Here is a 69,094-nt window from a genome sequence, read left to right on the forward strand (position 1 = left end):
AAAGTGATTAAAAAATCTAGGACCAAATTTTGTTAATTTAAATTTATAAGAAATGTAAATTTAATATTTTAAAATTAAAGGGCAAAAAAATTTATTTAAAAAAATGTAAGAAACATGTTGAACGAATTTTTCAAAATAAAATTTATTCTTCATAAGTTTTATAAATTTTCAAGTAATGTTGACAAGATGCTGTCAATTTTTCCAGGTTCTACTTGATTGATATGCGGCGGCTCAGGACGACCCACCTTTGGGCGGCCAATAATGGAGAACCATGTACAAGCCAATAGACAAGTCTTTGTGTGATCGTTTTCTCTTATGCCACCATTCATTTAAGCGTTTTTTTTTTTCTGTCTATGCTATTCAATTTATACTATTGACTTGCACAGAATCTGTACAATAATTTAAGAATTAATTTTAGAGGAAACTTTTCGACTGGCCCCTAAACTATTCATTTTACACTGTTTTGACCCTCAACTATAAATTATCGCAAATAATTCCTTTAAAGAAAAGAATTATTAGTTTAAGAACTTCCGTTAATTTTGGACGCTAAATGTATTGGAATTAGAAGCAAAACCAACCAAATAGAAAAATCAACGCACAATTTTGGATTTTAAATCCAAATGCAAATGAATTATCGTACATCCAATGATAATAGTATATACACTCTCAATGTATAAAAAATTAATGCATAATTTAAACATCATACTTTGATGGAATCTTGTGTGTAGTAGATGGCTTAGCCAAGTTTTGAATTCTATATCTACAGCTTGGATTTTCCTTTTCTTTCAAACATTGGCATTTAAGCAAAACTAAATGTTCAGGAATAATCATCTTCTAACGAAGCGTACACAACAACGAAAATATTAATAGAAGAACAACTTTCACTTCCAAGTCCATTTTAAAACGAATAAGAGCAAGTGACAGTTATTTAACTCCATTTTTAGTCCACTAATCAGGAATGGTATTAAGATATTTAAATTGAGAGAGTTGACGGAGGATTTGAAATCTATTCAAATCCATTTAGTTGTTTGAATTACTTAAGAGGTATTTGAATTTGTAATTCACCAATTATTGCCGTGTTTAAAATATACGTAAATAATCGATTAATTACAAAATCAAATACCTTTTAAGTTTTTCAAACAATTAGCTTGATTTGAGAGGATTTAAAATCCCTTATCAAATCTCTCAATCTAAACGTAACCTAAGAAATAAACGTACTATTATTCTTCTTTAGCAATCGAGTTTCTAACATCACCCTAGCTCCATCAGCTGGAGAATTAGAGACCAATTTTATATATAGTTTACCTTTTTTTGTTTTGCCATTTCGGTGCGATTAGTGGTACAAATGGAGCCGTGCCTACAGAGTCTAAACTAAGTCTAGACAGATGATACATCAACCACGAGCGATACAACAGTTCGCTAATGGATCTCATATGCTCTGCAGCTGCAGAGACTCTACTTTTGCACTTAGAATAGGAAGAAGCAGGTGATGGATGAACAACAACGATGCAGAATGAAAGTAGATTGAGATTGAAGGAGCTAGCAGGAGTAATGTAGCAGATGAGAGGCAGCATGGCATTGGACATTTGATTTGGCCCTGGTTTCTTTGGATGAAAAGGAAACAAAATGTGTGAGTGATGTTTGTCTGTCTGTTTGTTTGTTTGTTTGTTTGCATGTTGTGACTCCCAAAATTTGCGTCCACTCTGCCTTTCTTTCCTTCCTTAGTACCTCCCTTGGCTAAGATTTGTCTGTCTGTCATTTGTCATTTTTCTCGAGCCCTGTGTTCGTTTCCGGGTTGACTAAAGTGAGTACAATCTTTCCTTTCTTTCCATCTTCTCTCTTATAGCCAGGAGTAATAGTAGTGAGTCGTTCTCGACTTGCACTCAACTTTGTATCTTGTACTACTACTGCTACGTATTCCTTATCGTATATTACTAGTACGTTTATGCAGCAAGCTGGTAACCCCTTAGTAGTACTTCGTATACATTGAAGGAGAGCTTCAAAGCAAATACGTTATGATCGAATCCGGTTAATCTTGCTTATGTAAACGAACTTCAACTTTAGGGTTACCACCCCCCCCCCCCCCCCACAAAAAAAAACCTTCAATTTTATAGAGTTCGCTCTCTAATTTTCTTCTAGTTTTTTAGGGCGGTTGATTGTCATTTCAGAGTACAGTGAAGTCACATGAAGTGAATTTATGCGAATTCCAAAATGCAGATCGACAGCAGCACTCGAAATCTTTGCCGCGATACTTCTCCTCACGCACCCTTTTTCTTTTGCCTGAAATTTTGAAGTAATGGTAGCAATAATAATTTTGCGCTAATCAGTTGTTTGTTTGGACAACGAATGATTTGTTACTGTAAAATTCATTTATTTGCACCGTTAAAACACTTTTTAATCACCTTTTTATTTCGCATACATTACATTATATTAAAAAAAAATACTATAATATCTCGTTCAAAAAATTATTTCAAATAATATACTACTATCCAAGTTTATTCTCTTTCTCTTCGAAATCTCAAGGGACGCGCATTAATTATGAATCTGGACAGTATATTATTTTATAGGAGCTAGTTGTTGAAATTATTTCCCGAACCTCTTGCTAATCCCCACTCTAAGGGCCTAATTAATAATCCTTGAATGCATCCGGCTTTAGAACTGTAAAATTTTTCTTGCCAGCACCATATGGCATCAAAGTGAATTTGGAGCGTTGTGGACCTGCAGGATTTTAATTTGATTCCGCTGCCATCATTTGTCAAACGCACGCATGGCTGCAGGACCATCTAATCGTCGTGTTGCTTAGGGATTGATCAATTAGTCATTATTGACCATTTTGTTAATTAATACCAATTCTCAGGCGAAGTATTATGCATCAGCTTTTACCCGACTGGCATAATAGTATATATAATACATACATATTGCACAATAAGAAAAAAAAAAAATCATATTCTCTTGAAATTAAGTAAAGAGTGAGCATTATTTGATTTCTAACTTTTCTTTTTGATTCGATCCAAAAAAACAAATTTCATTAACTAATTCCTGTCATGTTTAGTTTGCGAATATCCATCCATCCATCCATCTTGCATAAACCACCAAACATCATCATATTTTCCAGACGCACAACTCCTTCGTCTGTATCAACATGCTTCCACTGTAATCCATTGTTCCTTTTCCCCACCGTAAATTGCTTTTATGGTAATCGCTGTTTATGATTAGACATTTAGTAGTGATTGGATCTTGATTTCAAACAGAATTTTTTCCGCTGCGTGTCCCCTATTCATTGCAGGACAATGTGCAACGCAGAAAAAAAAAATCCAAGAAAGAATTTGGAGGGATGGATGTACATGATGATAATAATGGAATAAAATGAAAAAACTACACTGTAACGTCTCATTATTATTGATAAGTAATAGGATCTCATCGAGAGAGAGATGGGGAGGGTAGCGTAGGGGAAAAAAAGGAAGCTTAGTTGAGGGAATGAATAGTAGTGGAATGTGAGTAATGCGTTAGTGGCTCCACAAAGACAAAATTGACAAGTGGAGAGTTGCTAAGTAAACAATGGAGCACCGGCCAGAAGAAAAAGAAGCTGTTACCAAATGATTAGCAATAAAATAATGAGAAAGTTTAGTTGTAAAGGTTGATGTGGGCATGGGAATTGGCAGCCGCAGTACAGAATTGGGCGGTGCATCACTTTCACCGGCAGCAATCTCATGAAATTTTGGATGGTAATTAACGTCAGACTCTCTCTGATTTAGTCTAATCACGTCCAGGTACCTCTTCCTCCTTTGCTTTTCTTTTCTTTTCTTTTTTCCTCCAACTTTTTTGAACGTTTTTCTGGTAAAATGCATTTTGTCCCCCGTTCGCACGGCAATCTATGAGGTTCAGTGAAGTTGGGTATCAAAGTTATGAAACAGTAGTAAATACATGAGGGAATATATCTCTCTCTTGCAGTAGTATAGTGTTAGGTTAAACTACAAAGTACGACCACCAATTAAGTGCAGTATTAGGATTAAAAAGGTAGTTAAGATATAGTAGTAGTAAATGACAAATCATCCGTCTTGTCTGCATTGCCTTGCGTGTACAGTTGTTGCTTCAAAGCATAATAATCTGCAGGATTCGATCGGAGAATCATACTGCTGTAAACAATATAAATCCTGTGCACAAACATGTCGATTTTATTTGTTACTACTAAATTCAATGAATTTTTTTTGATGTTCAGTGTTAAGACTTTTTCCAGCAATTTAACCAACCTCCATAACTGTCTGCTGCTTCCTGATGCAGTCATTCTTATCTGCGCTAGCTGCTCTCCAAAACAGCAGCACACCAACTCCTCTTATTAAATCAATTTTCTTATATTCTGATTGACCATTAATGTTTTTTTCCCTTCTTTTTTCTTTCACTTTTTCTGTGCTAAGGCCTTTGGTTACTCAATAAAATAATGGAGTGCTTGATTTGTATTGCTAAGAGCAAAAAGATCCAGACAGCAAGCAAGATCACGAGCCATCTCCAATAGGAAGGAATGGAAAAGGGTTAGAACAAATAATAATATTATTATTGTAGTGCTCTAATTTGTTAAGCATGTAACTTGTCTTGTGTCAATTTATGCTTAATTTAGCATCCGGGACAGATTCACTGTAGAGTTCTTCTTGATAAACTGAGAAATCCATAGGAAGCAATTTTGTTGCAATTTGGAAAGAAGAAAAAAAAAACAAAAGAACCTCAAAGTAGGGTTCAATTTAGTGTACAGCATAGTTTTAAAAAACTAAAGAAAACTAAACTACAGGAGTAAGAGGACAAAGTAAAAAACTCAAAACTTCGAAGAAATTCTTTTTTTTTTTTTTTCCCACCAAGAATAGCAAAGTCAGAAGATACTAAAGCTTACTGATATTTTTGCAGCCAAAAGTGCAAGTACACATCTAAATCCAATTCCAGGATCGTCAAAAATATTCATATGGTAACTAGAAAAAGGCGATCTGTGGACCAAAAAAGTTATTATTATTATTTATGCTTAATTTGTTTTAGAGAGGGTTAGGAAGGCCAACAAGCCAGCAATTCAAAGGCATCTATCTATAGGGTAGAGGAAAAAGAGACAGAGAGAGATAGAAGTTAGACCGCTACTTCAAATCGCACGACCTGTCGAGACACGGACGCACACATACGTATAAGTTGCTATTTCAATTCAGCATTCTCTCTCTCTCTCTCTCTCTCCTAAGTGACATGCATAATTTAAGGGAATTAAATACTTCGAATTTTATGTGTTTTTGCATCCAATTCTCTTCCAAACAATGGATTTGTTTGGATAGAGTATTATTTGGAATAATTACTGTAGCACTTTTTGTGATGTGATGTATTATTAGTAATAAATCATTCGTGTAAAATTGAACATTGTGCTTTTGCTTTTATCTTCGAACTGAAAATGAATACGAGTAGGTGTGTAATCATATTTATGATAAAATTTAATTACTACCCGTCATTTCTTTTTCTTTTTTTTTATGAACTATACTAATTAATGAATATTATCACATCATAATAAGTTTACATCTTTAAAGACTAGTATTGTAGTTAAATATTTGGAGTACACTAATTTTTTGATATAAGTATGAATAGTTTATGCAAAAACATTTGTCAATGAATTGTTTAAGGCCTCGCATTCATTTATATACAATTAATCACAATAAGAAAAAATTTGCATGGGCAAAATACCAGCAGGTGATGATTAGATGATTTAACTAACTAAACTGGATAAATATCATGGACGTAAAATAATAATGATTTAGTAAGTCCGTGCGATAATAAACACTCTAGTATTATTGTTAATGTATGATGATTGTTCATACTATATATTTGCAGAAAAAGAAAATTATTAGTATGTTTAGAAAAATACACAGTCAAATGCAAACATGAAGAATTACTACTAATAGCAGCACATAAAAGCTAAAAAAAAGGAGTAGTAATTATCCTTGTGTTTTGCTTGGAAGCTACTCATCTCATCTTGATTTGATGCGATTGATGATATTAGTGATAATACGTCCCAACCTAATATGCAACGTCACCAGTCATAATTCCCTGTTTTTTTTATCATGATCATCATGCAAATTGCTACTTAAAACACAAAGCACATGAAAATCAGCCCCAACACTGCAAATCAATATCAATATCAATATCAATTCGTTTAAAATGGCGTTTGCGTTGGGACCCTTTTGCACAGTATTATTGTCACCCGAAGTTGGTTCCAAAAGAGAAAAACATTTTCCGGAGTATTATCCCAAACCCAACCCCCCCCCCCCCCCCGGTCCTGCATAATTCCACCATTCCGAACATCAATCACATCATCGGTATTTGCCTGTTATAAAATATGGGTATCTACCCAAGAAATCATTAAACCAGGAAAGAAAGAAGAGAAAGAAAAGAATTCCAGTCTATTTCCCAATTTTATTCCTTATAACTTCGTCTAAAGTCTGGCTTGATTTTGATTGCAGGAGATATGAATCCGACAGGTTCCCCTTGGATATGGCTTTATTGATGTGATTTTGTTCTTTTCTTCTCTTTCCTTCTCTTTCTTTCTTCTTTATTATTATTATTATTTTTTTTTAATTTGTGGATGGTGGTGCTTTCAACAGAAGTTTGTTTCTGCTGAATGAATATATACCCATCCACAAGCTCGGTAGGAAATAGAAAACTCAAGTCTACAAAATTGAGGCAACAGTTAAATCTTGGCTTTGTCCTTTTCGCGTAGTGCGGCCTTAGTTGGAAATTTATAGAGAATGCTGCATGAATGATTTTTCTCAAGATAGCGCAACCATGGAAATGGATATTATTGAGACATCCTAGTTAAAATTAGTCTCCACAACTTAGCAATTAAATCCGGCACAAAAGATATTTGTTTTGAGGGAAAGAAAATGGAGGGATATGGAATTTGATATTTGGATTGCTTTCTGAGGAGGAAAAGAAAATAATTGAGAAAGATAAGATTTAGTTATTTTTTTTTTTATGAACTTACCTTCTATTCAAAAGTGGGTAAAAACAAAGTTAAAAAAAAAAAAAAACCAAGATAAATGAAAATTTTAAAATCCCTAAAAAAATCTATATTTTTAAATTAAGATTTTAAATTATTATGAATAAAAACGAAACTAACGTGTGATAGTTTCCTTTTCTAATGTTTTCTCCTTTTGTATTTAATCCAAACAAAATAGACGGAATCTGCTTTCCTTTACTCTCATTTTCTTTTTTTCACTAGAGTCCTCTCGTTTCTTTTTCTTCCTCTTCCTTCAACCCTAATGGTGCTTTAGAGGTCTTGAATTCTATTATCCTTAGCTCCTTCCGGTTCTTGCATCCAATCTAAAACCTAATCTCTTTATCCCTTCCTTCCTGCTTCTTAAATCCGACGTTAGTTAGTTACTCTGTTAGAAAAATATTTAAAAAAAAAAAAAAAAGATTGGAAAATCTCTACAATGACCTCTTGCGAACCCATAGTTTTGGGCTCAAAATAGGATCCAGTTTGTTATCAAATCTCCTGGTAGTTAGGATCCCATAAGAAGCCTTCAACAAATTTCTCGAGGTGGTATTCATCGTCCTTAACCTAAGGCGCAAGCAGCCTAAACCTAAGGCCCAAGCAGAGGCTAAACGCGCCTTCTGTTTTTCCAACGGATGCACTAAACAAACTAAGCATTCGAGGGAGGGTTCTGTCTTCCTAATGGAGCTTTATGATCATTAAGTATCAATTTTTGTCTGTTGTTCATAAGCACAAACCATAATATCCAACTTCTTCTTCCAAGATTGAAGGCACCTCCATTGTTTAGGGAGCTTTTTTGTCACTTACGATAGTGGTTTAGGATGGTATGCCGAAATAATAATAATAAAAGAAACAGCGTGGATGAGGTGGTCAGAATTTCTTCTGTGGCTAGAAGTCTGAAACATCTCAGTACCAGACCTTGTTGCACGCACCATGATTAGTTCACAAGATGAGTAGTTACTGTTGTAATTGCCCCGAAAAGGAAATGTCTGATAATGTCAGTCTTTTTTTTTTTTTTTTAACAAAAAATAAAAAAAAGTTAAATTAGGCAGTAAGCATATATAGAAGGCCAATTAGTCTTCAATGTCTGCATTTAAATGGTAAATATGAGCAAAAATCTGGGTGTATTATTATTAAACACCAATTAGGAAAATCCGAAAAGGGAAGTCATGGAATCCTTTTGTGCATTATTAAAAAAAAAAAAACGCTGCTCGTGTACTTCTTTTCAGGGTCTCGAATTTAGACTTGTTCCTGATGATATTTACACAATTTGAATTGGACAACTTGTTTAATAAAATAATTTACAGACAGAGAAAAAGTTTCCTAACAAATTCCTGCTCCTACTCTTTTGGATCTACGATATATTCTAACACCCCCTCCAGTTCTTCGGGAAATCATCTTCCTCCTCAAATCCAACACAACAAACCTCTCCTTCCATACTCCAATCTCTCAGCAACCATGGCCATAGGGAAGGCCCGCAGCAACAAGAGATCATCCAGCAGTTCACGCTCCTCTACTTTGACAACCACAATCTTGGTAGCTTTGTGCATATTCGGATTATGGCTGCTGGCACCCAATACTCTTGTTTATCCACGTACAACTACTCGAACTTCCGCTACAACTTCCTCTCAATCATCCTCCATGCCCGACTCTCATGAGATTCATCCCACAGAACCTATCCCTAAGAAAAGCCAGCCCGTTTTCCAAGACAGTCAAGGGGACCTCCCAGAAGATGCCATTCAAACTGATCACGGGGCAACGCATAATGACCACACAGATGAATCGCCAGAACTCCCAAACCAGAGTTCGACCGGGAGCAAAGCTCAAGCAGAAGCTGACAACGTCAGTGAACAAGATTCTGGACCGGAAAATAATGGCGATTCGGACAGCAGTAGTGACAACAACAATGAAGCAGAAGGAGATGGTGGTGGTGGTGATACGGACAACAGGGATGTGAAGGAAACGGATCCAGATGTTGGAGAGAATCCACAAAAATTGCACGGCGCAGAATCTGTTGATGAGCAAGGGGAGCAGCAGCAACTACAAAATCAAAACTCTGAGGAAACTTCTATTACTCAAAACCAAGAAGCTGAGGAAACAAGGGAAGAGCATACAAGTGCTTCAGCCGAAAACAACCAAGAAGAGGGTACAAGTGACGACAAGCTTGATGACCATCAAAGTTCAGACAACAATGAGCATGAGATATCAGATGAAGATCAACAAAAACGATTGGAACAGCATCAACAGCAGGAAGATGATCAAGTCCAACAAGGAAAATCACAAGAAGATACTCAAGGAACATCAAACCATGACCAAGTGGAACATGATGAGGCACCCTTAGCCCAGACTGGAAATCACATTAATCAATCACAGCTCGGGGGCCGGAAAAATCCTGAAACTCATGAAAGTCAGCATAATATTCTCCACAATAACAATTCCATAAAGAACATCTCAAGTGAACAAACAGGCAGGAAAGCAACTAACCCGGACACTAGTGATTTCTTTCCAACTGGAGAGAGATCTCAGATACCCAAGGAGTCAAAAAAGAACTCCTGGTCAACTCAAGCTAACGAATCTGAAAACCAGAAAGATAGACGACAAAATGGACAAGATGATCAAGATGGCAGTATTATCAACTACAAATGGCAACTATGTAATGTTACAGCTGGTCAGGACTACATACCATGTCTGGATAATGAGAAAGCAATCGCAAAGTTACGGAGCAGGACACATTACGAGCATCGTGAAAGGCATTGCCCAGAGGATGCCCCTACTTGTCTTGTTCCACTGCCAAAGGGATATAAAAAACCATTACAATGGCCTCAGAGCAGAGATAAGGTAGAATAATATACGATATACTGCAGTGCTTTACAGAAATGTGCATTAACTAATGCTTTTCCATTTGAACAAAGCAGATATGGTATCATAACGTACCTCACACAAAGTTGGCAGAAGTCAAGGGGCATCAGAACTGGGTGAAGGTATCTGGAGAATTCCTTACTTTCCCAGGAGGTGGTACTCAATTCATTCATGGAGCACTGCATTATATTGATTTCCTAGAAGAGGTAACTGCATGTACAACTATCATATAACTTGTCAATTTCCCTGAAACTATACTACATTTCAGTTCAAAATAACAAAGTCATATCAATTGAAAAAGGAAAATGTGCAATAGACAATGTGATGAGTTAGTGTTATTTTTCCCTCCTCTCTTCTCACCTCCACCCTTTTCCTACAACTGGTGCAGGAAAAAGGAAAAGAATTGGAATTAAAAATAGGGATAATTTCAGAAACCTCCCCTGAGGTTTTCGACAATTTCAATCGGCTCCTTTGAGATTTACATAATTACATAGACCTCCATTATTGTGATAAAAAAACAATAATGCCCTTTATTAATTGTCAACTCATTGAAAAACTCTATCAAATATTAAAACTCTCTCATCGATTATTAACCAATAATTCAAACCACAGTTTTTTCTATTTAACTATCTTTTCTTTTTCTCATATATCTATTTTTCTTTCAAACTAATTTATCTATTATTGTCAACCAAATGTGTACTGTCGCTACTAATAAAATCATCATACACGCTAAACCACCAATACTTACATATCTTAGTATCTATTCCCAATTCTCGATTTTCCATTATAAGTAAATAGTTTCCTTGCGCCCATTGTTGTTTCCAATTTTTGATAGGTATTAGCAAATTGAAATTGTCAAATGACAAATTGAGTGCTAATTTCATTATCATTTTGATGGAGATGAAGATAGTGACAGTGATAAAAAATAAAAATTAAGGATAAGAAGTGGAATAGAAACTAAATATAAGTTATACTATTATGGTTATCATGAAAAAAAAGCGTTCTTGGTATATATTTATAACTGTATTGTGTTTCTATTTTTACTTTACAATTATTGATATTATTCTCATAGAGAGAATTTGATTGATTTTGAGCTCTGTGCCAATGGAATATATTGGACATTGATATTAGTAGTGATTGTTTAAATTATTTTGTATTAAAAAGGTAGTAGTCATGGAATTGAAATTTTAGAATATTGATGAATATTGTAGTATATTAAGTAAAATCTAATATTGTTATGAAATTGTATGTAAATTTTTGGATATATGATGTAGCATTTATAGTTGATACAATGGTCTGCATCTGAAATTTTTAAGTAAAAGAGGAATATTAGAACAAAGATAAGTGTTTATTTAATGATAATTTGGATGTTGATAGGTAGGTAATAGTGGTAGGAAATAAAGATAAATGAAATAGAGACTGGAAACCATTTTTCCTTTACATTTTTGTTGTTAATTATAACTCAAGGGTATTATAGAAATTTTGGGAAAAAGTATAGCCTTTTGGGTCTAGATATTACTTAAATAGTGAAAATAGGGGAGGTAAGTATAATTTTTAGAACTTGAGAGGAGCTTTTTACAATTCTTAAAAACCTCTGGGGAGGTATGTGAAATTAACCCTTAAAAATAACTAGGAAAGGCATAAAGATGCTACTTGAGCTTTCCTTGGTATTAGGTTTTGTCCTGAACATCCCACTCTGTGCGCGCACACAACTGATTTTCCCCAGTCAGCTTTGAGACAGCCCCTCCACTGCTTCTTGTGATTTTTCCAAATATATTTGGCTGCAGGCTGTTCCAGATATAGCATGGGGTAAGCATAGTCGAGTGCTGTTGGATGTTGGATGTGGTGTTGCTAGTTTTGGTGGCTACCTCTTTGAAAGAAACGTACTCGCAATGTCTTTTGCACCTAAAGATGAGCATGAGGCTCAGGTTCAGTTTGCCCTTGAAAGAGGAATACCTGCAATAAATGCAGTGATGGGTACCCAGAGGCTGCCATTTCCTAGCGGAGTCTTTGATGTTGTGCACTGTGCTCGCTGCAGAGTTCCATGGCATGCTGGAGGTTTTCCCCCCAAATTTTCTGACTTTTGTTTCTAATTAAATTTGAACTTACATTATGTCTATATTAACATTGCTTAGTATGCTAACTGAGAAAATTTAATCAAGGTGGTGCTCTTCTTCTGGAATTGAATCGACTCCTCCGACCAGGAGGTTACTTTGTCTGGTCAGCTACTCCAGTGTATCAAACACTTGAAGAGGATGTTATGATATGGAACGGTATGAGGCTGATCAATGATTCTCTTGATCCTGTCTATTGTCCAACTGTCTAATTATTTGCATTTATCCTTCCAGAAATGTCCAATCTAACAGTTTCAATGTGTTGGGAGCTAGTCACTATCAAGAAGGATAAATTAAACTCTATAGGTGCTGCAGTCTATCATAAACCAGACTCAAATGAATGCTACGATAAAAGGAAGCACAACCATCCTCCAATGTGCAAAAGCGATGATGATCCTAATGCAGCCTGGTAACAGAAACTAAATTCCATCAGCACTGTAAATTCTTGTTAAACTTGATGAATGACAAAAATGCAATTGTACTTTGAAATTACAAATTTATGTGTCATCCTCACCTATGTAGAGCTGAACTAGTGCATAGAAAATCTGGCTCACAAAGAAAAAACAGCAATTTACAAAAATGGCATATATGCTTTCTATTGTCAAATATTCAGGAGTCATTATAATCTTGCATAAACCAAAGATTATCAAATTTTGTGAAAGAGTATTAACTCTAGAAGCAGAACAATCTTCTGGAACTCTAGATGCGATAAGAATGACTGTAAAATCATAGAGGGACAACCACTTTTTTAATTGGTTCAAAATATGTGGACTTTTACATGCAAGGGAAACATCTTCATATAATTAGACACTTAGCCTCAAGCATATTTACCTAAAAATTAGTCCATTTGAATCACAATTCTCTATAGATGAGCATATGATAAGCATAATGCGTACTCTTACAATGAGATGTACTTTGAGGCAGCAATCAAGGAACCCTATTCATAACCTCCATTGTCTTTTAGGTACATACCTTTGCAAGCATGCTTGCACAAAGTTCCCATTGAAGCAAATCAAAGAGGGTCAGATTGGCCAGAGGAGTGGCCTCGTCGACTTCAGACACCTCCATACTGGTTGAACAGATCTCAGATGGGAATTTATGGAAAGCCAGCTCCAGAAGACTTCACAGCAGACTATGAACATTGGAAACAGGTGGTGAGCAAGTTATATCTTAGTGGACTGGGCATCAGCTGGTCAGACGTGAGAAATATCATGGACATGAGAGCAGTATATGGGGGGTATTCCCAATCACTAAAACGTAGCATGATACCAAGAGTTGTTTTGTGGATAAAACTAATTGAAGGATGGTGCTTTGCAGGTTTGCTGCAGCACTGAAGGACCTAAAAGTGTGGGTAATGAATGTGGTGAACATAGATGCTCCAGATACACTTCCCATTATCTACGAACGAGGGCTCTTTGGTATTTATCATGACTGGTGTGAATCCTTCAGCGCGTATCCCAGGACATATGACCTCCTACATGCTGATCGTCTTTTCTCAAGGCTAAAAAAGAGGTATAACAGGTTGCAATACCATTTTCACCTGTTTGTCATCCTTGATCTGGTGACTCATGTCTTCGGCTTTCACAGGTGCAAACTCATTCCGGTGATGGCAGAGGTTGACAGAATAGTTCGGCCTGGAGGTAAATTCATTATGCGCGATGACTCCAGCACAATCAGGGAAGTTGAGAATGTGTTGAAATCTCTGCATTGGGAAGTCCACTTGACTTTCTCTAAGAACCAAGAAGGTATACTTAGTGCCCAGAAAACTGAATGGCGGCCAGACTCTTATGCTGCTTCTTCATGATTTGCAGATGACAGCTCTAGTTTCTAATCCTAAAGGGTTCCAAGGTACTCAGCAAAAGTAGTAGTCAAAGTTTATTTCCAGCGTCCATTCTTTCAGATTATACATCCATGGAATTAAAAGAATGAAAGAAAGAAAGAAAGAAAGAAAAAGAGTCTTAAGCTTACCAAGAGAGCAGAACTTCTACAGTTAATATTCATGATTGATTCTAGAAATAGTCAAGAACACATAATGGAAACAAAATCAGTGTCTAACTGATTACAGCGTGTTGACCTTGAAGGGAGCAATTCAACAAGAAAGAAGCGGCTATATGAAATCTGACAACTAAGTATAGCAGATTCAATAGATTAGCTAAAAACTCAAAATAATTGGCAGCAGTCATCGGGTGAATCTAAGCCTAATTCTGCTTGATGATGTAGAAACAGGTTAGTCTACTGGTCACTCAAAAACCAGTTGTCTATCTATTTAGATTTCTCATGGTGATGTCAGATAGAAACTTAATGATTAATGAAAAAACTACGTGAAGCTCCAACAGCAGTTGAAGTCTGACCCAAAAACAAACACCTCCTGCACACATAGACATGACAGTGAGTGCAGTGAAGAAGAAACAAGCCAAGGGCAAAAAAATTGTGTTTGGTAGGTCAAGCAATCGACTCTATGAGCGCCAAGTGACCAAAGAAAGTGATTATGAAAAGCACTATGTGCACAGAATGAGAATCTTTTATTGATATCAGTTACATTTCCAATGTCTCAAAGTAGCTTCAATTCTCATGAGAGATTTTGATCAACAGAAATTAAACTTAATACTAATTATAAAGCAGCAGAGATCGAACCACCTCGCATTAATTTTATTTGGGTCTAACCACCCAAAATCACCTTCAGGTCCTAACAGTTAAAAACGCAAGCCTCCAATTTCAAGTCCTTTTGTCAACCATTGCCAAGAAGACTATGCAATTGACCATCTCGAACAGCTGCCTGGAGATCTAAATTACAAGAAAGAAAGCTTGGAAACAGTGCTTGCATTCTGATCAAAGATTTAATAAAAGCATGAAGTAAGAGTGCTAACCATCACAACCACCAACATGCTTTCCATTCACAAATATTTGAGGAACTGTACGGTGGCCCACCAGATCCAGAAGAATATTTTGAATTTGATATCCATCATCTGAACAATGTTCAGAAGAATGAAATCATAGGAAGCTCTACTTTGCAAGGAAAAAAATTGTTACTTTGAAACTGAATAATACAGCTCTTGAAAGATATCTCTATATATTGAGCTTGTATACCTCTAAGATCAAGCTCCACAACAAAAGGCTGCTTGTGTAGTTCACTGAATATATGCTTGGCACGTAAGGAGTATCTAAAATTAGACAAAACACCAACCATAAGGATGAGTAGGAGATGGAACAAGTTCCACTTTAACTGAGTCTTTGCGTGCAGGATGTGTGAAATACATAACACTGCTTCAATGTACTGAGGTACCATTTAGATGCTATCCATATAGCACACACACAAAAAGAAAACCAAAAAAGAAAAAAAAAAAAAAGGAATTATTAAAGAGATATAGGTGCAATAGGAATATATCAGTATCCAACAACTGTTCTCAACTAATAAAAGGAACAGAAGGCCCAAACTTATCTTTGGCACATTATTTGACACAACATATATGCAACTGACATAGCTCCCCGTCACCTCAGCACAGCCATGAATAACTCAACTGACCCAGTGTAGCGAAGAACAAAAGGTATAAAAAAAAAACACACTAAATGGCAGGAAGTAGCAAGCTAGTAGCACTGCCATTGGCAGCCTGTCTACCAGCACTCCACCACAGAGCTCCAAACTGCAATGACAAAAGGTAGCTTAACTATTACATCCATCCATTTGCAACCGATGTCCAAACTTCTTGTGCTAAACAATAACCTTAGCCAATCCAACCTCAACCAACACTTTCAGTTCAGCCACAAATTAGCCAAAAAAGGATCACATGAAATTGATCCACATTAAGATCACAACACAAAGTATGCAAGTTCACTAAGTAACAACTATCAAAGCCTTCTTGGACCCTCTAAAGAGCAGTTGTTTTGCTTAAAATTCTCGAAACTCTAACTCTAAAAAGACTTGGATATCCCCGTCTTTCGTACCCAAATTGGTCCTTCTATTTTATTAACTCATTTCGACCTTTGCCTCCACAGAATCTGAGCTTATGATCCCAACTAAAAGACTTGCTTCATGTTGGCACGCAGCTTGTGAAAGGGTCCATCGAACGACGGAGCAACCAGTACACAATTAATTGATCCATTAACAAAGTAATTGTTCATATCGGAAGCATGAATGCTAATTATCCAGAACAAGCCCTACATTAGGCAAATGAAATTTACAATCTTGGCCACCATTCATTAGCTAACAATAGAATCAAGCATATATCTGAGCTAGCCAAACTTCTTCACAAGCTCAGCTTTGGGGAGGAAAGACTACTGTTCCCATTGTGAAAAAAAAAATCCTTTGACAAGAAAAATGACCCAATTTCTAGTACTAAAACGAGTTAAAAGAATGAAAAAGAGCTTACGGGCAATAAGATTTGGAGAAAATTATGATTTTGTTGGAGTAGATGGCGTTTTGAACGAAGGCTGATGGAGAATTAGCAGCTATAGTCTTTCTCGGTGCAGCAATTAAGGTAGACCATAACACTCCGATTGTTGTCACCGTTACCAAGAGACGGCGATTATTCCAGGTTGTCATCAACATCGCCGACGCCGTTATCCAATATCGTCAGTCTACCGGAAAAATCAGCGGGCTTCTTTGGCTCTATGAACAATCATGCATAAAATTCATAAGTAACAACTTTTAACTTTATAGCTATTCCTATCGGGAAAAAATTCACTTTTCATCCTCAAACTTTATGATAAAGACACATTTGGTCTCCAAACTTTTCGTCAGAACACATTGAGTACATAAATTAATGATTTTGTGCCACATTAAGTCAAAAAAGGGAAATTTTTTTCAATTTGGACGATGAAGTCCACGTGGCCGTTAACAAATGTTCAAATATCAGAAAAACTAACACAAGTCAAACACAAAAGGTTGACAAAAGTCCATTTTTTGTCTCTATTCCACTGTTTTTCTTCTCCAAGTTTCCATTTTTTCCACTTTTTCATTGGTTGAAATATTTCCATCCTCACAGTGGAGCTTTTTGAAACTCATAGTGGAGCATTCCAGTTCGGTGATTGAAGATCACCAAACGTGAAAAAAATATTTGTTCGGAAGAAAGAGCTCAACGATTGTGCACCCCCAAATTACAGTAATGAGTTAAACAACTAAATGTAAAAATTTTTAACTTTTGTGTGTATAATATTTAGATGTGGTCCCTAATGTTCGCATTGTGGGTATATTCTAGTTACTTTGAGTTGTATTGGGTTGAAAAGATTAATTATTTTTAATTGATTGTCGGATCTAACAAATGCATGTGGTCCTTATTTGTGATTATACTATTAAGATGGACCCATAAGATGTGGTCTTTATCTGTGATTATTGAGTGCATTGTTGTTAATGTTAATGTATACCCTGTTGATTATTGAATGATTGATATGTGCATTTTTGTTATCAGAGTAAGGCAGTACACTGATAACTCTAAGATGTCACCATGAAGGGTTAATTTCCTACACTCCTCATCCACGTTATAATGGTGGAAATGCATGTGTCATTGACTATGTTGAAAGTATAGGTTTAAGTATTTTTGAAGTAAACAGATTGACTGAAGGTGCTAGTTCGTATGGAGACAAAGTGTATAATGGTTGGGAAAACAGCAACTTTATAAGGAGAGAAACAAGTAGAGAATTGCATGGATATATTAAGAGGAATGGTTGTTTAAATAGGAAAATTATTTTGTATGTTGAGGTATCATTCCATGAAATCTATGTTCAACAGTTAGGCTTTGATCCGTATCAGATTGGTGAGAATGAAGGGGCTGATTGTAATGACAATTTGAATACACCTAACGCTGACTGCAGAAAGGGAGAGAATGACAATGAATCTAATAGGAACAATAATAATGATTCTGATTCAGGGAGTGAATACTTCTTCTCAGCAGTGGATTCTGATTATAATATGACTGATAGGGATGATAATAAGTTGCATGACAATGTAGACAAAAATCATAAATGGCTAGGTGTAGAGCATCATAAGAATTTTCAAAAAAATAAGCCAACTGAAATTGAAAGGGATGACAATTTGGTGATGCCAGAGGACAATGATGTTGCCCCATCTTCTGAATCTGATTTTGAAACTCTGAATGAACATGATGATGAAAAAACCAGCAGTGAATATAAAGTCTTCAACCCTAAAGATATTGACAATCTAACATTAGAGTTAAAAATGCTGTTCAGTAGTATAAAAGAGTGTAAGTTGGCTATCACAAATTATAGTGTAAGACATGACAGACCATGTAAATTTGTGAAGCGGGACAAAATAAAATTGAGGGCTAAGTGTAGAAGTGAAGGGTGTGACTGGCTTATTTATGCTGCAAAATTGAGTGGGAAAGGTAGTGTGCAAATCAGGACATTTGAGAACACCCACAAATGTGGTTTCACCTATGACAATCCACTTGTAAATTTTGGATGGGTTGGCAGAAAGTATACTGAGGAGTTTAGAACTAATCCTAAGGTAGACATGCAGCACTTTAGAAAGACTATAATGAAGAATAATAAGTACTCTTTCTCCAAAAAATAAATATACAGGGCTAGGAGAAAGGCTATGAAGATTATTCATGGGAGTGAAACTGACCAATATAGTAAGTTAAGAGCATACATGTATGAAATTCATAAATCCAACCCTGGAAGCTCCATTATATTGAAAACTGTGGATAGATCTACAAGTACAGCAACACAACAACAAAGATTCCAAAGGTTATACTAGGGGTGGAGCTGATTCAAGCTACTCGACTCGGGTTCGATATGTACTCGATCAGAAGCTCGAGCTCGAGCTCGCTTCATCAAGCTCGAGCTTGATCTCGAGCTGCTCGTTAGAGCTATCGAGTCGAGCTCGAGCTCAGAAATTTGATACTCGAGAGCTCGACGAGTTCTATCGAGTATCACATAAAAAATTAAAAAAATATTATATATAAAATTACTAATATAGGTAAATAAATTCTGAGAAATTACCGGTGAGTACCTTTATCGAGTCGAGCTCGAGCTTTTTAAGGACTCGATCGAGCTCGAGCTCGAGCTGTGATTCTCCGACTCGATCGAGCTCGAGCTCGAATATAATTATATTATAGCCGAGTCGAGCTTGAGTATAGCGGTACTCGAGCTCGACTCAGCTCGAATACACCCCTAGGTTATACATGTGTTTTAATGGAGTGAAGCAAGGTTTCTTAGTTGGATGTAGGCCTTTGATTGGAGTAGATGGTACATTCTTGAAAGGATCAATTGAGGGAGTTCTATTGATAACTGTTGGATTAGATGCTAATATTAGCATTTATCCAATTGTATATGCTGTAACAGAGGAAGAAAATAAGGAACTTTGGGCATGATTCTTCAAATTACTCAAAGAAAACTTAAAAATTGAAAGGGATTATGAATGGACTATCATGAGTGACAAGCAAAAGGGGCTGATTCAAGCATGTGACAATGTTTTTCCAAATGCAGCTCATAGATTTTGTATGAAACATATGCATGGCAACTTTTCATCTGCTGCATTCAAAGGAGAAGCTCTGAGAGGAGCCTTATAGGCTGCTGCAAAGGCAATTATTCCAGCAAAATTTGCCAGCAAAATAAAAGAAATGGCATCAATTGACATATATGCAGCGAAGTGGTTTGATGATAAACCTCCATCTCAATGGAGCAGAGCCTATTTTAGTACTTATCCAAAGTGTGATATCTTGTTGAATGATGTGTGTGAGTGTTTCAATAGCAAAATATTAGATGCAAGAGAGAAACCAATCATTGAAATGTTGGAATTGTTAAGATTGTATATGATGTAAAGAATGCAGCAAAATAGGGACTTGGCTCAACAGAGGTGGAAAGACTATATGTACTGTTCTAGGATTGTTGAGAGAATAGAAAAAATGATGGAAAAGACCACTCAGTGTTTTCCTTGCAAATCCAATGATGACTTGTATGAGGTTTCCTGTCCATATGGTGATCAGTATGCAGTAAATATCAAAGACCATATATGTTCATGTAGGAGATGGGAGCTGACAAGAATTCCTTGTTTCCATGTCATTTCTGTACTATGGATAGCAAAAAAAGATTTAATGTTGTATGTATCCAGTTGATATACAGTGGAGAAATACTTGAAATACTATAAAGGCTGTGTGTGTCCAATGAGTGGGAAAAGAAATTGGAAGAATACTGATCTCAAAGGTCCAAATCCACCTCTATACAATAAACCAGCTGGAAGACCAAAGAAACAAAGGAGGCGGAGTACGGATGAGGTAGAATAAGCAAAGGAAAAACAGAAAAAGAAAATGAGCAAAGTTGATGTGGTGATAAGATGCAAATATTGTCTGCAAAGAGGTCACAATGTGAGATCTTGCAAACTTAGCAAGGATGAACAGCGTGTAACTGAAGCTATCCATGAAGCCTTCCAAGATCCTCAAAATACCACTGCAAATATTGAAGACATCTCTGTAGACTGCAATGATACTGAAGTTGAAGCTGAAAAGCTAGTTACATGTACTCCTCAAATTTTTGACAAGAATTCAGTTGATAAGGCAGCTCCAGTGCCTGTAATTATTGTATGGTCTCACTTTTTCTTAATGAACATGATTTCTTTAACTTACTATATGTTTATGTTGTTGCTTTTGTAGAAAAGAAAGAAACAGAAAAAGGGGGATGCAGCTAGACCAACAGAAATAGTTATTGATGTTAGTGTCAAAAAGCCTGTCCCATCTTCATCTAATTTGTATGAAGTTTTTGGTTTAAAAAGATCTCAAGTGAAGTATAATCAACCATTACACCCAAAAAATGACAAGGATAAGATGCTTCTCACGATTAGAACTGGATATATGGACGTGGCTGCTACAAAAAAAAGTGTTGTTGCTTCATCTAGGCTAAAGGGAAAAAAGAAATTGCCATAAACCAAAAACTTGATGGCAATCTTTTGCTTTTGCTGATGCTTTTTATGTAATAGTTTTAGTCTTAGTCTTAGTCTTTTGCTGATACTTTTGAACAAGACTTGTCTTTTTGAATAAGACTTGTCTTTTTGAACAAGATGCTTTTATTATGATGTTGATCACTTTTTTGAGAACGTTTATGTTCCTTGAACAAGTTGTCCATTTTGACATTATCTTAAGTTCTTACTAAATGAAAATGATGCCAATTTGTGTATATTGGCTTGTTAATACGTCACATAAATTTCAGATTAGCTTGTCATTGTTACATACAAACAGTTTATCTCGTATAGTGCTAGTCATCTTTTTGATGTGTTATTCTTATTTCGTCCAAGACAATATTTTTCTGCTAAAATAAAACAATTTCATTACCAAATTTTGTACAACACACAATGTAACAACCATTCAAAACTAGAAGTAGGGGTAGTAGTATATATAAACATTCTAAATCAGACTACAACTGCAAATAGCATTGCCATCATTTACAAGATCCAAAAGCATGCTATTTCTATGTTTATAAATTCAGTCAAAATTTTGCCCCATGAAAGGAACAAATCACAGTCATCAGCCTTCCATTCGGTAACTCATTCCAAGCTTAGTACCAATTTTCCTTCTCTTGCATGTCCCCTATTTTTCCCAGCAACAGATATCATAAGCAGCATAGCCAACATCAAAATAATACAAATCATAATTTTTTCCCTTCTTTGGCCCTTTTCAATTGTTTCCTCCATCCTATTTATCCTTCTCAACAAACCTGGTATTATGCTCCTTTCTCTTGCACAGATTGGTTCATCAAGCCATTCAAAATATTTGCACCTATCTGGCCTCTGCAAATACACCTATATTGTTACGGTAAGGGCATTTCTACACTTTACTTACAAAAAATTATACTACGCTTACCGGCCATCTTGAACAACTATAGAATCTTCTTCCAGGATTATCGTCCCGCCAAGAAGTTGTCAATTTGGGTCTTAATCTACATCCACACACACAGGTACTGCTATTTGACAAAATCGACGATTTTGAGTTTCGTGATCTCATTTTGCTGACAAGTACGAATTGAAGATGAAGTTTTGTTGCTTGATATGGTGGATCACTCCATTAATTCTACTGGATTGAAAAAGCTGTGTTGAATCACTCCATTAACTCTGTTAATCTCAAGCAACTTTTCACTTCATTAACTCGGTGGGAAAAGGAAAAATTTAGAGAAGAAAAGCAGTGGATGTGTTACAGAGAGAGTCAATCGGGATAGAGACAGAGAATGGACTTTAGTCAACATTTTGTGTCTGACTTGTGTTGGTTTTTTCGATATTTGGATATTTGTTAACGGCCACGTGGACTTCACCGTCCAAATTGAAAAAATTCTCGCTTTTTGACTAAATGTGATAAAAAATCGTTAATTTATGTACTCAGTGTGTTCTGACGAAAAGTTTGGGGACCAAATGTGTATTTGTCACAAAGTTTGAGAATGAAAAGTGAATTTTTCCCATTCCTATCGTTTCAGAAAAAAAAAATTAACTTTATAGTTAGTTTGGGAGTTTAGAATAGGAAAGAAAATAAGAGAAATGTTTCTGTTTGGATTGGTTATTTTTTCAAAAAAAATTTAAAAATAACAATGTTACAATAATATATAAATAAAAATAATTTTAAAAATATTTTATTTATATAATATATTAAATATTTCAAAAATATTTATAGTAAATATTTTTCATATATATTGCTATAATAATTTTTTTCAAAAAATGCTCTAAAAAACAGTTAATCCAAACAAATGTTGTTTGAGAGTTTAGATAAAAAATAAAATGATTTGGAATATATATATCAATGAAAATTTGTTCAATACACGTTTAAGAGGATAAAATGAACATTTTGAAAATTTTTTTTAGGCTTTCTCAACTTTCCTCTGCTTTCTGGCCATACTTGGGAAAAATTTGTCAACTGTAATAGCAGTAGACCATCCATGCAAAATCATCTAGTTCCCTTTCTTTTCTATCTCTCAACAGAAAGAAAGTTTTTTGTTCTCATTTCCTTTCTTTTCTTATCAAACCTGATCTCCCAAACTAGCTAAGAGTTCCCATTCGATACTCTTTAATCTTTTCTCTCACTTCAGTCCTATGTTCTAAATTTGTTATTAAAAATTTTTTAGGCTCAGCTCTCAAGTCTTGTTTTATGCCACCATTTTGTTTCTTTATTTGTTTTTCTTATTTTATTTACTTCTGAGCAAGTAAGAAAAGTTAATTGCTAGCTTGAGGGGTATGGCTAATCAAAGAAAGTCGGAGAACTTTTTTTTTTTTTTAAATAATTAAAAAAAAGTTAACTGTGTTTTAAGAAACTGTGTACGTATATGGTTTCCTCTTAATAAGATGAACTTAGGGGATGGGGCCTCACCAGTCTCATTTCAAATCACTTAAAAGTTTTTAGGTGTAAATAAATTAGAATAGAGTGTAAAGAAGTTTTGGTTAGATGTAAACAAGTTGGGAATAGGGTGTAAACAAATTTGAAATGACCATTTTACTATAAATTGTACTATTGAATCCTTAAATTCTAAAGTTTTTTTTTATATATAAAATATGATACTTCCATTAAATCTATATAATGACAAAAATTGCATTATAAACAGATACAATAAAGTTACACAATTACGTTAGATTTCAAAGTTGATAGTCCCAAATTCGAAACTTAATACATCTATTGTGCATAATTACAATAGATCCCAAAAACACATGTAGTTCCAATTCCGGAACTTAGACACACCAAATGTGAGTAAATGTGTTTTTTTTTTTTTTTTTGGGGTAAGAAGTAAATATGTTTACTCAATCGACTTTAATCCCAAAATAATCGCCACGGTCATAAAGCTACAGCAAATCAGAAGATTTGTAGCTCGATTCACTAAAGAGGTTAGCAATATAAAATATTCAAGGTGAATGGGGGAATCGATTTTTTAATCTCTAGAAAAGAAAAACGATATTTTTTTTTTTTTGAAAATAAGGAAAAAAAAAACGATATTTAGTCAGTCAATTGTGACACCACAATCATAAATCTATGTATGAAGTATCTAGGCTCTACGCTAGATTTTACCGTCCAACATTAACAACAAATTTGATGGTACAAATACAATTAGAAGTTGATGACACTGTCCAGCCTTTTCAATACAATACATCAAGCTGAAGAAATTTTTCAAACGGGCGTCTTTTAACTTTTTACGTTTCCGCTTTCCACGTGTACTAATTCTCTCGGAGATCACCAAAGAAAAATGGAAATGAAAAGCAAACTCTTTTTTTTTAATATATTTAAAAAAAAATCAAATATTTGCTCGTCAATTCTTCACCAATCAGTGGAGGGGGAACAAAAAAGAAGAAAAAAAGCCCCATAAAGAATCAGCGATAATTCAAAACATCAGCTCTGTTCGGAAGAAGCATTGGGGGAATCAGGACTGGTTTTGTAAAGCTTGTTGTAGGCCTCCAGCTCTTCGTAGTAGATGTCCCACACGCACCTAACACATCCGCTTCCACAACAGTCATCCGGCAACGGCTTCTCCGGCGGCGGAGGAGTATATCGGGGTGTTGACTTCTCCAATTCCTTCTTCTCCTCTTCTTTTTCACCGTTCAAAATCGTCGATGTACCGCTAACTGATTGAGAATTATCAGCCATGGAATCCTGGATGCCAGAGTTGTTACTATTTCCACTATTGATTGCACAAAATAATCTCGGTTGGAGATGGGTGGTGGCAGCCGTTATTACGGTCAGATTTTTCATGGATTGCTGTCGCAGAACATTTTGGTGCGGCGGCAGGAGATAGATGATACGAGGATTACTGACGTCGGAGGTTGTTATGCCTGAAGAGGTTACGTACGAGAATGAGGATGCGGGACGAAGAAGAGATTGATGATGTTGGAGGAGGAGGAGTAGGAGGGCCGTTCCCATAGGCTTTAAGGCTTTAGAATTGGTCCATTCGCACTTTCTAGAATTTTATATATCTGTTTGTAAAAGGCCGGAAGGACATTCTGGCGTCATAACGCGTGGGCAATCTGTGGACCCAAACGAATCTGCGCTGTCCAATAAATTTACTGGTTTTGGGCCGGTCCAAAATAAGCCACCCTCCACGGACAGTAAATACTTCTTAGTCTTATTCAGAACAATTGTCTAGTCGCACGCACCAGAAGAAAATCGCATTTAAAACTGTTTTAGGCAAAGACAGAAGTTTTCCTTCTAACATGGAATGCTTAATCCGTAAAAGTAGAAACTTTGAAAGTATTGACAAACGAAGCATTTGAATATGCATTATACAAGAGTCACTCAGATGGTATTACTGAGCTGGAAATGCGTCCTGATACAAGTAGAACATGGTTTCCTGACTGAAGCAGCAGCATAACATTTCTGGTAGTACGGTCGTATGGTTTTATGGTTGTTTACAAGTCGATGAGTTCTGCATAATTTGACAGAATTTGCAGCAATTAATCCTATCAATGGTTTTGCTTTAACTATAATTTTATCGGTTGCCAGAAGAGCAGTGCAGCCGCTCTTACTGTCTCATTTGATCTTTCTCTTCTAGTTTGATCGCTTGAATATCCTTCTCAATCCCGACAACAGCAGTAATAACCCCAGGTAATCAAATTTATAAGCCAATTTGATGAAATCCAGCTTAAAATCATTCCATGGAGGATACCTTGGTTCCAATTCAAGGTAAAAGCTCCTCTGCAGAACTGCTTTTTCATGGCTGAAGGTATCGAAAGAGTACTTGCCGTGATACCTTCCAAAACCACTCTGACCAACACCACCAAATGGTAATGAATCGGCCACAAACTGCAATTTTTTTGTTGGAAAGGAAAAAGAATGATGGTTTGAACATGTATGCTTTTGCATCAACTAGGGCTGAGAGCTTACAACGAAGTTTGAATAGAAGTACCTGGACGACTGCATCATTGAAGGTTATGCTTCCGGATGATGTTTCAGATAAAAGCTTTTTTTTGAATCTTTCATTCTTTGTGAAAGCATAGATGGCAAGCGGTTTTGGTCTCAAGTTTATAAACTCAATGCTTTCCTCAATTTTATTCAACTGTAACACGAGAGAGAAGATATTATATCAAACTTCTTTTCTTGTAGATTAACAGCTTCATTTGAGGCCTTCATTATGAATATTTTTTCTCTTACTGTGATGATTGGCAGCAGAGGACCAAATATCTCTTCAGACATTATATCAGCATCAAGAGGAGGATCCAACAAGATGGTTGGTTCAATCATCCTGTGCAACATCAGTCAAAAGTTTGAAGGCAATAAGTAGCACGCATCCAGCAAGATCAGCTTGCACAATACACAGATTGACACAGCACTTACAAATTTTGTTCGTCCCATGAACCACCGTGAACAATGGATGCTGCAACTCTGGGGTCCCCAAGAAGATTGCTAACTCTATCAAAGTGGCTTTTGCTGACAATCCTACAAAGATTCTTCAAGTTTGGCATACTGTCACCAAAAAAAGCTTTGATGCACTTCTTCAACAACTCAACCTGAGAAATCAAACCAAGAAATAAATCATGGTAGATATCTATTTCAAAACCATTAGATCCAAATGGAGGACGAGCCTCACTCTTAAGGAGCATGCCATCATTACCAGGATTGAAGCAAATTTCTCTTCCACGAGAACATAATCAATCCCTATGCATGCCTGTCCACTGCACAGTCCCCACTTGCCACCAACTATTCTCTTAATGGCCACCTTGGAGCCACATGGAACAAATTAGAATAAGAATAGTAAACGCATGCATCATTTATGTATTTGTCTGCAAATGGGGTAATGCAATAACACATTCTTGTAGTCTAAGACAAGAAAAACAGTTGTTTTCTGACTTCTCGTTTAAGCTCATGAACCTGCTTTAGTCTAAGACAAGAAATATACATCTCATGTTCTGCATTTAAACATTCTTTTAGTGCTTTTAAATACTATAGGAAACCTCTAAATCTGAAATGGAGAGAGAATCGAGGATGGTTGGACATTTTCCCCCAAGCTCTAGAGTTACAGGTGTTAAGTGATTTGCAGCTGCGGCCATGATTATGCGTCCTACTCGTGAACTCCCTGAAAAGGTATGATCAAACAGAAAATGATAAGATTCTGTCCATCATTCCTTAATGATATGTGTTGGGATGGTGGAAGAAGGTAAGCTTCTCCTGGTTGCAAAGACAATTCACTTATAAAGCTCATTTTTTGTACCAAAAGTGTAAACTGGCTAGGTAATTTCACTCAGTTATCAACAGCAAGAACACGATACATTCCCAGGGAGAAAAGGATTAAACAGTAGGTGACCTAAATAAGAATTACCAGTAAAGAATATCTTGTCCCACTTCTGCTGCAGTAGTTGTTCAGCTGCATCATGTCCACCTTCAATGACTTTTAGTGCTGCTGAGTCCAAGTAACGGGGGATTGTATTAGCAAGAAAAGAAGAGGATGCAGGCGATAGCTCTGAAGGTTTCAAGACCACTGTGTTTCCTGCAGATATTGCCCCAATCACTGGGTCCAAAGCCAGTGCTGCACAAAGAAAGAAATAAATTAGCCTAAAGGACATGTATCAACTTATTTGAGATGCTTCTCCCTGCCTCTAGTAAAAATAAGGCTCACCAGAAACTCAAAAGAACCTGTAACTCACAATAAACCACTACACTTATCCTAGGAGGTTTGATGGAGAAAGGAGGTCAAGATCTTATTAGCATGCTTCTATTTGAACATACACATCAGCAATTGCTAGTTCCTTGACGACTATCAAAATCACATTGGATTACAACAATATCTAATTGAACTTACAGATAGGAAAGTTCCAAGAAGCAAGGACCAATACTAGGCCAAGTGGCTCAGGTAATACTTCTGCTCTTGCTGGGAAAAAGAGCAATGGCATTTGGCCCTGTTTAAACGGAGTTGTTAGCAGCTGCAAGAAATCGAGATGAATAGTCCATCCCCCCTTGGTTTTACTTTGATCACAGAATAAAAAAACTGTAAGTGACCGTTAACCTAAATCGAGCAGCCAAAAAAATTTCAAGTTACCCAAAGTGCTTACCAAAAAATCATTCTTGTCTATGCTTCAATAACCAGACTTCAGCCAGCACTTATAGAACGTACTTCCTCAACCAAGTTCAATTTGTATCTAAACCTATCTAAGACGAAACTCATTTGTGCACTTCTTTTTCGTTTCTTGACAACACTGGTATGTAAAATGAGGGGGAAAAAAAGTTAATAGAACATGCATGCGGCCACTATGTTAAAGTTGATAGTGAGCAATACATGTATCAGAAAGAAAAATTATGATCAAGAAACATATACTCTCAAATTGAATTCCAGTTCAGCTACTAGCTTACCAATTTAAATAGCTCTCTACTTTCGAATCTTGAACCAGATTGGCCAATTTTACTTGTTTGTAAAAATATGCATCGAATAGCACTACATTTAAGCAGCTAAAGTGATACACACTAGTGACACACCTTCTTGGGAGCCATCCATTTCTCAACAGAGGCCAAAGCGTACTTGGCTGATTTCTTCAGAACACCAACCTGTTAGGGAAGGCAAAAAAATAATAAAGAGGGGAAAATAAAATAAAAGCATGGCATCATCAAACAGTTATAGTAACACTTAGAATTTACTTTGGAGGTGTCCCAAATGGTACAGTAGACAAATCATAAAACTCCAACCCAGCATTAACTATCTGTTAGCCCTATCAAAACTGGCTCTTTGCTGAATGAATAGGGATGATCACAATGAATATGTTAAGAAACCAAACAGTACTATGCTGGATGCCTGATATTCTACCGTGATACCAATAACCAGAATAATTATGCAATTATTAAAAAAGAAAAAATCCTACTTCATCGCGATAAGATTCAACGGGATGCTTGCCCAGATCTTGTTGAAGCGCATCAAAAATGCTGTCTTCGTTCTCATCAAGGAGTTTGAGAATAGCTCTGAGCTGGGCCTTTCTCCATTCGAGGCCTCTGGTTTTTCCACTCCGGAAAGTTTGCCTCAACTCTGCTAAGTTTCGGGCCAATCCGGGCGATTCCTCCATAGTTACGCTGAGAATGACAATCAAGACTCTGACACCACCCTCTTATGATAATATCAGAATATCTGCTCTCAATTTATATATACATATATATTCCATATCTCTACCAGCTCTCAGTATCTATTACTACTATTAATCAGTATTCAGGCACTAATACTACTTTCTAACATAGTATTTTGTTCTGGCGGTTTATCAAACCCACCTTCACGTTTCCATTTTATTTTGCTATTAATTTCCTATTTTGTGTTTTCCTTTCTTTCTTTCTTTTTTTTGGTGTTTTTGTTGAGCAGGAGGAGGAGGGGGGGGGGCGGGGCGGTATGGGGGAGTGATTGGGTCTGCTTACGTGAGTTGCAGTAGTAGTATTTTATTCAGGAAGACAAGAGAGGGCTGCAGCTTAGTGATGTGAAATCGTCGTACACAAATACTGCTGCAGTGCTAGTTTCCAACAGCACCACAGCTATGAATTTTAAAAGCGTCGGGGTCCAGAGTGGGACGTCGTTTGACAGCCAGCCAGGTCTGGTCCTCCGAAAGGACTGTTGAAGTTTCAATGCCTAATCACGGAAAATGCACAGCATGTTCGCCAACGTTGGTGACGACGACATAATCAGATCTCCTTCTGCAATTTCGAGTTTTTTAATATTAGAAAGTTAGGAAACAGACAACAACTCGCAAGTATTCTAAACAAAAAAAAATTGCTGCTTTTATCAATCTATCATGAATCCAGGATCCTTGTTTTATTACCAGAAAAAAAAAAAAATGTCATAGGTTACTTTTTTCCCTTTTTTCTTTTTCCCTCTCACTTGTTAAAGTACTCTATCTAGTAACTAGTAAGATATAGCAAAATTGTTGCTGCAAACTGTAATTTTCCTTGAAATAAATTTGAATAGTCCATTTCAAGATGTATATTATAGTTTTGAAATGTAGAACTAATTCAATTTAAGTCACCCCTAAAAAGTAGTAAAAGGATTTGATATGTTTACTGAGCATGTTTGGATAGTAAATCATTTTAAATAATTTTTTTAAAGATAATCTGTAATACTTTTTTAATGTGATATATGTAAAATAAAATAATAATTAAAAAATATGTTGATAATACAAATAAATAAAAATTGATAAATAATGCAATTTCCGAACAAACCTACACTTCAGTTTTCTTAGAAATCAAGGCATTCATAGAATCCAGAAGATTTGACAATATCCCCCTTTTACAGCTTCCCAACGTTACAGGTGGTTCTGATTTGTAAGCTTGTTGGCACATCTTTGTGATAGTAGATACTGTACAAGATTATTTGAAAAAAAAAAAAAAAAGGAGTCTTGTATTATTAGTGTAATACTTCTTCTGATGTCTCGTGTGTGAAATAAAATGATAAAAATATAATTAGAAATTCTTTTTAAATAATATTGACAATGGGAAGAACGGTAAGAGTCCAAACCCAATATTTCTACTTGCCGTTACTTTTATTTGCAGACATAACTTGCGAAGCATTAGCTAAAAGGTAAAAGTTACCATAACTTCACAATTTTCCCTGCAAAGTGAAAATCTGTGTTTGGGTCAAATCAGAATGCGATTGGTTGGGAACGAAAAATGGCACGCGTAATTGTCCGTTTGGATTTCTCATTTTTTAAAAAATAAATTTTTCATATACAATATTATAATAATATGCAAACAAAAACAATTCCAAAAAATATCACATCAATACAATATATAAAAAAATAACTCTAAATATATAAAAAATAAAATCTACACAATTTTTTTTTTCCATCTATCACCACCACCGCCATTATTCCCTTTTCTCCTCTTTCCTTTTCCTCTCTCTTCCTTCTCCCCTCTTCCCTCTCGTGCCACAGGCCATCACTCCCTTTCCTCCCTAAATCTGACATTAACTAGAGACTATGATTTAGCTACAGCCAAATCACAACTAAAAGGACCATGGTTTGGCTACGATGTCATGACTAGAGGCCTCGATCTGGCTTTGTGCAGATCGGGGAGAGGGGGAGAAGGGGGAAAGAGGAGGGGTGAGATATGGTTGAGAGGGGAAGGGGAAGGGGAAAGGAGGAGTGGAGGGAAAAAAATGGGATGAGGAAGATGGGAGGAGAAAAAAGATGGAAGAGAGGAAGAAAGAGATGGAGAAGGAAGAGAGAGGGGGAAGAGTAGAATGGAAGGGGTGGTGGGTGATGATGGTAATTTTTTAAAATATTGTAAAAATTTTTAAATTTTAACAATATTTTAAAAATATATCCAAAAAAATTTATTTTTTTTGAATATTTCCAAAAAAATTTATAATAAAAGATTTTTCAAATACATTGTTATAATAAAATATTTTTAAAATATTTCAAAAAAATAAAAAATAATCCGCAGCCTAGCGTACTTCAAAAAGAATCGGTCAATTCACCTCTTAAAATGAAACGTCTTTTCTAGTATCCTGTCAGCTGGGACGGCATTTATGGACAGTTGAAACTGCCTTAATAATGATCAACACTTTCAATCTAATCTATATTCAAAGTAGCTTGTTTCATAAATTACAAGATTTATGACATGTATCTACCCCATAAACACATTAAGAGCACAAAAAATTGCTGCTTTTTCTGTGGTGGGATGGGATCCATAAAGAAATAGGCTCCTTTAGCTTCTTTTGATGAGCGAATTGATTCATGTGGCAGAAATCACGGGACTTGCAAGCCTGTGAATTGAGCGAATGACGGCCTTGTTTGGTAAGCTTTGGCCAAATTTATCTATTATAATTTTTTAAATAATTTTATTTACAATAATTTCAAAAAATTTGTTTAAAAAATTTAAATTATACACTTTAAAATATTCAAAAAAATATACACTTTAAAAAATTTGTGTACAATTTTTATATTAAATTATAATAAATTTTTTACAAAAATCAAAAAAATCTTATTTGCCAAATGGGCCGACATTTTAGATAAGTCTAACCAGTCCAACAATGCTTTTTTTTTTTTTTTTTTTTTTTTTTTTGGAAACGTTAACAGTAACAACGTGAAATACTTGCGAACTGCCTAAGTCAATCCCCTGTATTCAGCAGCGTAGGAAAGCATTGGCCGTCGTAGAATGCAGAAGCTACGAAGAATACATCTTTTGTTTCTTTTCTTTTTGTTTCCATTTGCACGTAGGAGATTTTTGTGTTGAAATTAACGATGCCTTAATTGGACCTGCCAATTAGATTGGGCAGATCTGAACTCAATTCGATCGGTCCTAAATTTAGTGGGCTGAACTTCATACAATGTGAACTAATAAAAACATAGACCAATATATTTTGCCCAATTTAAATGTGAGCTGAATTTGGATTGGACTAGGTTCAATCCAATTAATATTCAGCTTGAAAAATGTGTACATGATGGCTCATGTGCGGGAATTAAGAAGATTTGTTTATCTAAATTCAATCAAATATTTAAAGTTTAAATGATTAATTTTATGATAATTTTTTTCCAATCTCTAATTGATAGGTTTGTGGATATTATGGTAAACTGTGTTATTTTTTGTCCTAAAATTCAAACTTTTTTTGGTAGATATATATGGATTAACTAGTTGTTTCACTTAACTAGATTCTGTAAACACTAAACATATAAAATAAATGAATGACATAAGCTTGGGTCTGCCCTAAATAGACTCAATACTTGACTATTTTTTTTTTTTTTTTGAGTCGAGCATGAGTTGCAAAAATGTGAACCTAGCTGAACTAAAATTGGGTTTAAAAGAATGACATTTTATTTATGTGAAATGATTTTAAGTATGTCAAAATCCAACTCACACAGGTCAATTGACAGGCCTAGCCTTAATAGAGCTCGACATCTATGGGCCTGTTTGGAACCTGAGTTTTTTGGGAGTTTGTCTAAAACTTTATTGTAGTGCATTGTAGAAGTTTTTAAAAAAATTTTGTAGAAACTTTTGTAAGGTGAAATTTTTTTTTTTTTTCTCTTTCCCTTTCTTTTTCTTTTTCTTTCTTTCCTTTTTCTTTTCTTTCCTCTCTTTTTCTTCTTCTTCTTCTTCTTCTTCCTCCCCGTTACCTCCGCTACCCCCAGCTGCAACTCCACCTTCCCTCTCCCCTCGCCACCCCCCTCTGCCTCGCTTTCCCTCTCTCTCCCGCCGCCCCCCTCTGCCCCTTCCCCCTCCCCCCGCCTTCCCTCTCTCCCCCGCTGTCCCCCTCCCTGCCCCTTCCCCCTCCCCCCACCGCCTCTCTCTCCCCCGCCTTCCCCCTCCCCCCGCAGCCCCCCTCTGCCCCTTCCCCCTCCCCCCGCCTTCCCTCTCTCCCCCGCCGTCCCCCTCCCTGCCGCCTTCCCTCTCCCCCCGCTGCCTCTCTCTCCCCTGCCTTCCCCCCCTTCCCCCTCCCCCCGCCTTCCTCCTCCCCTCGCCGTCTCTCTCTCCCCCGCCTTCCCCCTCTTCCTGCCGTCCCCCTCTGCCCCTTCCCCCTCCCCCCTCTGCCCCCCTCGCCGCCCCTCTCTGCACCACCCCCCTCTGCGCCGGACGTAGAGAGAAAAAAAAGGACAAGAGAGGATGATGGTAGGGGAGGAAGAGGGGGAGAGGAAAAAAAAAGGGGAAAAAAAAAAGACCGGCACCGGCACCGGAAATTGGTGATGGAGCCGGCAATGGAGATGGTGGTAGGGGAGGAAGAAGAAGAAAAGAGGAAGGAAATTTTTTTTTTGTTGTGTTTTGGATATTTTAAGTGTGTAGGTTAAAATTTTTGATAAGTTTTTTGGGGTTCTTGTAGCAAAAGTTGTTAAAAAACTAGTTTTATACAAATTTGGTAAAAAACCAAGCTTCCAAACAGGGCCTATATTTCCAACCATGTACAAGTCTAAAATAGCAACCAAGGAAATATCCCTTCTTTTACTTTTTCTTTGAGAACAATAATTCTTTTTTTTTTTTTTTAGTGTAAGTGGAAGGATTCAAACTTGAGACCTCTCATTTACATTCTCATCTTCTAAATAATAATTTTTGTATGAATGTAGATATAATAAGAATTCGCAATATCAACTTAATTTATTAGAACAGTCTTTTCTAATTCATTTTATCTTAATAATACAAACCAAGTACTTACAATTGATATGTAACTCGTTTTCATCTTCGATAATCCAGCATATATTATCAATTTATACGACATAATCATCATGAATATAATGAAAAAATATGTTTGGGTATGAGATTATTTGACATAACAAACACACAATCTCTAACTGCATTTTTAATCATTTTTATTTAATATATATCACATTATAAAAAAATATTATAGTAATTATTCTAAAAAATTCAAGTAATATTCTATACAAACAACTTCACATTGTGACAGCATATATATTGTTTGTATGGATGTACATGTATACAGTAGTAAGCATTGTGGCGGCATATAAGTACTGTTTGATAATTCAATTAAGTATTTAAACTTGATATGGATTTAGATTTTAATTAAGTGGCATTGAATATTCTAAACAAAACTTGTTATCAAAATTAAGTGATAAACTATTCACTTATCACTGGTGATAAACTATTCACTTATCACTGATGTGATATGTACTCAAATGTATTAGATTTAATACTTAACAATTCAATAACTTAATGGATTCAAATTTCAAATCTCAGTTTTATGAGACACACTCTTAGGCTCCGTTTGATAACACTGAATCTGAATTATGAATACTGAAATAATTAATTTGCTGAATTTTAAGCACTGAAAAGAGATATAAGAATGTCTGAATCTTAATGCTGAATCTATTTATACTGTTTGATAAATATTCATAACTTAATGCTTAATATGCTAAATTGTACAATTTTGCCATTCTATCTTTTAATCCATAAAGAAAATAGAACATATGATTTAATTAACTTAAAATTATTAGGTATGAAAATGACAATGATTGTGAAGAACAATGCATACAATGACAATGTTTCTTTGTGTGGGAAAAGAGTATGGTTTCATCGTTTTGAGAATGGAAAAACGAGCTTTTAATACTCAAAAAACACATTCAATTACATTTCTCAATCATGCATGTGCTTGGTTAAAGCGTTCTCCTTTTGATCTTGGACGAGAAGCATTTCGAAAATCAGACAACCAATATCTAATATTTCGATATGGTGTCATAAAGCCACGTGTGTGTGGATAAGTTGCATCACATAAATAATATTTATCTGCACAAAAAAAATATATATCAAAATATAAATGTTTGTGGATCAAAATTATTGCAAAAAAAATACTATTGTTAAAAAAAATTTTGAATAGAGAATATCAGGTTGTTTTGTTTAATTAGATAAGGATTTTGAATATGGAATATTAGGTTGTTTAATTAGATAAGGATTTTGAATGTAATTAACAAACAGGGATATATTTGGTAGTTAAGATAAAGTAGTTGAAGTAAATCTCTTGATTCTTATCAAATTAAGCATTCAGCTACGATTTTTGTATTGAAAAAAATACATACAAATTCAGCACCACTTAATAAGTTCAGCATATGAATTTTTATTTATCAAACATCCACAATATCTGAATATCTGAATGAATTCAGTTTCAGCACTTTTTTATGTTATCAAACAGGCACTTAGTCTCTAATATTAACATCACATTTTAAGCCAAACCAGTCCACAAGGATTTTTATGCATTATAATCCAAAATAGAAACAGACTATATATATATATATATATATATATATCCATCCATCCTAATCCACTCCCAAATTTTGCACACACAAGCGCGAAAAGGTAATCAACCTAATAGAGGGAGAGTGTGGGTTTTTTTTTTCATAGTTATTAAATTTACTCTATAGGAAAGCCCAACCCTGACGGGGACTGAACTACCATTAGACCAGACGCACGTCACGCACCACACATCTTTATAGATTTAGAACAAATCTCATATTGAATCAGATTGATGGGAGGCAAAATTGAACTCTTGACCTTCTATCCCACAGTTAATGTGGTGGCCAACTCCTCTAAAGGGAGTTGGTTACTCTAGTTCAATGATTCAATCAATCAAATTGATAAACCATCTGTCTAACTGGGTTAAGTTGGTAATTTGACCGTTTTAAAAAGTCAACAATTCATCGGTTCAACCAGAAGAACTGAAAACCGTCCAGGTTTTGAGAAACACTTGGAGCAAAATTTGAGTTGCAATGCCACTAGCACAATTCAAACTTGGGATCTCTCACATGACTCGGCACCTTACCAATGGACAAAATGCTTTTATGGGCTATTGATTATTTTATAATATTATTCTATTTTCTTTCAAATCTTGAATTTTTCCTTTTTCTTCTCCTTTAATCACTCCTTAAATAAGCATTTCTTGAATCTTTAAAACTCTCATACTTTATTCCAAAAGTTAGAAAATAAATTATCAAAATGATATCTTACCATAATTCATTCCTGACATAATGATTACATTGATAAAATTTTGTAATTGAGAGAAAAAAACTACATAAAAATAAGATGTCATGCTTTAAAGTTGGTCTTTATTCCTAATCAAAATTATTTTGACCTCATTTGGTAATAGTTAATTATTTAATAGCTCATTGAAAGCTAAACAAAAAACTTTTATAACATAATTTGTCAAGATTTATATATACAAAATTATTAAATATTATATTTAATTAAAAATACATTTTAACAATTCACCAATTTAATTATTCACTCACTAGTTAAACCAATAACTCGCTGGTTCACTCCCTTCGTCAGATTCTTACTCGGGTTTATTTTTATTTTATTCTTTGTCACAACCCGAGGCTTGACAGCGATGTTTTTTTTTTTTCTACGACTTGTCATAATCAAAAGGACCCGACATCACATGTTATGAGTAGTAATGAGAACAACAAACCTTTCACTGATATGGCAAACCCTTGCGCCTGCACGACGCATCCACTTTTAACCTCACTTTCCCTTTATAGTAACGGATTAGTCATGCTTATCAACGTAGCTTTGGTACCACACCTCCCGTTGTCTCACAAACTCTTAATCTATTTTTAAGGTTGTTCTTGTACTTGTTTGTTCTTCGAGGAGGAGGAGGAGATTACAGGAGGAGATGGGTCGTGGAAAGATAGAGATCAGGAAGATTGAGAACTCAACCAACAGGCAAGTTACTTACTCTAAGAGAAGAAATGGTATTTTCAAGAAAGCCCATGAGCTCAGCGTTCTTTGTGATGCTAAGGTTTCACTCATCATGCTCTCCGATACCAAGAAGTTCCATGAGTATACTAGTCCTTCAATAACGTATGTCCTATGACCATAACTCTTGTGGTTTCCTGTTTTTCTTTTATAATTTTGGTGATGCATGTTAAATCCGTCGAGAAGTCTTAAATAGAATGTCCTTGATTTGGTTTGGGTAGGACTAAAAAGGTCATGGATGATTATCAAAGCGCTGTAGGTGTTGATCTCTGGAGCACGCACTATGAGGTGTTTTTCTTAAATTTCTCGCTAATAATTGCTTAGTTGATTATGTGTGTGCGTGTTTTTAGTAACTACTTTGCATGTGTAGAAAATGCAAGAGAATTTAAGAAGATTGAAGGAGACCAACAATAAGCTGAGGAGAGACATCAGGTAGAGTATTAAGATACGATGATATTGGAGTAGCAACTCCGTACGTATTGATTAAGTGTGATAATACTACTAATTCTTTTTTCTGATTCATGAGTGTGAAGTATCTACTGATTGTACGTCAATGGAATTTGTTCCACAGGCAAAGAATGGGTGAAGACTTGAATGATCTCAACTGGGACAACATGTGCCGTCTGCAAGAGAAGATTGTTGATTCTCTTGCTATCATACGCCATAGAAAGGTTCCTCCTTGTACTTTGCACTTTTTTTAATTTATACGACGCTGAATATTTTTTTTTCCTTCCTTCCTTCCTTCCTTCACAATTTCGCTGCAATAACATGGTGGACGTTGTCAATTAAACATATCAGAATATTGGAGTGTGGCTATTAATTACCGTTTCCATTCTGAAGAAATCAAGAATACTGGAGTGTTGTTATTAATTACCAGAGAATTCATTCATTACTTGGTTCATGTCTTGAACATCAGAGAACAATATTTTATTTGCCTAATACTCGATCGTCTCATACTTGGAACACGAGTAAACACTTTCATTTTTATATGGGAACTCTCACGGATCTTTGAACAACAAAAATGATTTGTACTTGAAGAATTTCTGTAGATAATTTTTCTTGGCCGCATGTTAGTCGTCAGTTTGATGGAGGGTTGATTTCAACCTCTAAATCCCGACTTCAGACCATTCCGTTTGACTAGTATATATACACCTTGCCAAATCTAACTCATCATGCCCAAAAAATATCCATATGGATGTTTTGTACTCGAATGGATTTTAGTCTTTGCGATGGTTAGAGACTCTCATTAAAAGCAATCGACCATATATAACTTCCTTCTTGTGAACTTATTTTCTTGCATAAATATGCAGTTGGAGTTGCAGGGTGAATTTGTTCTTTCTTTAGAGTCAAAGAAAAGCAAAAGAATTTACATATAGATGAATTAATTAATATTTCTCTTTGCAACCTTCAATACACGCACCTTCAGGTAGGCGAAAGAAGTGCAGAGTTCTAATGGAACATGCAGTTGTCGTCTAGCCAGTCACCTATCCATAGCTTTCGATAGATTTGGTTAGAACTTCAGTACTGAGAATACATTTTACGAATTGTTTTGCAGTACCATGTGATCAAAAATCAAACTGATACCTACAAGAAGAAGGTTGGTGATCAGCTTTTATGCTGCAATTCATTCTTTAAAAACATTCGCTTCTTTGCCCATATAGTTTCTGTCAGAAAGAAAATTACCCTTTCAATTAATGCGCGCAGGTGAGAAACCTGAAGGAAAGACATGGAAATCTTCTGTATGAATTGGTAAGCAGATCACAGATACACCTTCATCTACAATGGGCGGTCACTTCTCAATTAATGATCTTTATCTTCCTAGCTGATAGTTTAATTATCTTGGTAGCTTCTCTTTTGGGATTCCCAATTTCATGATCAAAAAAAAAAAAAAAGAAAAGAAACTAAAGAAAGTTGGTCTGACTGTCGAGTGAAGGAGGCAAGATCATGTGAAGATCCAAAGTATGGGATTGTGGACAACGCCAGAGACTACAACTCGGCCCTTGCATTAGCTGATGGAGGGTTGTCCAACCTCTATGCTCTCCGATTGCAGTACTCGAGCCACCCCAATCTTCAGGACCTCCGACTTGCTTAAACTCTAAAAACTCCAAGAACTGGGGATTTATCTAATTTATTATGTTCTTATCTAATTTTATCCGCAAAGAACTAGTGGATGTGCTAGTCCGTCCTCGTGTATGAGAAAGAATGTTAGAAGTTGTTGAAACTCAAAAACTGCATTGACTATTGGGACGAGGTTTTTGCTCATGCAATATCTACTTCGATGCTGTAGTGCGATTTGTAATTTCCTTTAAAAGCTTCATCTGCGCTACTTGTTGGGAGTTGGGTTAGTTCATGGTAGAAGTATCCTCATGTATGCAAAGATTAATCTTTGTACTACTTTTTAAAGATTGTAACAACTGACATGATATGCCGTGAATATCAGAGTAGTACTTAATTATTAGTTAGTTAGTGCTACATTATTCTTTTTGAGTGACATATAAATAATTATATATGTGATGTGTGTGTGTGCACCGGATTTTCCTCTTTTCCTATTCTTGGCTTTGTTATATATATATATATATATATATATATAACATGATATAACGGCGTTCGAGTACTATCAAGAAATTCAAGTTTAGTACTGGTAATTACTATAATTTTCTTTGGCACATTGGCCAATGGCCAGATTCTTACTGGCGAGTTGCTTAATTACCAAGCTATGGTTAATTAGCTATGTGATCATTTTACGGGTTTGTGTGTGTGTGTGTTTTTTTTTTCTTGACGATTTTTATTAGCAACTTCCGGATTTTAATTTTTTTTTATTTCTACGCAATTATTAACTGATAAAACTGCTTATGATAGTACTGACTGGTAAACAATCAGATTGTTCGTGAATGGTTATTCCTAAGCAAAACTCAAAAAGTTGGTGAAAATAAATAATTGATGTGCTAAAGTCAACTCCGTGAGGTACAATGGGAGTTACCCTCTAGTCTACAAAACCACAAATTGTACTCCTTGAGGTACAGCGTATTAAAACTTTTTTTTTTTTTTTTTGAAAATTCATTTTTCTTCAAAAAGATGGTAGCTTGCTGTGACATTAATGTATCTATTGCTCCGAAGGAAACTAATAAATAAATAAAGTCAATGACCAAAATTAAGTGGTTGACTTTGTGGGCCATAGTCGTCTAAGATGAATACTTATACGAGTACCAGTAGATTTAAAAGTTTAAACTAAATTACACATTAAACAGAAAAAAAAAAAAGGAAATAAAAAAAAAAAAAAAAAAGAAGAAGAAAGGTGGCTACGGTGATCGACGTCGACGAAGAGCTCCACAGACCATCACTCTTGGAATTCGGTATCTTTCATTTCGGTAAAAGCTTTAGACTTCAAATTTGCCAACTGGAAAACCTACTGCACATTCAAATTAGTCTGCGGACGAACAGTTTTTAGGTTTTACTGCAGAAGCTGGAAGGGGAGAGGACCATGGCAGCTGCGGTTCCAGTCTCCACTGCTTGGATTCCCGAAGATGACCTCTTATTGAAGAACGCTGTCGAGGTAACTGCCTGCCTTTAGTCTGTGTTTCTCAGAATCATCTGCTTTATTGTTTGGAATTGAGTTTTCACTTCATTTTAGGAATACTATGAATTTTTTTTTTTTTTAATTTGGTTTCGTATTTATTCGCATTACAATTGAAGTCTCGGAATTTTTGTACATTTTACTTGTGCTTGACATATGCTCTAGTTGCAGTTATGGGAATCAATTCAGTTGTCATATTCCATTTTGTCTGTCTGTCTGTATGTATGTAGCAATAGTGATATAGTGATGCTTGAACTAGCTAATCCAACTGTGTGGAGCACAAATTACGCCAAATTAGGGGGCGTTTCAAAATTATAATGCTCTGAGACTTTTATTTTTGGTGGAAGATGAGTGTGCATTAGCTATTGTGGGATTTGGCTTCTTTTTTTTTTTTTTTTGTAGATAATTTTTCTAAATTACTAGCTGTACCTTGATGAAATAATTAGGTATTCTAGGAATCATATGAGTTTAAGGTGCTTTTCTTCATCCTTGAGGTTTCATTAAAGGTGACAGCACTTTTATGTGGTTCCTGAAGGACCGACCTGTTAAGGTTCCTTAAGTCAGAGTGAGTATTTGCTACTTCATTGTTGATATCATAAAGAGAATTGTAAGCATTGCTATCATAAAGTGGGGAATGGTGTAGCATTGTGTGACTGGTTCTCGTGCAAGGAAGAATACCATCATCAAAAGGAGAAGATGTTGCATTGAAATGTCGAAAACCGTCAACTAGATTGTCTGCTGTCTGCTCTTAATTTAGCTATTGTATTTCTGGTGAAAGCTTGAAATAAAGAACAGATTGCTGAGAAGTTGTCAATTTTCGCTAATAATAGTCCCTTTAACCTCCCTTCTTGTTTTACTCTTTAATTATCACTTTGAATGCACTTCTAATTCAGCTTTTCTGTGGGCTTCCACGTCCTGGATCATAAATCTTGTGTTCTTTTCTTTGGTTCCAGGCTGGGGCTTCCTTGGAAGCACTTGCCAAAGGGGCAGTACAGTTCTCCCGTAGATTTACCTTCCAGGAGCTGCGAGATAGGTGGCATTCCCTTCTCTATGACCCTGATGTGTCAGCCCAGGCATCTATTCGCATGTTTGAGCTTGAGTTGTCTGGGTTCAATCCTTTATCGAGAAATAATAGGTTTGATCACTCCAAAGTAAGTAGGGAGGTACCTGAAAAGAGGAAAATTGTGAGCATCCGCAAACAATATTATTCCATGCGGAAGAAATTTCGCAGTGAGTTTTTCAACCCTACTGACCTTGGTTTTCCAGACGAGCCAAATATTCACGACAGCAGTGGAAATGTGGCTGATTTCCGCGGATTTGATCGGGATCCACAGGACAGCAATTGTGTGCTTGGAAACTCTATGCAGAATCATTTTGAGCTTCAGGAGTCAGATATAGAGATCCTACGTAGTGTGTTTGCAAAACCAACAGGGAATGCATCTGTCACCTCTGGTGCTGTTAGTACACGCACATCATATCTCACAGGATGCTCTAATACACTTGAAGATAAGCAGCCAAATGGACTGTTCAGGACATATGGATTTCCTGAGGATGTTTCCACTCCATTAAGGCAAGATGGAACTCCTTTTGAGGCAAATGTTAAATCTAGGGTAATGTCTAGTTTCATTCAAAATAGTTCAGTCAACATTGGTGAATGCTCTGGTATTCAGGAGCCTGGCCTACCAGAAATACCATCTAACAGTAAGCTCTTAGAAAGTTTGGAGATGCAACAGTTGTCTGCCTTTGATTCAAGAAAGGAGAATCCACGTAATGTTCTCCGGGGATCAAGACAGGAATGCAACATGAATGCGCCTGCTGGTAATTCATCATTTCACACTATTGGTTTTTCAGCTGCAGATCCTAATCTGTCCCTTTGGGAACCAGTGCAAGATTTTTCTGCAAGTCCTCTGCCAGTCAGTTTGAAGCAAGGTGATGCAACTCAGGATGCTGAAAAGATGCTTACTGATGATGGAGCCAGCAATGTGAAGAATGAAGCTGTCTATAATGGTGTTGATTCGGGGCCTTTATTGGGTGTCTCAGAGGGTGAGTTTGGAGACCTTCCAGATTCACTTTTGAACCTTTCAAATGAAGACGACATTCTCTTCATAGATGTAGATGGGAAAGAAACTAGGGATAAATCTTATTCTGATAATGTTCATTCACTCCTCCTAAGTTCTCCAAATGATGCTCAGGAGGACAGCTTCAATGATATTGAACCTCAGGCATTGGTCACTGCAGAAAGTTGTCCTACTGATCCTCAAGGTGAAGATCTTGATAATTCTGGAGCTATTACTTCTTCCACTCGTGCTGGTGATCAAAATGTTCAGCATCCTGAAAGTGCTGAGCCATCTGCATCAACTTTCACGTCTAATTCTCATGCACTTGGTGATGGCAATATTTGCTGCACACTGAACACTGAAGACCCTGAAATTCCTTGCAATGATGATATATTCTTGCTTATCCATCCTTCGATGTCATTTGCACCTCCTGCAGCCCAAGCAACCCCTGTAGAGACTATGGGCCTATCTTCTGCTGCTAGTCCAGAACAAACTAGACAAGGAAACTTGTTGATGGATGCAAAAGATCTTCCAAGATCGTCTACTTGGTCTCAGAAGATTGGACCAAATATTTTGCCAGAAACACGTCCCACCTGCTCTCTTGTGGGTTTTGGAGTAAAATCAGAGTTATCTGATATGAACTCTAAAAGTTTTCTTCCAAGGGATGCTAACAAGGCTCTCGGAGACTTGAACCAATGTAAATCATCAAATGCAAATCAAAGTATACCAGCTAGTAGAGCACTTGAGGACAGTGTTTCTAAAGTTGACTTGAAGGTACTCAGATAACATGAGCAACTGTGGCTTCTTACATGATCAGTTTCTTCACGACTGTCATTGTATTTCTAAAGCTGTTTCTTTGTTGTAAGCAGGCTGGAGAGTGTTCAGTGTCATTTGTGGAAGTACATAATACAGTAGCAGGCTCTTTGAAAATAGATATGTCAGATTCAACAGCAGTAAACCCTTCAGCATCAGATCAGGAAGAATTAGGGAGTGATAAAGATGTTCCTTATTTTTCTGACGTTGAAGCTATGGTAATTGTTTAAAGTTTTGTTTAGCTATGCTTCCAACTACCATAGTAAACTTTATTAAGCTTCTATTCCTTTGCATGTCAGATACTTGAAATGGACCTAGATCCACATGATCAAGACTTACATAGTTCGAAGCAAGGTAATTAATCTGATTTTGTTTTGATCTGTACAATTAGAATTACCTGAATGCTTGATTTTTAGAATTTTTCCATGTTTGTGTTTGCAAAGTCTTTGTTTCCCCAATTCCCTCTTCCACAAATAGCATAGAAAACTGATTGGTGGTCCCATAACGTGATATAACTTGTGATTCTGGAGTATAGCAGCAGGTAAACTGATGCATGTTACTTTACTAGTTGATTATCAGATAGGGGAAAAAAATTCCATTATTCTAGTTTAGGTGCATATAAAAATTGGAAGCATAGCTATCATAAACTGAGATGAAAGGCTTATGAATTTGTGTGCTGGAGTGAAATTCAGAATCCTTTTCAGTAACATTTGGTCATTATATAGCTGAAGTTTTGAGATATCAGTATGAGGACGCAAAAAGGACTATTATAAGGCTTGAACAATGTGCTCAATCATGTCTTCAAAGATCCATGACATCTCAAGGGGCCCTTGCGGTTTTTTATGGTCGTCATTTGAGGCATTACATCAGAAAGACTGAGGTAGGCATCTAGTTCTGTCACTTTCTGAATTTGGTAACTGTGCTTCGCAATTCATTGGAATTATATGCTAATTTCCATTTTTTACATGATTATTTTACTTTTACACCTCCTTTCTTTCGGTTTCTGCTTAGTTCCTTATCTGTTAAACAGCATGTATTTTTGTAGCTTTCTTTTCAGTTTTTGTGCTTCTCAAGTGGAACATCTGTTCAATAATTTGGACACTAGAACCATTTTCTACCTCTGTAAGTAACTTGGCCTTTGGCACTTTCTGAAGCTTCGCGTGGCCTTGAACAAGTTAGAAGATAGATTCCTTCGGATGAGTGTCAAAACTCTGAGTGATTCATGCAGGAGCTGAAAAAAAAAAAAAAAAAAAAAGCATTAGCTCAATATTTTCATGAAATAACTCCTTTCAGTTTCTTGTACATTATCTATAAAACTTCTTGTAGATTGAAGTTTGTTCAGTCATAATTTTGTTACTACCACCAATCTGCAGGTTTTCATTTTGCCTTTTTCTTTAACTACCTCTACCATATATCCTTGAAGGAGTACAGATGCAGTCTAAGGATCTAGGCTCAATTTCTGTATTCCAGTTTGAAGAACTTAACAACATTTTTTTGGATATCAAATGACTCTGCTCTTTTTAAAGTTTTATAAATCATTCTTGCGGTTCTTGTTCGTGATATTCCATTATCATAGAGTAGTGCATTTACATGTACACATCTCAGTCTGTGAGTTCTTAGCACAGAGTAATCTTTGAGAAAAATGCCAGAATAACTCTTTTGGTGAATCTGATTTAATAGGTTGTACTTGGAAGATCTACAGATGATTTTGATGTTGATATTGATCTAAGAAAAGAAGGGCGTGCTAATCGAATTTCTAGACGCCAGGTAGGATCTTCCATTAACTGATATCTTTGACAATATGTAAAGCTTATGTTTCCTTGTGGACAATGAGGATCGCTTCTCAGTCCTCACTATGGATAAAATCAAATGAACCGAAATTTGATTTTATAAATGATGCTTCCTCTTCTTCATTTGTTTTGGCATTTCTTCTCTTTTTTCACTCGGAGTAGTTATAACTACTGTTTTTGCCCTATCTAGGCAATTGTTAAGATGGAAGCGAACGGATCTTTCTACTTGAAAAATATCGGGAAGAGTTTAATCTCAGTTAATGGCAAGTTGGTTGCAAGTGGACAACTGATCTGTCTTGGCTCCAGTTGTTTGATTGAGGTATGTTTCTTTTCCTTCTGACCTTTTAACAAAGCAGTCTTCTTTGTCATGATTTTCCTCCTTTCTGGGATCCTTCTATATGAATCAATCTCTTGTACTTTTGACTGTTTCAATCAACCTCTTGTACTTTTGACGTTGAAACGGAATGAATGCCCCAGTCACTGTTGTTTTTCATTACCTGAAATAGAGGAAGTCTCATGACAAGTGCGATTCTTTTAAAGTACTCGAGCTAGATTTGAATCATTCCCATTGATACCGATCTGAAGTACACCCTGGCGGTGTGTATCTATGGCCCAAAAGTAGGAAGGAACTTCTTTATAAGCAAGTTCTAGAAAAAAGAATCTAGCGCTTCTTGTGCTCTAAACTATAATATGAATAAATATGACTTTACTCATCAAACTAAATCAAATATTAGAAGGAATACAGGATTCTGCTTCTGGTGGCAACAGTTTAGTTTATTTACTCCAAACATTGATTATTAGTCTTTATGGGAAAAGTGCTGAAAACGCATAATTAAGATTTTTTTAGCATGGATGTATTAAGTTATATTTGTGTATTGTACAGATTAAGAGCAATTTACTGCTTTTTTAGTCTTCTGCTTTTGCTCGTTACATAAATTCTTTTAGCTGGTTGACAAGTTTTGTGCTTACCCTAACCAATTAAAATGGCAAATATGTAGATAAGGGGAATGAGCTTTGTGTTTGAGATCAACCAAAAATATGCCAGACAGTACATCAATAGCATGTCAAGGGATAGCAAAGGGAAGAATAGCAAGTTTGAATGGTCACCTGACGAAGAAACTTGAGTGAAAGAATTCATGAAAAAGGTGCTTCGTTTCCATCTCTTCCAATTAATCTCCTTTTTTTTTTTTGGTCATAGGAATATGTTATGTGCATTGACGAAATTGTACATATGTAATTCTCTTCAATGCAATGCAGATATCCAATCAAGCTTTCATCTGTATCTTTGTTGCTTTCTCTCTTTCTTTCTCTAACTTGTTCTGGAATCCCACTTTTATCTTTTGTTTTGATGTCGTTTTTCCCTTCATTTTTGTTTTGGCGGTGGGACGAATTGTGAGGATCATTTGGGACTATAAGAGCAAAGCTGCATCGGCTGGTAAATTCCTGCATCAGTTTCACCAGCGGCTCGAAGTCAGCACTAAACTGAAGCACGGTTTAACATCACGGCACAGAAAATTACTGAAGAAAACATCAAATAGAATCATGAAATCCCCAATGTTATCAAGATCGCAAACTCTGAACAAGTGTAACAAATACATGAGCCAAGTTGCTCCTTGGTCCCTGTTAACGTCTACTGTATCTAAATCAATGCAGTGGGCCTAAGAGTTCCAATTATTTCCCTGTGACTTTCTTTCAACGCAAAGGACGTTAATTGGACATTTTAGCTAGTTATTAAGGCTTAATAGAGTCTCCCAGGAAGCTACTTTTTCACCTTCATCCACTTCAAAACGTGATGCAATCGATATTGGGGTCATCAGATAAGGTGATAGGCCATCCCAGCAAAAGATTTGGTCCCTTTTTCTTTCTGAAGATAAAGGGTATGGGAAGGGCTAGTGGGGGGTCGGATTAGTTTTAAAGTACTCATGATTTGTTACTAGTAGAATTTGCATATACATTCTCTCGGCCCCTAGATAACGTGACGCTGAATATTTTAAAAAAGGGTAATGTGTAGTTGAGGTGTTGATATTTTAGAAAAGCCAACTTCAACAATATTTCGAAGTTAGTTAGCAATTATTGAACATCAATAATAATAATAATAAACAACATACATGCTGATGCTACCAAATTCAGTGCCAGCTTGAGGGATTTCTGGAAGTTAGTAGTTCACCATATGTGGCATACCGGACCACATCCAAATATTGAAACGTTTATGACTTTTTTTTATATTGTAGTTTTATACTGTAGTTGAAGAAAATGATGATAGTAGATAGTTTGGTAGCTTGATTTGGTAGAGGAGTGGTGAGATGTGACGTGCCTCATGAAAGTTGAAAGTGTGCTTTTCCACTTATTGGCGCACATAATTAATTAATTTCCATGGATCGAATATTGTTGAAGATGCCTAGGCAGGGTTGGTTGCAGGCAATTGGGGTGTCTGTAGTAAATGGAAAAATGTGAATTTTCATCAGAACATGGCATGTTCATATTCTCCGGTGGCAACCACTACAAGATGCGAAGGGAATTTAAGACGTTCTATTTTATGGGTTGAACAACGTATTATTGGAGTGTTTTATAAACACGTGCCTCGAAAGAATGTATATGACCTTGTATGGAAAGGGAATTTTTTTTATCAAAAATATTTTTACGTTTTTCGTAAATACATTTTTTGATTATTTTTTTACGTCACATATATCAAATCGTTACTATACATTTATTTTACAAAAACTCCAGAAATTTACAACCCAAACACAATATAAATTTTCCTGGCTATAAAATCAACCAAGTATAGTCTTAAAAACGGTCATTTTGTATTTGACTCTTCAATTATTGATCTACTGTCAAGTAAAAAGAAAAAAAGAAAATAATTCACAATATGGTGACCATATATATCTCTTTAAACTGTCAAAACGATGCACGCATAATTCTATCTTATTTGGTTATTGAAAGGAAAAATAGTCAACAATGAAGCCCTTTACTGAAAAGATAATTTTGACCCACATGTTTGATGGTTTAAGATTAATATCTACCACAAGGTAAGCCAGATGACCACATGCTTATGTCCATGGAAATTCTCATGCATCTTATGGGACTTTCTATTGGACGTGACGTTAGATGTTCTTGTGTACCAAGTAAAGGTGGCTTAGTTAGAGTATATGTTTTTACAGGATAATTAAGAGGAATGGAAAATGGAATTCCTCTTGCTCGAAAAATGATTAATCCCTTTTTTTAAGGCAAGATTTGTAGCGTTACGCGTGTAAAGTTGATTGCACAACCAACCATTTTCAATCATTTTCACACACAAAGAAGTCCCTTTTTTGGTTAGTTATGTAACATTTGCAACTCTCTCCCCAATACCTCCTCTCGAATGACATTAAAAGATTAAACCACTGCGCTTGACTCGTAGCCATCAAGAAGGGACAATAGGTGGGGTTTCAACTCCCATTTGCAGCAAAAAATAAAATAAAATTCAAGTAAGGTCTATATATCGACTTCAAGACCAAGAGCAAGAATTTTTTCCTTCGTACAATGGATAGCAAATTATTCAAAATAATATTTCGCATGTATTATAGACATATTTTTTAATTAATTTTTTTATATTTTTAAATATTTTTTTATTTCATACATATCATATTATAAAAAATATTACCGTAATCATCTTAAATAATATTTTAAATAATATTCTATCAGAAAGAAAGAGAGAGATAGAGAGAGCAGTGGTCCGATATATACTCAAAGTTATCAACTCCACCTAAAGAGAACTCTGATGCGGGACAGCAGTAGTGTATTTTATTTTATTTCATGAAGGCGTTCGTTAATGCGTTGCCAGTTAACGTTAGAAGCTGAAGCTGGCTGGAAGATTTTTAACTTATTTAAAGAAAAAAAGAAAAAGATTCTCTCTTTCTTTCTTTTTTTTTTCGAAAAGAAAAAGGATCCCCACTTTCTAAGACTATAAATTGCTTAATCGCATGGCTCCCCGGGACAGATACAGCACAGCAATTTCCCTACCAAATTCAATTCCTGGCTTCCAGCTCCCCCAACCCTTCATTAATCACTGGTTCTCTACTGTTCCTTTGTTTTCTTTTTCTTTTTTTATTATTTTTTTAAAAAAAATGCTAAATACAGCAGTGTCGTGTTAATCAAAGAAACATAAGCAACTGTGTAGTCAGTAATGGTGGATTCTCCTGTGGGACTCCTCCTCTCTGCAGAAGAAGTCTGTATTTCTGACACCTCCACCCGTGATCAAAGCACTCACAACCCCCCATGTCTCCTATGTTTCCTTCCAATTCCCAAATGAAATGAAAAGATCTTTCTTTGTGTGGCGCTATCAACACTGAAAGCTGCAGCACTGAAACCCCACAGCACCCCAAGGACAAAATCCCACCCTGCCCCCATCCTCCATCATCATCCATCACCACTTCTTTCCGTTCTCCCTTCCTTGCTTCCTTCCTTCTGCTTCCCTCATCTTATCTACTAATAATGAGTACTACACTCTTCACTTCATAAATACCAGAAATTGAAAGACTAAGCAAATTAACAAGATGGGCTCTCTTTGCCTACTCTCTTTTTCTTCAGGTTTGGTCTTAATCATCCTCCAGCTAATGTTCTTGCATGCACACTCTAAAACATATTGGAAAGATGTTTCAGTCTTGAAGCAGCTCAAAGACAGTGTCGACCCCAAGTCGGTGACTCCTGGCTCGTGTTTGAGCTCCTGGGATTTCGGGGTCGACCCGTGTGATAATCTTTTCGGCGATAGGTTCACCTGCGGCCTGAGGTGTGACGTCGTCCTGCCTTCCGGGAGCCGAGTCACCGAACTCGCTCTTGACCAGGCGGGTTACTCGGGCTCACTCGCTTCTGTTTCCTGGGAATTGCCTTATCTTCAGAAGCTTGATCTCTCCGGGAATCATTTCACTGGCGGGATTCCCGACTCCTTCTCCTACTTGACTCGGCTTCAGCAACTCGGTCTTTCCGGCAACTCGTTCTCGGGCTCGGTGCCTGACTCTCTCGGCGCTCTTTCCAGCCTCGAGGAGATGTACCTCGATAACAACAATCTTGAGGGGACGATCCCATCAAGTCTCAACGGGTTGTCTAATTTAAAAAGGCTCGAAATTCAAGGGAATAAGTTCGCTGGCCCGTTCCCTGAGCTGGGCCAACTGGGCGACCTCTATTTTCTTGATGCTAGTAACAATGCCATCTCCGGGGAGCTTCCTGCCACATTTCCGGCATCCCTCGTCGAGCTTTCCATGAGGAATAACAGCATAGAGGGAAGCCTTCCGGCTAGTTTGAGTAACTTGCCTTATCTACAAGTCTTGGACCTGAGTCATAACAAACTCAGCGGGTCAGTTCCCGCGAGCCTGTTCACTCACCCGTCCTTGGAACAGCTGACTCTGTCTTATAATCAACTGGGGTGGGTCGAGGCTCCGGCGAATTCAGGTCTGAATAGTGAGGTCATTGCTATTGATTTGAGTAATAATGAGATCCGTGGGTTTCTGCCTGGGTTCTTGGGCATGATGCCCAAATTGTCAGCTTTGACGTTGGAAAACAATAAGTTGACGGGCATGATACCGACACAATATGCCCTGAAGGTACTGTTGCCGCAGGGTCAAGGGGTCTCCCAATTTGAGAGGCTATTGCTTGGGGGAAACTACTTGTTCGGACCCATACCGGGGCAGTTTCTGGGTTTGAAACCGGGTTCGGTTACGATTAATTTGGGAGACAATTGCTTGTACCGGTGTCCTCTGAGATTATTCTTTTGTGATGGTGGGGAGCAGAAGTCTTTGATGGAGTGCAAAGCCTTTGCCCCATTTATTCCTTGAGAATAGGTAGGTATAATGGGGTGGGTCTTGTGTTTATGTTGTAGCAATTCCTTCAATTTTTAGATTGGGCAATTCGTGATTCTCTTCCCGGGGAGGGAGAGATTTATGTGTATAGTGTATGAAGTGTGCTTGTGTTAGGGATGCCAATGATAAATGATAATCTTGTGCTAGAAAATTAATAAAGACGTTGACATAAAGAAATATTTCCAGATTATGTGACTCACCTTTCAATGGAAACAAGGCGGGGTAGTTGAAGAAGACATGGACTCCCATCCCATGTGAATATGTGATGATGATTCAAGATAGAGATCAATGAGGGCCTGAATCAAAACAGATAGCATCAAGGCTACTGTGCCCTTCCCAATGCCATTGATTGACCTGCTATTTTCTTATCCTCAGGAATGCATTTGTGCAGTTTGTTTATGCCTGAGGCTAAAGACCCACTAGGGAATTTAGTACAGAAAAGAGAAGATATGATGGACACGAATTTCATTCAATATTATGTTGTTCCAGAGCTTGAGAGAGAGAGTAGAAGAAATGATCTCTTTTATTTATTATTGTTTGTTTGAGAGTTGTGAGAGAGATACGAAAGGAAATGCTAGTCTAACTAGCTTCCTGGCCTCCAGGAGTCTGCTGCATTTCCCAAGGCAAAGAAATGATACAGAGAGCTTATGATCTAGGATGGTACAATGCTGCCAATTCTGGCGATTATTATTGGCTGAAAGTTGTATCATTTTTCCGTGGTTTTCCCTCTTTCGGTGTGTTGGAGTTCCCGTGTGGATGGGGAAGATTTGGGATGTGGTTTTACCTTCTGCACTAGAAGCCCGTGAATTGTATTACTATAAATGTTTTCAAGATTTTGAGAGCATGGAAGAAAGCAAAATTTATCCCCCTGATGATGTTGATAATTTTTAAGTAGCCGCATCAGTAGGAAATTTGTGGAAGCTCTTAACTTTAGCCTTTTTGAGGTAGGAAGCGCAGACGGGCTAAATCCTACTGTTCTGGTAAATTGTCAACTGACTTTGTTTGTTAAGGCTTTCTTTAACGAGGAGTGGGACAACACTTTCTGTTTCCTATAACGATTGCATACTTCATAGAGTCCTCGCTTGCTATTCAAGAAAGTTCCTTCCACCTTCAATGGTACAACTTATGTGACGCTTCTTTGGATCAGACACATATTATTATTGTTTGTGCTTTTTGGCCATTGAAACTGGCAGACAGCATCCACTCTGAAGTAGTAACAAATTATGGAGCATTTTGTTCTCTGGTTTGTAATTCTTGATGGATGATGATGGTGACTTTGTTTGAACCATCAAGTCTGATACTTCCCGACTTGTTTCTTTGGGTCTAGCCACGTATCCTCAACTCTAATGGTGCTTGGAACTTTATGTATTTGTTTCATCAGCTGTCCCCGTCATTTTCCACTGTCTGCAAATCATATGCTTCAAAACACCTTCACCCCCACTAGAAAGGTGCTTAATGGTGCAAATTCTCCCCACGATTTCAACTTTATTGTTTAACCTCCACTACCACTAGGATGGAGGAGCTCATGGCCAACTTCGACCCGCAGTCAACTTCTATCCGCTTTGGCGGTTGGGAGAATCACGATATAGCTAACTGGCGGAATGCTTAGTCTTAGGCTGCTGCTCCCAACATTTTTCTTAAACTCAGAATGAAGAAGCGTCACGAGCGAAAGCATACCCTCTTAAATAATGGTGACTGGCCAAGTCTCGCAATCGGCAGCTAATCTTTTTCCATTTCCCTCGGGTCAACAGCTGCGCAGGCATTTAGGACTCGGGAGAATCATTAACCACTCGTGAAAAAGTTGGAAATGGATCACTTGCTCCAGAGCTTCGGTCTTGGTCATTATCCCCTCCATTTGAAGACAAAGTCAAGAAACATTTCTGAATCCAATCTCTTTCCAAATATAAATAGAACTCTTAAAAAAAAAAGTACTAGGCAAGCATGTTTAATTATATTTTACCGAATCTGTACGCTTCATAATTGCAAGCAGAATGCCTTGTAAGCTATCTAAAGACCAATCACACCCAGAGGTTGAATTAATTCCGCACACTACCATTTAACAGTGTGCAGCTTCAGCCAAAAAGCTCATTTGCATATTACTCAGAATTCACAATGACAAAGGTGCTGAATCCTATATGCACCTGGTGCCAAAGAAGGGCACTTCTGCTAATCTTCAGTTTCTTCCTCTTCTCTGCCTCATTGTTAACATCTGATGCTTGTCATCCAGCGGACAAGGCAGCGCTGCTAGACTTCAAGAACAAGATCACATCAGACCCCTCAAAATTGCTCCATACATGGGCTCCAGCAACAGATTGCTGTAAAAGCTGGCACGGTATCGCTTGTGACTCCTCTGGCAGAGTAGTGAACGTCTCTCGATCTGGCCTTACTGGTGATGACTTCATACTCGATACATCCATGTCCGGAACTTTATCTCCTTTGCTTGCCAACATCTCCTATCTTCAATTGCTCGACCTCAGCAACCTCAAGGATTTGCAGGGTCACATTCCTCCCGAATTTGGCAAGTTATCGCGCCTGACACATCTTTTTCTCGATTCAAACAAGATTACGGGATCCATACCTGTTGCATTGCGATATCTATACAAGCTGAAGAAGCTATATCTCAGCGACAATCAGCTATCTGGTACTGTACCTTCACCTATCTTTGAATCTTTAACATTGCTTTCAGAACTTGGGCTTTCAGGAAATAGACTGTCCGGTCCAATACCGTCTTCTATTGGCAAGTTAGTTTCACTGACTAAGCTTGACATTTTCCAAAACAGCTTCTCTGGTAGTATTCCAGAAAGTCTTGGAAATCTCAAGGATCTAGAGTATGTTGATTTTTCGTATAACCAATTGACTGGAAAGATACCAGAATCAATTGGTGGCCTCTCCAATTTAGTGCTGTTATATGCAAATCATAATCAGCTTAGTGGAAGCATTCCTCCTTCTATCTCTGGACTCTATTCATTACAGTTTTGCCGTTTATCAGACAACACGTTAACTGGCAGCATCCCAGCATCAATTGGCAATCTTCGGAATATTCAAAGACTGATCTTTGAGAACAACAGGCTTACTGGGAAACTACCTGCAACTATAGGACATCTTGCTGGTCTTACAGATATATTCTTCTCCAATAACATCTTCACAGGAAAGATCCCATCAAGTTTTGGCAATCTGCGAAACTTACAGACGCTAGATTTGTCACGAAACCAACTCAGTGGTCCGATCCCTCCACAGGTAGCTCAATTGCAGAGATTACAGTCGTTGGACCTGTCATTTAATCCTCTTGGACTAGTGAGCATACCCAATTGGTTCCAAGAATTAAAGGTATTTCGCCTCTTGTTGGCTAAAACAGGTCTCCAAGGACAGCTTCCACAATGGTTGGCTTCATCATCACTGTCAACTCTGGATTTATCAGACAATGCACTGACAGGGAAATTGCCCAATTGGATAGGAAACATGACAAACCTCTCCTATCTGAATTTATCGAAGAATGCATTCCACTCTTCAATTCCGGAGGAATTCAAGAATCTCTCCCTTCTGATGGATCTTGATCTTCACTCCAACAAATTCTCGGGAGGGCTGAAAACCATTTTGTCGAAACATTTCCAAGATCCACTTGGGCGCTATAACTCCATTGATCTTTCCTACAATCTATTTAGTGGTTCCATGGAGGAGGCCATTGGAGACGAACCGTCATTAGCTTCCCTTGTTATCCTAATTCTGTCGCACAATCGACTAGAAGGGTCCATACCGAAGTCACTAGGAAAATTAAGTGGACTGATGACTTTACTGCTATCGCATAACTATTTGAGTGGTGAAATCCCGGAAGAAGTTCTGAATCTAAAATCGCTCCAAGAATTTGACGTCGCTGGGAACAAGCTAAGTGGAAGAATTCCTGCTCACAACGCCACCATCCCAAAGACTGCATTTTTAGGCAATCCTGGCTTGTGTGGAGCTCCACTACCTCCTTGCAAGCACTCCTAATTATGCATCCCTCAGAGATCATCCTTACTGTTACATTTTGTGGTTTTTTAAATTTATACACTACTATATAATTCATTGGAAACCAGTGTACGTTTCGAAGGCAACATACTTGATGAGAATTTTGTGTTTGTATTGTATTTTTCATGATTTTTCATGAAAAAAATATCGTAATGATTTGACGTATGTGAGGGAAAAAAATAATAAAAAAATGTGATCACAAAAAATAACGTAATTTTTCGACGAAAAACTGCAATCCAAACAAGACATCGTACCTAAAAAATTTTCTTACCTTAGGCCAGTTTCTAAGCTGGGGTATTAACTACTACTAACTTGCAGTGTATTTCCCCAAAAAAAAAAAACTATTAACTTGTAGTAGGAACTCTTGTGCTGAGCCTAAAATAATAGTGTGCGTGATGGATACTAAGAAAATGACAAATCATAGGAATAGTTTACGAATGAAGAAGCAGTTTTCATATTGTATTTTCTGGGTAAAAAGCCAGTGATTGTCAGACAAAGTTTCCCTTTTTCCGGTGCCTTTCTAGCCTTTTCTCTTTCTTTTAGCGAGCTACACCATTATCCTCGAATACTGCTACATTTTCATCTGATGTCAGTAACCTTCTTAAATGTCCTGGTCTTGTTTCGATTTACTATCAAGAGAAAATGCCATTATTTCACTTCTGCGGTTGGACAAACAAAGAGAAGCTTCACTATCAAATTAAAGTGGAAACATTAATAATAAGTTTGTTTGGATCGTAAGTTATTTGAAATATTTTTACTGTAGCATTTTTTGTAATATGATGTATGTGAGATAAAAAGGTAATTAAAAAGATAAAAAGGTATATTGAAAATTGTAATGATAATGTAAGCAAATATATTTAGAAAAATAATCAGCTGTCCAAACAAAATATTGTATCAAAATTTTTTGCAAGTGGTGGTGTTGTATGAGCATCAAGGACTAGTCTTTTCACCAAAAAAAATAAAAAATAAAAAATAAAAATCGGGGAGTAGTCTTCATTTAAGGTTGGTCAACAACCTGTAAAGCGTCTATTACATTATGAAGGTCACGGATGTTGTCAAGTTATTCTTCTGCAAATTAGCTCGTTCTACTCCAAAAAAGTATGACACAACAAATACACTTAATATGCTAAGAAGTGCTTTTGTTGAACAGTGAAAGGGTTCTGCGGTGGTTTCCTCATTCCTGTGGGAAAAAAACGGCTGGTAGGGGGTGTTGCGAGAATCGAACTCGCGAGGATTCTCGCAACACCCTCGCACCCGAAGCGCGAATCATACCACTAGACCAAACACCCAACCTGATTCTTCGGTTTTTAAGTAAAACATATTAATGCGAAATTCGTCAGATGAAAAGTCGGTTTTTCCCTTGAGTAAAAAGACTCTTAAAGTACGAAAATATTGTACTGATTGTTGGAACAACGAGAATTGAGAAGGCAGAGCCATGAACCTTTTATCAGCCCTTTCCAAAGCTACCATACTTTCTATCTAAGCCTTATAAATTCTCACAGAATTAATTAAAATTCTTTTCATAGAGTCGTCTCTCTGATCATTAACTTCAAAACCTAACCAAGGAAAACGTACCAAGACCTTGAATCTTAATCAATTTCGTTGGTTTCGCCGCAAAACCAAGCCTTGATTGAATGACTTTTTGAAAGCTTATGGTTCAAATTCCCAAAACCTAACTCTATCGAGGAAGTGTCCACAATTATGCTTTTACCAGTAAAACAAAGTCCTAAAACTTGTAATGGTTGGAATCGGAACTTTTGTGCATTTTCACAAAATCATCCCTGTACCACGACACATGATTGGATCTGGATCACTCGGGGGCTTCAAATTCTCTGTCCTCAAAGTAGTCTCTGTTCTCTTCGTCCCTTATTTGTACAGCTGTCACATGTCTCTAGAGACTGAAATAATGAACAATATAACCCCCTCTTTTTTTTTTCTTTTCTTTTAAAAAAGTATACACTAACTTTTGTCCTAGCTGAAGATTAATGCATTATGTAAATGTTTTCCTAGAAATATAAGAAACGTTTCAAGTGTTGTATTTATGATGAATATTGCGGATTGCTTATTGTTGACTTCCATGCATATTCCATTTCCAAATTTATACGCTTGTAAAACTGCAGCCTCACTCTCGGTTATATATTTTCCAATTTGTGTGTAAATGATGCTGTAGCATATAGTAGATGGTGAAAGATCCCGCTATTCACAAAGAAGCTGGTATAAAAGTTAAAAGGAACAATGGCCAAATTTGTAAACCGATTATTATCGATTTATTTGAGTTTGGATTAACAAAAGACTAGAGACACGTGACAGCTGTACAAATAAGGGACAGAAACTACTTGGGCACAGAAGATTTGAAGTCCACTGGGGGGAGTCAAGCACTTTGTAGTTCGTCCTTCCTCCATATGCAAAATTCAAGTGCAATCAACAAAGACTGATGATGAACAAACAAAAAAAAAAAATCCTTTTTTTTTTTTCTAATATCTCCGGCAGGCAAACGGATAATGTGAGGCCTACACAATTAAATTAACAACCGTCTCAAATGTTGACCTCTTATAAACGCTTGAATCCATTTGTCTGTGTTTGGGAATTTTGTAGTAATCTTTCCGGCTATCAATGCATAAATCAAGATGGTTGACAAATTTTATTTTATTTTTGACAAAAGTTTTTGGACCAATTACGTGAAAGGGAGAAGATAGAGTAAAGCATGGGAGTCAGTGTGCAATTCAACGCTTTGCATGTGAGGACTGAAGAGCAAAAACCGAAAAAAGCCGCTTTGCATGTGACTACGTACCGGATAAAGCAGCGGCAGCGTCCTCTTCTTTCTATCTTAGCCCACTTAGTTTATTCTCCCCAATCAACGACAAACGCTACCAGCCCATCAAGCCCACTTTGTCACTACCTAATTATTTTCTCTAATTCACTCCAAACTCGCAACAGAAATAGAAATTAAAAAAAAATTAAAAGTTTTCAACATCCTTTTCCTTTCTCACCCAAAAAAAAAGGGAGAGAATAAAATTCAAGCTTTTGAATTAAGACCAGTTTATTCAGGATATCCGTCACCTTACTTGTGACGAGCTAATAACTTTTCTTTTCTTTTTTGTTTGGAGGATTACTTTTCTTGAATGAGTTGTGCTACCAATCAAATTTTTTTATGCTTTCCTCCTGGTTTTGAGTCAAAGATGGGTTGGGGAAAAATTCCCAACTTTAACCGACAAATTGTATTCTCTCTCTCTCTTTACATCTTTTTTGCATAAATAAACAAAATAAATTGTGTCTAGAGAGAAATTGAACAGCTGCATGCCATACATTAGTATTTGTAATGCACAAGTTGCAAGTCACATGGCGTGCCTGACGATTTCCGTGCCTAAACGAAAGAGACCAAAAATTAGACTGAAGACTCAACAAATCAGCTGGCCACCACCGCATGTCCTTTGTAGCGTGAGGTTGAGTGTTTAAATCTCTCGTCAAAATTGTCACTTAATATGGTTTTTTTAGAGATTCATATAAATACGTAACGTATTCATATGGGTTCGATGGTGGTTCGATCCCCGTCGATTTTTCATGACACTGTTGGATCATCTCCTACTCGAATAGGTTAGAGTAGGAGTAAAAGTAGGTGTAGATGATAATAATTGACAAAAAAATAATAATAATAATTGAATTGACGTCCACCTAAAGTTCCAGTGTAACGTTGTCAAAATATGTTTGCTCCTAGTTGCGAATGCCTGCAAGTCCAGGACTAGGATTGTGTGCTGGGTAGATCAATCAAGCTTTTAACATTTTTATGTCGAGTTGGCAAGCATGTTGACTAGGTACAAATTTCAAATTTATCTTCCACAATAGTCTATCATGAAAAAAGGCTTAACCGTTTGATCGACTTGCTTTCTTTTTTTGTTTTTGTCAATTTTTAGTATTCATTTGCTACTGATCTGGAAATTAAGGCAAAAGGTGCTATTCATTTTGTAAAAGAAAAAAAAAAAAAGTATCATTTCCAGGCACGATGACATTTCTTGTTTAGTTCTAAATTGGGTTTAATTCCAAAGAATCTACAACGGTGGGAATAATACAAAAAAAAAAAAAACAATTCAATAAAAATATAGATTAATCCATAAATAGTGGTATAAACACTAACATATAGTGCTAGTAATTAGAAAAAACTCATACTCCAGCCTTAAAAATCGAATTCAGAACCTCTAATTATTGGCTTCCAGCCTTAAAAATCACATGCACCGAGGTTAGCTAGCCAAGCATGTTTCGGCTTCCACATGAGACGGTCCAAAGTTGTTACTGGTGGTCTCTAGGGTACGTGTTGCACGTTGGACTAGTGCAATTTCGGCAGCTTACATCCCTTTCTGGCGATCGAGTCTTTTCCAAGAGGACAAAACGTATTGAATTTGAATGTTGATCACCATGCATTTACTGACCTGAACTTTAAGACCGGGCGGCATTTTGGCATTTGAATTTTCTACGAGGCTTTTTTTTTTTTTTTTTGAACGTTCAAATTTCAAAGGCATATTTCATTCTTAATTTCAATGCAAAAGAGTGGAAATCCTGCACTTCCTAAGTAATCCGTCATATAAAATGATAATCTAACCTGCTAGAATCAATCAGCTTAATGGAGCTCTGTATGCGACAGTCCGACCCGACTTTAATTGTTTTCCGGAGTACGGCAATGTTAATTAGAGAGCTCAAACGGAAACAAAAAAATAATTAAATTTTTGCACTTTGTTTTGCGTTAGGAAGAAAAAGTAACCTCCATCTTATCTTAGGTGGCTCATTCAATAATAACCTATGCAGAGTCACAACATATTAACTAACATGTGTGCGTATTTGATGTTATCCACGAATTTAATTTGCTTGACTAAGGCCTTGTTTGGATTGCTGTTTTCCGTCGAAAAATTACGTTGTTTTCCGTAATCACATTTTTTTATAATCTTTTTTCCTCACATCGCTACAGCATTTTTTCCATGAAAAATACAATCCAAACACAACTAAATTTCAAACTTCAAATGGAGAGCTTTCCTTTATCGATTTTCAACTTTTTTTTTTTCTTTTAGAATTAAAGGGAACAAGAGTTGAATGGGAGTATTCCCGATAGTGCTTTTTGTAACTCGAATCCAACATATTAGACAAACAAGATGAGTCAAATTAATATTTTGTTTGCATCATAAACATATTCCCAATTCACTTATTTTTTTATTTCTAACCGTCTTTTAATCTCACATACATCAAATCACAAAAAGTGTTACAGTAATTATTTCAAATAACACTCTATCCAAACAAACCCTTTGAGTTTCCTAAGAATCCAATATTGTATTATGTGTCAAAAGATATAATTAGTAATTTCATTGGCTAGATGAAGCCAGAACTCTGATGAGGCAATACTATACAGTAAAATTTTGCAAAACTTCAAATTATTATTGCTCACTAACTATATAGTAAAACATTGATTTACATTATTGTTTAAGCAATGCTGTCCATAATATAAAGTGATGGTACTTGTGTTTATCACATACTACTAGTCATTAAGTTCCTGCAAGACCTTCAACCAACTAGTCGAACTAGGCTAGTAATTGGGCCGAATAAGGATAGAATCCATTGACTAATTAATGACATGTTGATTCAACTGGTAAATTTTAAAAATCTTCGACAAATTTAGTCGCCGATTATATTATTTTTAATTAATAATTCAAAAAATACACTATTGTATCAAGTTATATAACTGTCTACTATTACTATTGAATTGGTAAAAATTGCGGCTAAACCGCTAATTCATTATACTCGTAGCCTTGCCAAGTTGATGTAGGCACCAGGGTTAATAACAGTAATCATGGTTTTTAACACGACTTTTGTTATTAAATTATAAGTTTTTAAAGATTCACGCAAAAGTATGAGGATCGAGGCTGGAACCTGAAACATCAGACCAATTTAATCTTTGATTTCAGCCAAGTTTTTAACTCATCGCATCAGACATTTCACTCACATACTCATGGTGTAAGATCACAAATGAGAGAATCAGAGAGAAACTCTTCCCAAATTCGGAGGAAAAAAAAAAGAGAAAGAAATGAAATTTGGGAAACCAATAGCACTACCAGACGTCCTACAGTCAATTATAAAACGTGGGGCCAAGAGGCGCTTTCTCGCTCGAAAGATCTCAAAGCTGAAAATCACCGTACCACAAAGCAGGATTGTCATAGGAAACCTCCCTCCTTGGAGTTCTCGCTAGATTCGGTACTTGACGTTTTTGTCCCACCCGCCCTCTCCCAAAAGGATAAGCTCCTCCTCCTCCGTCACCCGAAGCCCCTAGAACCGAACCCGACGGCACCCAAATCCAGGGAGAAATTCGTAATTGGGTCAGTTCCAAGTCCGAATTGCGATGCCGCCCAGTCCCCGGTGGGTCGGCTGCAGATTGCGAGGTGTTGCATGTGAACCGCCGACAGTGCTGTAATATAATGCACTCTGATGAGCTTACCCGCCCGCGCCCTTTTTTAGTGTCTGCGATTATTGAATTCGAATTTTCAAATTTGAAGTGATCAAATCAAACAACGATCAATTAATTGAAATTAATGCATTGCTAGTTAAATCAAATTAAATAATTATATACTCCAAAGCCTTAACTAGTGTGTATAGTTAACTGCAGTCAGCCGATTAATTCCAGTCTTAGTAGTCGTTTGGCTTGGGCGAGGTGGAATTTGTGGATGGCCGTCAGAAGCTTAGTCCAATAGGAAAGCAACACCTAGTTCAATCCCTCCGGCCGGCCCTCCAGAAACTAAGACCTTGAGCCGGCGGTGCCTACCGGGTAACGAAACCCTGCCTGCTAGTGCTACAACCTAGATACGCAAGTATTTACGCTGACTTTGTAATACTTGCGTAAACAAATGGATTAGTTAACGAGTGCACATTGGACGACGTTCAATAAAAATGGATTCAAGCTTTAGTTTCTTGGGAAAATTTATAATTAATTCAAGAAACTGTCACAATTTAAGGGTGCAATAAATGTGCATACGTGATTATTTAAGTGTCTATTAGAAAAAAGCCGTCCTATAAAATTGCAACTTTCTACGTGGGTTTTGGCCAACGAGCATTTGTTAAGGGAAAAATTCATGTGTTAGCATTTTTTGTAAAAGTGTAACTAATTTAAAAAAAACAAGAATACGTGTATTTACATATAGTAAGTAAGTTTGACATGATATAAATATTCGAGTGCGTCCAAAACATCCGTTAAGAACTTCTTCCTAAATTAAGCAAGACGTTGTGACTGGATGAGTAATGAAGTTCCTAAAATGCCCTCTTAGCTCAGTCTCCCAGGCTTTTGGTTGGGGGGAATCTTGTGTTGGGGGCAGAGATGAGGAGTACTGGAGCAGGTGTGTGATTAGAGGATGGATAGGTGGGGAGGAATGATTTGAGGCTGAGGGGGAAGCGTAGTGTGGATGGGGACAAAAGCTGGTTAGGGTATGTCATTTGGTCCGTGTTGTTTGATGTTAGGAGTACTTTTTCTCACACATTGCTTCCAAGGCATGCCCTATTCATTGGCTATTCTCTCTCAACAATGACCATCATGAGAGCCACCACTACCATGGTCTGGTCTACATTGATAGTCGATGCTCGTTAATGTGTTTAACTTGTTGCTCCTACAGACGAAATGGACTCTGTCCTTAATCACGATGCTTCCTTTCCTCTTTCTCCTGCACGGGCTGCTTGTTTCTATCTGCAGCTGCTTTACGTTTGTCCCCCCCCCCCTCCTCCCCTTTTATGTGTGTGGTGTGTGTGATTATCATATAAGCTGTGTTAAAACCAACGGAGGATGTTGGTGTGAGCGAATCTCTTAATCATGAGATTTCGGATTCGAAATCCATGAAAATAAAAAAAATAACATTGAAAGAGTTTTCCCGCAAAAGAATTTGGTCCGATTCGAACAGAATTATTCGTAAATCATAAAACAGATACAAATACTTGTAGGTTATACCCAAAAAATCGTAGACCAACTTGGATGTTTCATGTTTTATTAGCGGGCTGCTTTCGGCCACTTCAAAAACCTTAAGACTCGATGACTTGATTATTGGTATAAGTTTATGCTTAATGCTGGTCCAAAGATTTTACTTGTTGCGAAAATCAAGCCTTAACTTCGCACAGTTGAAACACTCGTACTGTATGAAACTTCGTTGCATTTGCATACTGTATGAAACTGTGAGCACTAGAAGGTACACTGCTCTCAATAATGTACAGCACACACCAATTGTTTTTTTTAACTTTCTGCAACCTGGAGTCTTTCGTATACCTTTGAGTCTAAAGTATGACAATCCAATACTGTGCTTTCTGTACACAATCTACAAATTTCTTTTGAAATATTACTTAGTCAGGTGATCTCAAACAATTTTTTTATTGGGGGTAATACGCAAGTCTGTATGTGTTTCATCACCAATTAGAAACCTAAATAGATTATAAACACAAGAATTGTAGCTAAGTAGGTACACCCACCGTAGGGAATATCCACTGTATTTTGAGTTCATGTACATGAGAAAGTATACTCAGGAAGAAATGGAAGCACAAAGACCATCATTGTGAAAGTGTCGTGCAACGCATCAAATATCTGTTCTTTTGTAGCTGGGAATAAAAATTATTAAAACAAATCTGTTTAGATTTTCTATGCAGAAAGGGGAGAAAGGAGGCAAGAAAACCATAATATTGCTTCTTTACCTTTACATGAGAAGCAAGCCTGACCTGATGATTCTTTGCGAAATTAGAAAAAGTACGGGCGGGAAAGCAGCCAGAGCGGCCGAACACCTTTAAGAGCGGCGATCAATGCGGTAGGTAACTCACGTAAATTAGTCAAAAGTTATGGGCCATTTCTCTCCAAAGTAGAATGGATAAACATTTTTAACCCCAAGAAAACAAATTATTGCATTGGAACTTCTTGCCCCGTTTTGTGCGGATGGACTGTACAATTGCATTTGAATAACGGATATCTACTGAGCAATGCTGAATAGAATAGTTTTCTAAGGAATTTTTTGTAAACACATTTATCAATCATCTTTTTTATGTTACGTGTATCAAATCATTACAATGTATTTCTTTATAAAAAAAAAAAAAAACAATTCAAACGAGACTGGAGATCTCAAATGTTAAGTGTTTTTTTTAAAAAAAAAAAAAATGAAATTAATTTGAGAAATTATCTAAATCCATGAAAACGCTAAATATATGCATATGCATTCATGTGCTAAGTTAAATGTAAATTAGTCATACCAACAAATACCTACTTAGACACCATTGGAAAAATCCTTTATATTTTCTTCATCTAACCCTCACATCCTTCTTTGTTGTAACTCTTCTCCTGTCTTTCATTTTCATTTTCAAGGATGCCATAGCGTGCAATTCACCCTGCAAAGCGTATAGCGAGCAAGGGAGCTTTGGCAAGGTTAAATGTATCATCTTTTGGCGGTTAAATGTATATGATCACAGTCCAAGCGAGCCAAAACACCTTGGAATTTGTAAATCATTGGAATTAATGGCGAGGACAATCTTTGGAATTTGGGATTTTGGTGACCTACAAATATTAAGAATTCAGTGAATAAAATTATAACATAATAATAATAATAATAATAATAATAATAATTCATTTGTAAGTCTAACTCAACTCAAGTAGTGGCAGAGCCAAGTCCTTAGGGCAAGGGATCGAATTTCGATAGCACGTAAAATGAAATGAAGTAGTAGTAAATTTAAAATCAACAGATGTTTTTGTCAAACATACATTCTCAGTTCTAAGTTTGATGGATTTTAAAGTCCATATTATTCTTAAATTTAGAAGTAAAAATCATTATCTATTTGAATTTAAAAACTTTGAAAGAATTTATTCCTAAAATAACTTCTATAATTAATTCAAAACTCTCGTAGATGGTAAGAATTATAAATTGTTAATTGTTTGGGATTAAAAACAAAAGAAAATTTGATAAATTTGGATGAGGGCAAATAAGAAGTAACTTTTGAAATTTCTAATCTTTCTAAACCTAAAAACTATTTTCTCAAAGTTTAAGTGGAGCAATTGCCTCCATAAACTCAAGCATGAATTCACGATATGTATTAGTACAATTTTATGGTGGGAAGTTATAATCGAAATAGCCAGATTTATCACTTTTATATTCTTGCAAAAAGACTCCTAAAATTGGTTACAATCTAGAAGGACTACTAGATTCTTATGGAGTTTTTAGTTTATAAGTTTTTTTTTTCTTCCAAAATTTAGAATATTCTTGTAACGCATCTTTTTGATCACCTTATTTTAAATATGTACAGTATAATTTTGTATTGAAAAGTATTTTTTTACATTTTTCATGAATATATTTTTTAATTTCACATATATCAAATCGTAACAGTAATTTTTTTACAAAAAAAATTTAAAAAAACGCAATCCAAACATTGCAATCGAAACGGCACCTTAGATGAGAGCAAGTACTCCCCCGTTTGGAAGCAGTAAAAAGGAATAGTCCTTAATCAAAGGATGGTGGACCAAAAAACTTTTGAATGTGGACGAGGGTATTTTAGTCAACACGTTCAAAGACATTCTTGCGAATAATGACAAAATGAAAAGATTAGACTCTTAATAGACTTAAAATTTGCCATTAGGAGAATCCATAGAAACCGAAGGTATGCTATACTTGTACAAATCTTGGATTCTAATATTGCATTGCATCCGATCCTAGTAAACACAACTAACACCTACACTGCCTGGAAAGAGATTAAAAAAAAAAAAAATCGACATCCTAATCCTACTCAACTGCATAATCTAGAGGACCATTCTAAGAAAGTAGATATTATAAAAGTAGACCAAAACAGAGGAGCGAAAAAGAAATACAATATTGGGAAAGAAAAAAAAAAGCTTTAATTTAAAGTAAAGAAAAGAAAGGGAAGGGGTCTTTCCAAAAAAAAAAAAACAAAAGGGAAGGGGACTGCAAAGGAATACGGTATAATTTTGGGGGCAAGGCTTTTAAGCCTACTCTTTAGCCATTTCATTCAATCTCACGCACTGATTCATCAATGCTTTACCGAACTCACCACCACCCTTTTCTGTTCCCTCTTAACCCTTCTTTTACCTCTTCTTCCCTATCTTCTTCTGCTTCTTCTTCCCCTCATCCTTTTCCTCTCCCTCTCCCTCCTACTGCTGCTCCTCCTCTTTCATCTTCTCCCACTTCTTCTCCTCAGGCACGTACCCCCTTTTATGTATTCTGTTTCATTTTTCCCACCCCATTTTTTTGTTTTTAAATTTTGTTTCTGTTTCTTTAGTTTTGATTATTTTCTTTTGTGCTCGGTTTGGTTTGGGTAGGTCGTCGTTGCTCAGGAAGAGGGAATGGAAGGAGCGTTGAAGAGCAGTTTTAGGCCGGACGTGGCACCGTTAAAAACTAACCCGCACCCCCACCACCTGCACCAGCACCAGCACCAGCAGCCGGCGTTCTCGGATGACATGTTGGCTGTTAATAATAACGGTCAAAATATGGAAAGCGACTTCTTCGTTGACGACCTTCTTGATTTTTCTAATGCTCCCGCCGAGGACCCTGAAGAACATAAACCCCATGAAAAATTAGACGAAAATGAAAGCGCCACCACCTCCATAATCACCAAGTCTAATGTTACTTTGTCTCCAAAAGACGATTTTGGGTCTCTCCCTGACAGCGCACTCGATGTTCCGGTAAAGTTTTGATTTTTCCTCCTTTTCATTTCCAAAAAAAAAAAAAGAGAAAAAAAGAGTTTAGCTTTTCAATTTTGGGTGAGGGAAAAAGAAGAAAACCGTTTTTTGCGGGAGCCAAAAAGAAAAAAAACTAAGAAGGGGAGAGGTTTTTCTCGCGTTTTTACAGGCGGATGATTTGGAAAGCCTTGAATGGCTATCTCATTTCGTCGAAGACTCATTTTCCGAATACTCCCTCACATGCCCTGTCTCAAAATTCCCACCGGCGCCAGCCAAAGCCCGGTCTGAACCGGAAGCACCGGTTGAGGCCAAGCCTTCTTTCACCACTCCGGTTCAAACAAAGGCGAGAACCAAGCGCGCCAGGACTGGCGGGAGAGTTTGGTCACTCGTTGGCTCGCCTTCGCTCACGGAGTCATCCTCGTCTTCGACGTCTTCGTCCTCCACAACGACGTCGTCTTCGTCGCCCCAGCCGTGTAATCCCTGGCTCGCTTACTCGAGCCCGAGTCAGTGCCAAACTCAGCAGACGGCCGAGTCCTTGGTTGGGAAACTTCCGGTGAAGAAGCAGAAGAAAAAGCCCATGGCGCTGGACTCCGCCGGCGGAGGGGGAGGATATAGCGGTGGTGGTCAGCAGCCGCGGAGGTGCAGCCACTGCGGTGTTCAGAAGACTCCACAGTGGAGAGCCGGACCGCTGGGGGCAAAAACGCTTTGTAACGCATGCGGGGTCCGTTATAAGTCGGGGCGGCTGTTACCCGAATACCGGCCGGCCTGTAGCCCCACTTTCTCAAGCGAGCTGCACTCCAATAATCATCGGAAAGTTTTGGAAATGAGGAGGAAGAAAGAGGTGGAAACCGGCTTGACCCCTCCCCCGGTCCAGAGTTTTTGAAGAATTAGTTAAAAAAAAAAAAGATTTACAAGTAGAATTCTGAATCTGCAAAAAAAAAAAAAAAATCAGAATAGCAGGAAGCAGTTAGGGAAGAGTAGCAGCGGGTAGCAGAAAAGAAAATTAAAAAAAAAGAAAAATTAGGGAGAGAGAGGAAGATTGAACCGGGTTTATTAGTGTACATTCTTTTTCATGATGAACCATTATGGCTTTGGTGCGGTAGGTTACTAGGCGGTGTAACAGACTAGAGGAGACTTTAATGTACCTTTTCCTTTGAAATTTTCACCTTTTCTTTTCGATTTTTTTTTTGGGGGAAAATTTGGACTATGTGTTATAGTACTCGTAGCTTTTACTAGTACTTTTGATAATTGATGCTATTTGACCGAGTGACTGAGAGCTTTTTTTTTTGGGGTGTGAAACGGTTGTGTTGTTTTGTATTGTGAGGGAGGGCGTTGAAAAGCAAGGGGGATATGACTTTGTGTTGTGAGCCCCTTTTTAGCAGGGTTCAGTCACAAGAGAGGAGGAGCGGTGGCGAAAGGTTGATGGCGTGATGTGTAAGCAGCATTGGTCGATGTCCTGTTCCTGTGACCGATGACTGATGGATGGTGGTCACTTTTTCTGGCAAATTTTGCAGTTGATTAACGAGTCTATAATATAATTAAATTAAATCTTCACGCCTCAAGAGGGAATGAAAAGAATCCCTCCAAACAGAACCTTTAAAATTGGGGGTTTCTCCTTTCTTTTTGGGTACTACCTACGTACCCTGCTGGAGAGGTGGGTGGGTTTTATTGGGGGAGCATTTCAATTTTCAATTTCAAACCCGAGCGAAAGAAACCGAGTTCACTCACTCACTCACTCGAGTTTTGGCGAGTTAGTGACTGACCACTGACAGGTGAGGTCTTGGAATATGTGAGGTAAGGAGTATCTTTGGTTTGTGATCTTCGGGTAAAGAGAAGAAATTGTGGGATGTTGACGTGGACCACCCTTGTTGGACAATAGGATGATGTTCACTTTCTTCTGCAAGCATCTAAATTTTCGATGTTTCCAATATCCCATTTCCTTTCTTTTTCTTTTTCTTTTTTCTATTTTTTTTTTTTCCCAACTTTGATATGGTAGTAGTATTAGTAAGTACCCCAGCTCAATAAAGTGAGTGAATTGAATTCTCCCTCTTTTGCTGCATGCCTTTGTTCAAAGAAAAGTGATTTGCTTACGGCTGTCTTCAGTAAGTTAAGGCCGAAAGAGTGGGTGACTGACGAGCAACCACCTCCACCTCCACCTCCACCCCCACCTCCTTAGGTGTGCTGCGTTAAAGTGAATTCAATTCTTCTTATGCTCATTTGGGTGGAGAGAGTGGAAGAATTTCGGTTTCAATTATATAAGTTTCTTGTTCACGATTCATAGCTATATTGATATTTACATATGCA

The 69,094-nt window shown here is 36.8% G+C and overlaps 8 protein-coding genes and 1 long non-coding RNA gene across 13 annotated transcripts; 6 read left to right on the forward strand and 3 right to left on the reverse strand.

Moving 5' to 3' along the window:
* The first annotated feature begins 8,375 nt into the window (after positions 1–8,375).
* Positions 8,376–13,823, forward strand: LOC113699460 (probable methyltransferase PMT24). Its single transcript, XM_027219832.2, has 8 exons — positions 8,376–9,850; positions 9,928–10,077; positions 11,659–11,929; positions 12,034–12,144; positions 12,220–12,394; positions 12,950–13,222; positions 13,303–13,497; positions 13,573–13,823. Exons 1-8 carry the CDS (start codon positions 8,471–8,473, stop codon positions 13,787–13,789), a joined length of 2,772 nt encoding a protein of 923 aa, XP_027075633.1. The 5' UTR covers positions 8,376–8,470; the 3' UTR covers positions 13,790–13,823.
* A 665-nt stretch (positions 13,824–14,488) lies between these two features.
* On the reverse strand, positions 14,489–16,627 carry LOC140010444 (monothiol glutaredoxin-S6-like). Its single transcript, XM_072057475.1, has 4 exons — positions 16,353–16,627; positions 15,073–15,146; positions 14,853–14,951; positions 14,489–14,769 (listed from the first exon to the last, which is right to left on the reverse strand). Exons 1-4 carry the CDS (start codon positions 16,529–16,531, stop codon positions 14,714–14,716), a joined length of 408 nt encoding a protein of 135 aa, XP_071913576.1. The 5' UTR covers positions 16,532–16,627; the 3' UTR covers positions 14,489–14,713.
* Positions 16,628–21,289: 4,662 nt separating this feature from the next.
* Positions 21,290–22,160, reverse strand: LOC140010131 (uncharacterized). Its single transcript, XR_011817378.1, has 2 exons — positions 21,795–22,160; positions 21,290–21,721 (listed from the first exon to the last, which is right to left on the reverse strand). It is a non-coding gene; the product is annotated as an uncharacterized lncRNA (long non-coding RNA).
* A 2,988-nt stretch (positions 22,161–25,148) lies between these two features.
* Positions 25,149–29,370, reverse strand: LOC113698393 (aldehyde dehydrogenase family 3 member F1). 3 transcript variants are annotated; one of them, XM_027218204.2, is made up of 11 exons: positions 28,742–28,895; positions 28,362–28,430; positions 27,941–28,084; positions 27,691–27,787; positions 27,211–27,417; positions 26,846–26,967; positions 26,506–26,610; positions 26,229–26,401; positions 26,046–26,136; positions 25,801–25,950; positions 25,149–25,697 (listed from the first exon to the last, which is right to left on the reverse strand). In XM_027218204.2, the coding sequence occupies exons 4-11, from the start codon at positions 27,779–27,781 to the stop codon at positions 25,443–25,445; spliced, it is 1,194 nt and encodes a 397-aa protein (XP_027074005.1). In that variant the 5' UTR covers positions 27,782–27,787; positions 27,941–28,084; positions 28,362–28,430; positions 28,742–28,895; the 3' UTR covers positions 25,149–25,442. The 3 variants fall into 3 exon arrangements, with proteins under 3 accessions (XP_027074005.1, XP_027074002.1, XP_027074004.1); XM_027218201.2 differs by lacking the exon at positions 27,941–28,084 and having other exon boundaries at positions 28,742–29,370; XM_027218203.2 differs by lacking the exons at positions 28,362–28,430; positions 28,742–28,895 and having other exon boundaries at positions 27,691–27,854; positions 27,941–28,083.
* A 7,433-nt stretch (positions 29,371–36,803) lies between these two features.
* LOC140010445 (agamous-like MADS-box protein TM6) lies at positions 36,804–39,505 on the forward strand. Of its 2 annotated transcripts, none has more exons than XM_072057479.1 (7): positions 36,804–37,148; positions 37,265–37,331; positions 37,414–37,475; positions 37,615–37,714; positions 38,599–38,640; positions 38,748–38,792; positions 38,890–39,505. In XM_072057479.1, the coding sequence occupies exons 1-7, from the start codon at positions 36,961–36,963 to the stop codon at positions 39,133–39,135; spliced, it is 750 nt and encodes a 249-aa protein (XP_071913580.1). In that variant the 5' UTR covers positions 36,804–36,960; the 3' UTR covers positions 39,136–39,505. The 2 variants fall into 2 exon arrangements, with proteins under 2 accessions (XP_071913580.1, XP_071913581.1); XM_072057480.1 differs by having other exon boundaries at positions 36,817–37,148; positions 38,977–39,505.
* Positions 39,506–40,264: 759 nt separating this feature from the next.
* On the forward strand, positions 40,265–46,951 carry LOC140003924 (uncharacterized). Of its 2 annotated transcripts, XM_072057478.1 has the most exons (9): positions 40,266–40,396; positions 40,485–40,596; positions 41,571–43,448; positions 43,544–43,705; positions 43,787–43,841; positions 44,213–44,367; positions 45,168–45,254; positions 45,468–45,596; positions 46,276–46,951. In XM_072057478.1, exons 2-9 carry the CDS (start codon positions 40,525–40,527, stop codon positions 46,399–46,401), a joined length of 2,664 nt encoding a protein of 887 aa, XP_071913579.1. In that variant the 5' UTR covers positions 40,266–40,396; positions 40,485–40,524; the 3' UTR covers positions 46,402–46,951. The 2 variants fall into 2 exon arrangements, with proteins under 2 accessions (XP_071913578.1, XP_071913579.1); XM_072057477.1 differs by having other exon boundaries at positions 40,265–40,596.
* A 2,300-nt stretch (positions 46,952–49,251) lies between these two features.
* On the forward strand, positions 49,252–51,978 carry LOC113698881 (uncharacterized). The gene is made up of 2 exons (XM_027218841.2): positions 49,252–51,093; positions 51,298–51,978. The coding sequence occupies exon 1, from the start codon at positions 49,813–49,815 to the stop codon at positions 51,085–51,087; it is 1,275 nt and encodes a 424-aa protein (XP_027074642.1). The 5' UTR covers positions 49,252–49,812; the 3' UTR covers positions 51,088–51,093; positions 51,298–51,978.
* A 340-nt stretch (positions 51,979–52,318) lies between these two features.
* Positions 52,319–55,217, forward strand: LOC113698880 (uncharacterized). Its single transcript, XM_027218840.2, has one exon. It carries the CDS (start codon positions 53,224–53,226, stop codon positions 55,096–55,098), a length of 1,875 nt encoding a protein of 624 aa, XP_027074641.1. The 5' UTR covers positions 52,319–53,223; the 3' UTR covers positions 55,099–55,217.
* Positions 55,218–66,055: 10,838 nt separating this feature from the next.
* Positions 66,056–67,955, forward strand: LOC113700172 (GATA transcription factor 7). The gene is made up of 3 exons (XM_027220681.2): positions 66,056–66,309; positions 66,431–66,793; positions 66,960–67,955. Exons 1-3 carry the CDS (start codon positions 66,145–66,147, stop codon positions 67,671–67,673), a joined length of 1,242 nt encoding a protein of 413 aa, XP_027076482.1. The 5' UTR covers positions 66,056–66,144; the 3' UTR covers positions 67,674–67,955.
* The last annotated feature ends 1,139 nt before the right edge of the window (positions 67,956–69,094 follow it).

Source organism: Coffea arabica, chromosome 7c (genome assembly GCF_036785885.1).
Source record: "Coffea arabica cultivar ET-39 chromosome 7c, Coffea Arabica ET-39 HiFi, whole genome shotgun sequence".
Lineage (NCBI taxonomy): Eukaryota > Viridiplantae > Streptophyta > Magnoliopsida > Gentianales > Rubiaceae > Coffea > Coffea arabica.

Excerpts from the sequence above, each read along its gene's own strand:
- LOC140003924 (XM_072057477.1), top strand. The coding sequence starts at position 40,525 with ATGGCAGCTGCGGTTCCAGTCTCCACTGCTTGGATTCCCGAAGATGAC. Across the intron at positions 45,255-45,467 it reads ATCGAATTTCTAGACGCCAG|GCAATTGTTAAGATGGAAGC; the intron begins GTAGGATCTTCC and ends TGCCCTATCTAG. Across the intron at positions 45,597-46,275 it reads GCTCCAGTTGTTTGATTGAG|ATAAGGGGAATGAGCTTTGT; the intron begins GTATGTTTCTTT and ends GCAAATATGTAG.
- LOC140010444 (XM_072057475.1), bottom strand. The coding sequence starts at position 16,531 with ATGTTGATGACAACCTGGAATAATCGCCGTCTCTTGGTAACGGTGACA. Across the intron at positions 15,147-16,352 it reads TTCTCCAAATCTTATTGCCC|ATACTCCTTACGTGCCAAGC; the intron begins GTAAGCTCTTTT and ends GTCTAATTTTAG. Across the intron at positions 14,952-15,072 it reads TGTGGAGCTTGATCTTAGAG|ATGATGGATATCAAATTCAA; the intron begins GTATACAAGCTC and ends AACATTGTTCAG.
- LOC113698393 (XM_027218201.2), bottom strand. The coding sequence starts at position 28,939 with ATGGAGGAATCGCCCGGATTGGCCCGAAACTTAGCAGAGTTGAGGCAA. Across the intron at positions 28,431-28,741 it reads TTGAATCTTATCGCGATGAA|GTTGGTGTTCTGAAGAAATC; the intron begins GTAGGATTTTTT and ends CTTCCCTAACAG. Across the intron at positions 26,402-26,505 it reads AGAAATTTGCTTCAATCCTG|GTTGAGTTGTTGAAGAAGTG; the intron begins GTAATGATGGCA and ends TTGATTTCTCAG.
- LOC113698880 (XM_027218840.2), top strand. The coding sequence starts at position 53,224 with ATGACAAAGGTGCTGAATCCTATATGCACCTGGTGCCAAAGAAGGGCA.
- LOC113699460 (XM_027219832.2), top strand. The coding sequence starts at position 8,471 with ATGGCCATAGGGAAGGCCCGCAGCAACAAGAGATCATCCAGCAGTTCA. Across the intron at positions 9,851-9,927 it reads GGCCTCAGAGCAGAGATAAG|ATATGGTATCATAACGTACC; the intron begins GTAGAATAATAT and ends TGAACAAAGCAG. Across the intron at positions 13,223-13,302 it reads ATGAGAGCAGTATATGGGGG|GTTTGCTGCAGCACTGAAGG; the intron begins GTATTCCCAATC and ends GGTGCTTTGCAG.
- LOC140010445 (XM_072057479.1), top strand. The coding sequence starts at position 36,961 with ATGGGTCGTGGAAAGATAGAGATCAGGAAGATTGAGAACTCAACCAAC. Across the intron at positions 37,476-37,614 it reads AAGCTGAGGAGAGACATCAG|GCAAAGAATGGGTGAAGACT; the intron begins GTAGAGTATTAA and ends TTTGTTCCACAG. Across the intron at positions 38,641-38,747 it reads CTGATACCTACAAGAAGAAG|GTGAGAAACCTGAAGGAAAG; the intron begins GTTGGTGATCAG and ends TAATGCGCGCAG.
- LOC113700172 (XM_027220681.2), top strand. The coding sequence starts at position 66,145 with ATGCTTTACCGAACTCACCACCACCCTTTTCTGTTCCCTCTTAACCCT. Across the intron at positions 66,310-66,430 it reads CTCCCACTTCTTCTCCTCAG|GTCGTCGTTGCTCAGGAAGA; the intron begins GCACGTACCCCC and ends TGGTTTGGGTAG. Across the intron at positions 66,794-66,959 it reads ACAGCGCACTCGATGTTCCG|GCGGATGATTTGGAAAGCCT; the intron begins GTAAAGTTTTGA and ends GCGTTTTTACAG.
- LOC113698881 (XM_027218841.2), top strand. The coding sequence starts at position 49,813 with ATGGGCTCTCTTTGCCTACTCTCTTTTTCTTCAGGTTTGGTCTTAATC.